Below are 71,500 nucleotides of genomic sequence, written 5' to 3'. Positions count from 1 at the left end.
AGCGAGATAGACTGAAAGACAGAGGCTAAGAGAGTGAGAGAAAGGGGGAGAGAGAGAGTGAGAGATCGAGATTGAGAGAGAGAGAGAGACTTCAGGGCGAGAATGAGCGACTGAGAGAGATGCAGAGGGAGAGATTGTGAGAGTGACTGTCAAAGAGAGACCGAGAGAGAGATACTGAGAGAGAGAGAGAGGAGAGAGAGACAGAGAGAGAAAGACTGAGTGAGACACAAATGGAGAGAGATTATATTATAATGTGCAGTGAGTGTATGTTTCGTCGGTGAGACAGACAGAGAGACAGAGATAGTGACTGAATGAGATTGACTGAGAGAGAGAGAGATCGAGAGAGAGAGATAGAGACAGAGACTGAGAGAAAATATATTTTAATGTGTAGCCAATGTGTGTTTTGGGGGGAAAACAGATAACAGAGTGGATGAGAGAGTGAGAGTGAGAGATTGGGAGGAATTGCGGGAGAGATAGAGAAAGAGACTAAGAGAGAAACTGAGAGAAAATGACTCAGAGATACAGAGTGAGAGAGAGAATGAGGGACAAGCCTCAGAGAGCCCGAGAGACAGCGACTGAGACAGTGAGAGAGAGAGAGGAGAGACTGAGAGAAAGAGACACAGTGAGAGAGAGTATGTTATAACGCGAAAAACTGTGATTTGTGGGGAGAGGCAGAGAAGAAACTGAAAGAGAGAGACTGCGACAAAAAGTGAAACACAAAGAAGGAGACAGAGAGAGAGAGACAGTGAAAGAGAATATATTATAAAACGTAGTGACTGTTTTGAGGGAGAGACAGAGAATGAGAGAGAGAGAGAGAGACTGCGATGTGTGTGTGTGTGCACATGTGTGTGTGTGTGTGCACATGTGCGGGTGGGTGTGACACTGGTCCAGCGCCTTGGGACTTGCCTCCCCACGTGAAAGGCTCCTGTATATACATGACAATGTGCATTGTGTTCTTACACTATATTCCTGTGTTTGTGTCTCTGTGTCCAGGCTGAGGAGCAATAATCTGGGAGATTGTGGAGTGAAGCGACTGTGTGAGGCTCTGAGGAACCCGGAGTGTAAATACAGAGTCTGCGGTAAGTAACGCACTGTGTCTCCAGAGTCTGAATGACGCCAATATCTCAATGTGTTTATTGTGACTGTCTGATCAGTGCGGCTGAATACTGTGACAGGAATCGGTGTGACAGTGTGAGGCCACAGCCATCGTTTACATCAAACTCTCACATGGATTAATGTGTCTGTGTGTCTGTGCGGGTGTGTGTGTGTCTCTGTCTGCGAGTCTGTGACTGTGTGTATGTCTGCGTGTGTGTCTGTGTGTGTATCTATGTTTGTGATTGAATGTGTGTGTCTGTTGTCAGAAACAAATAATTTACAACGACTTTTCAATGATCATATTCCAGTTTAACCAATTGGTTGAGTTCCAGTCACTATATTCAGGTCAAAACAGTAGGTAATAGACAAATAAATGAAACAATAAAATAATGCACAAGACACAAAATGGTACCGACCGGATTCCTGTCACAGCACTGGTCTGTCCCGCACTGCTCCGCTACCGTTCCCGAGATATCTAACACACCTTTGTTTAAAGACAACTGAATAACTCCAGACAAAGCTGTCATTTTTTAAGAAAACAACTCCTTATATGGTTATATCCATAATATGTTTCAATTCTCTCTTTGACCACATTGTATTATCTCCTGATCAGTCCCTCCATCCAGTGTGTAAGTGTGAACAGACTTTCTGTGTCCTTGTACCTCCTGACCTTATGTTGCCATTGGTTTGGTTTCTGCCTTCAGTTACTGAGCTTTGCAGCTTTTGCACTTCTATTTTATATTCTTCAACCACACTTTAACATTAACCCTTGAAAACACTTTGTGTGTATCTGTGTGTGTGTCAGTGCATGTGATTGTATCTGTGTGTGTTTTGTGTATGTCTGTTTGCGTGTGTGTGTGTGCGTGTATCTGTGTATGTGTGTCGATGAGTGTTTTTGTGAGTGTGTTTGTGTGTGTTTTTGAGTCAGCTTCTGTGTTTTTCTTGTGTACGTGTGTGTTTGTTTCTGTATTTCTGTGTGTGTATTTGTGCGCGTCCGTTTGTTTGTGTGTATGTTTCTGTAGATGTTGTCTTTTGTGTTTGTGTGTGTGTCTGCGCCTTGGGACTTCCCTCCCGACGTGAAAGGTGCTATACAAATATTGTTGTTGTTGTGTGTGTTTGTGTTTGTTCCTGTGAGTGTGTGCGATTGTGTCTGTGTTTGTGTTCCCAACACTTCCCTTCACAGCTGCAGATCATCCAAATTCTGCAGCCCGTGTACTCACACACACCAGACTTCCCGCCCCCTTCACTCCAATCCTCCCCCGTCCCCATCGGTCCCAATCTTGCCCGACCCCATCACGCCCACCCTCGCCCGACCCCATTACTCCCAAGCTCGCCCGACCACATCTCTCCAAGCCTCATCCGACTCCATCGCTCCCACCCTCGCCCGACCACATCACTCCCACCCTCGCCCGACCCATCAGTCCCACCCTCGCCCGACATCAGCACACCCACCCTCGCCCAACACCATCACACCCACCCTCGCCCGCACCATCACACCCACCCTCGCCCGGACCCCATCACACCCACCCTCGCCCGACCCACCGCTCATCCAAGTCTCTCCATCGTCCAGAAGATCGAGTTCAAAATCCTCATCCTCAACTTTAAGGCCATCCATGGCCTCGCCCTCTCCTCCCCTCACTGACCTGCTGACTCCCTACCAACCTGCCCGCTCCTCCGTCCAGCGGGCTCCGAGCTGTTCTATGTCTGCCGCCCGACCCGCCCTCCCATCGGCGACCGGGATTTCAGCCTCTCTGCCCCCACAATCTCGAACTCCTTCCCATGGTCACTTCCATTCACTTCCTCCCTGGCCTCCTTCAAGGCCGGTCTCAAGACCCTTCTCTTCTACCCGTGCCTTTGATCTCCCTCCCACTTCTCTGCCTTCCCCCACCCCTCCCCCACCAATCCCAGTACTCACCCTTCCCCACCTCTCCCCCATGCTCGGGCCCCGACCCCCGACTGTTCAGCGCTTTGGGAAGTCCTCCGGACGTGAAAGGCGCTCTGTAATTGTCATTTTGTTAACGGTTGTTGTGTATTTGTGTTTGTGTGCGTGTCAGTGTATATGTGTGTTTTTGGGTGTGTCTGTGTGTTTGAGAGTTTGTATGTGGTATTTATGTGTATGTTTTTGCCTTTGTTTGCGTGAGTGTGCTCGCGTGTGTGTTTGTGTGTAATTGCATGTTTTTCTTTGTATGTTTTAATTGTGTGTTTGATTGTGTGCTTGTGTGTGTATTTGCTTTTGTTTATGTGTTTGTTTGTGTGTGTGTGTCTGTGTATGTGTATTTATGTGTGTGTTTGTATTTGATTTTGTGCTTCTGCTTGTGTTTGTGTTCTTTTGAGTGTATCTTTACGTGTGTTGCCATGTGTGTGTGATTGTGTGTGTTATGTTTGTTTGAGTGTGCATGTGTTTGCGTGATTGTGAGTTTGTTTTTGTGTGTATTTGTGTGTCTGAATGTATATTTGTGCGAGTGTTTGTCTGTATGTTTCTGCATGTTTGTGTATGTGTGTGAATTTGCGCTTGTGTGCTTTTTTTCTGTGTATGTGTGTTTATGCCTGTGTGTTTGTGTGATTGTTTGTGTGCTTATTTCTGTGTGTTACTGTGTGTGTGTGCGATTGTGTATGTTTGTGGGTTGGTGTTTCTTTGTATGTATTTGTGTGGGTAAGTTTTTGTGTCTGTGATTGCGTATTTCTGTGTGTGCGTTTGTGTGAGTGCATTTGTATGGGTGTGTGTTTGTGCGTGTAATTTTGCGTGTGTATTTGTGTGTGTGTGTTTGTGTGCATGTGTGTATACGTGTCTCTGTATGTGTGCATGTTTTTCTGTCTGTGTGTTTCTGTCTCTGTGTGGGTGCATTTTTTCTGTGGGTCATGTGTTTGTGTGTGTTTGTGTGTATTTATATGTGTGTGGTTGTGTGTGGTTTTGTTCATTTTTGTGTGTGTGCTTGTATGAGTTTTTGCGCGTGTGTGGTTGCGTGAGTGTGTTTGTGTGTGTGTGTTAATATTTGTCTGTGGATCATGTGTTTGTTTGCGTGCGTATTTGTACTTATGTGTGTGTGTTTCTGTGTTTCTGTGTGTGTCTATCTGTGTATGTCTATTTGTGTTTCTTTGCATGTCTGTGAGTGTATTTGGCTGTGGGACATGTATTTGTGTGCGTATCTGCATTTATTTGTGTGTTTGTGTGTGATTTTGTTTATGTTTGTATGTGTGCGTGTGATTGTTTGCGCGCATGTGTGTATGCGGATGTGCGATGTTGGGTACATGTGTTTCAGTGCTTGTTGGTTGGTTTCTTGTTTGACTTTGTGTATATTTGCATATTTGTTTGTTTGTTTGTGTATCTATGTATGTGCATTTGTATGCGTGTTTGTGATTTTGTGTGTCTCTATGTATTTATTTCTGTTTTTATGTATGTTTATGTTTGTGTTTGTGTATTGTGTTTGTTGTGTGTACATGTGTGTGCGTGTTTGTGAGTTTGTTTTTGTGTATTCTTCTTTGTTTGTGTGTTTCTGTGTGTGTGTATTTGTGTGTGTTTGTGTGTAAGTTTGTGTATGTATGTTAGCTTGTGTTTACTTCTGTGTTGATGTGTGTTTACGTATGTGCTTTTGCATGTGTTTGTGTGTGCGTTTGCGTGCGTGTCTGTGTGAGTATATATTTGTGTGTGTTTTCTCTGAGTGTGGGGGATTGTGTGCATTCGTGTGTCTGTGCTCTTTTTTGTGTTTCTGTGTGTGTTTTCGGACGTATGTGTTTGCGTCGGTGCGTTTGTGTGTGTGTGCATTTATTTATGTGCATGTGTGTGTATGTGTGTTTCTATATGTATGTGTGTATTTCAGTGTGTGTGTGTGTCTATGTGTGCACATCTGTGTGTGTTTGGGTGTTGTGTCTGTTTGTATGTATCTGTATGTGGGTCATGTGTTTTTATGTGTGTGTGAGTAGGAATGTATCTGTGGCTGCATGTCTGGGTTGGTGTCTATCCTGTTGTGTGTGTGTGTGTCGCACCCCTACAACCTGTCCGGCATCAAACAAACTGGAGTAACAGTGGGTTACACACACTGTGTTTACTGTGATCCCTGTTATGTCTCTGTGTCTCTGATCTCCAGGTTGGACAGTAACAATCTGACAGCTGATTGTACCGAGGATCTGATTTTTATTGATGTTATTGTGTATTTGTGTGTGTGTGTGAGTGTGTGTGCGTGTCTGCGGGTAAGGGCGTGGTTGTGTCTGTGTGCTTGCAGGTTTGTGCGTTTCATTGTGTGTATGTGTATTTATGTTTGTGTGTTTTTCTGTGTGTGTTTGTGTGTGGGTATTTGCGTATGTTTCTTTGTGTGAATCTATGTATGTATATTTATGTCTGTGTTTGTATTTGATTTTGTGTTCCTTTGTTTGTTTGTGTGTTTTTGAGTGTGTGTCTGTTTGTCTTTGTGTATGTTTCCATGTGTGTGTGTGATTGTGTGTTGTATTTTTGTGTGTGCGTATTTGTGAGTTTGTTTTTCTGTGTCTTTTTTTGTGTGTTTCTGTGTGTATTTGTGCGTGTGGTTTCGTGTGTATGGTTATGTATGTTTGTTTATGTCTGTGTATGTGTATTTGTGTGTGTACTTGTGTGCTTTTTTTCTGTGTGTGTGTGTGTTTATGTGTATGTTTGCATGTGTTTGTGTGTGTCCGTTGTTGTGTTCTGTGAGTGTGTGTGTTGTTCTGTGTGTTGTCTGTGTATATGTGTCTTGTGTCTGTATCTGTGTGTGTGTGTGTATTTATCTGTCCAACATGTGTTTGTTTGTGTGTGTATGTGTGTGCCTGCATGAGTGTGTTTGCGTGTGTTTCTGTGTGTGTTTGTTTACTTGTCTGTGGATCATGCGTTTGTGTGTTGACTGAGTGTATTTGTCTGTGGGTCAAGTGTTTGTTTATGTGTGTATGTGCATGTATGTGTGTGTGTTTGTGTGCCATTTTGTTTGTGTTTGTATGTGTGCTTGTGTGAGTGATTGTGCTTATGTTTGCGTGTGTCTGTGTCTGAGTGTGTGTGTTGGCGTGTGTTCGATTTTGCGTGTTCGAGTTTGTGAGTGCGTGAGTTTTTGTGTGTGTTTCTGTGTGTGCGTGTGAGTCTGTGTGTGTGTATATTGTGTGTGTTTGTGTGTATCTATGTATGTCTATTTATATGTGTGTGTTTGTTTGCACATTATGTTTTTCTGTTGGTGTTTGTATGTTTTTGAGTGTATCTTTATGTGTGTTTGTATTTTTGTGAGTGTTTGTGTGTGCGTGTTTGTCAGTCTGTTTTCGTGTACGTTTGTTTGTTTGTTTGTGTGTTTCTGTGTGTATTTGTGTGTTTGTGTGAATGTTTATGTATGTTTGTGTGTATATGCGTGTTTGTGCATGCATGTTTTTTTCTGTGTGTTTGCGTGTGGTTGTGTTTGTGTGCATATGTGTGTGCATTTGTGTGAATGATTGATTGTTTGTGTGTGTGTCTGTGTGTGTGTGAGAGAGTTTCTGTGTGTGTGTTTGCGTACGTATGTGTTTCGTGCGTGAGTTTTTGGGTGTGATTGTGTATGTTTCTGAGTGAGCGCGTTTGTGTCACAGTGTTTGTGTGTTTGTTTGTCTGTGTGAGTGTGTGTACTTATGTGTGTATGTGTGTGTCTGTGTGTGCTTCTCTCTGTTTATGTGACTCTGTTTGTGTGTGTTTGTGTGTATATTTCTGTGGGTCATGTGTTTGTGTTTGTGTGTATTTGTGTGTGTGAGAGTAAGTGTGTATCTGCGGCGATGTTTTTGTCTGTGTTTATATGTGTTGGTGTATGTGTGTGTTTGTGTGTATGAACTCCTGCAACCTGTCCGGCATCAAACAAACTGTGAGTGACAGTGGGTTACACACACTGCGTTTCCTCTGATCCCTGTCATGTCTCTGTGTCTCTGATCTCCAGGTTAGACAGTAACAATCTGACAGCGGATTGTACCGAGGATCTGACCTCCGCTCTCAGCACAAACCACTCACTGATGAAGCTGAACCTGAACCATAATAATCTGACAGATTGTGGAGTGAAGCTACTGTGTGAGGCTCTCAGGAACATGGAGTGTAAAATACAGAGTCTGTGGTAAGTAACGCACTGTGTCTCCAGAGTCTGAATGACTCCAATATCTCAATGTGTTTATTGTGACTGTCTGATCAGTGCGGCTGAATATTGTGACAGGAATCGGTGTGACAGTGTGAGGCCACAAACCATCGTTTACATCAAACTCTCAACGTGTGTTAATGTGTGTGTGTGGGTGTGTCCTTTGCAACTATCTACAACGACTTTAGAATGACCCGGTTCTAGTTTACCAATTGGTTGAGTTCAGTCACTTTATTCAGGACAGAACAGCAGGTAATTCACAAATAAATGAAACAATAAAATAATACGCAAGACACAAAACGGTACCGAGCGGATTCCTGTCACAGCACTGGTCATGTCTCTCACTGCTCCGCTACCGTTCCCGAGAGATATCTCACACACCTTTGTTTAAAGATAACTGAATAACTCCAAACAAAACTGTCTTTTTTTTAAGAGAAACAACTCCTTGTATGGTTATATCCATAAATATGCTTTCAATTTCAATTCTCCCTTTAACCACAAGGACTTTCCGTGTCCTTGTAAGTCCTGACCTTATATTGCCATTGTTTGGATTCTGCCTTCAGTCAATGAGCTTTCCCGCCTTTGCATTTCTATTTTAGATTCTTGAACCACACTTTAACATTAATCCATGACAACACTGTGTGTATGTATGCCTCTGTGTGTGTGTCAGTGCATGTGTTTGTGTGTGTGTGCGTGTCAATGCACATGCTTTTGTGTGTGTGTGCGTGTGTGTATGTGTTCGTTTGCCTGTGTATGTGGGTCTGTGTGCTTTTGTGAGTGCTTTCGTAAGTGTGTGTAAATCAATGTGTTTGTGTGTGTGTTTGTCTTTGTTTCTGTTTTTGTGTTTTTGAGTAGATATATTGTGTGTCTGGATGTGTTGATGTGTGTGTCTCTGTCTGTGTTTGTGTGTTTCTGCGGGGATTTTTGTTTCTGTGTGTATTTGTATTCGTTCGACTGTGTTTGCTTGTGTTTATGTTTGTGTGTGTTTGTTGTGTGTTTCTATATGTGTATTTGTGTGACATTGTGTTTGTAAGTGTGTGTGTGTCAGAGCCTTGGGACGTCCGACATGAAAGGCGATATACAACTGTAATCTTGTTGTTGTTTTGCGTTTGTGTGTGTTCCTGTGAGTGTGTGCGATTCTGTGTGTGTATCCCACAGGATCGAGTTCAAGATCCTCGTCCTCACCTTTAAGGCCATCCCCGTTCTCGCCCCCTCCTCCCCTCTCTGACCTGCTGACTCCCTACCAACCTGCCCGCTCCCTCCGGCCAGTGGGCTCTGGGCTGCTCCATGTCTCCCGCCCGACCCGCCCTCCCATCGGTGTCCGGGCTTTCAGCCTCTCTGCCCCACACTGTGGAACTCCATCCCACGGTCCCTTCCCCTCACTTCCTCTCTTGTCTCCTTCAAGGTCGGTCTCAAGACCCTTCTCTTCCATCGTGCCTTTGGTCTCCCTCCCACCGCTCTGCCTTCCCTCACTCCTACCCCAATCCTCCCCCACCCCACCCCCACCCCTCTCCACCCCTCCCCCACCCTTCCCCACCCCTCCCCATGCTCAGGCCCCGACAGCGGACTGTTCAGCGCTTTGGGACGTCCTGCCGACGTGAAAGGCGCTCTGTAAATGCAATTTGATTGATGTTATTGTGTATTTGTGTGTGTGTGTTTGTGTGTGAGTGTGTTTGCGTGTCTGCGGGTGTGTGCGTGGTTGTGTCTGTGTGCTTGCACGTTTGTGTGTTTGGTTGTGTGTATATGTGTTTATGTTTGTGGGTTTTTCTGTGTGTGTTTGTGTGTGTGTGTTTGCGTATGTTTGTCTGTGTGAATCTATGTATGTGTTTTTATGTCTGTGTTTGTATTTGATTTTGTGTTTGTTTGTCTGTGAGTGTGTGTCTCTTTGTCTCTATATATATTTCTATGTGTATGTGTGTGATTGTTTGTTGTGTTTTTGTGTGCGCGTATTTGTGAGTTTGTTTTTGTGTCTTTGTGTGTTTCTGTGTGTATTTGTGCGTCTGTTTTCACGTGTATGGTTATGTATGTTTGTGTATGTGTGTGTTTGTAATTGTGTTCTTTTTTCTGCGTGTGTGTGTGTTTACGTGTATGTTTGCGTGTTTGTGTGTGTCCGTTTATTTATGTTTCTGTGAATGTGTGCGTTTGTTTCTGTGTGTTTGTCTGTGTATATGTGTCTGTGTGTCTTTATCTGTGTGTGTGTGTGTATTTGTCTGTGCGACATGTGTTTGTTTGTGTGTGTATGTGTGTGCTTGCATGAGTGTGTTTGCTTGTGTTTCTGTGTGTGTGTTTACTTGTCTGTGGGTCTTGTGTTTGTTTATGTGTGTATGTGCATGTATGTATGTGTGTTTGTGTGCCATTTTGTTTATGTTTCTATGTGAGTTTGTGTGAGTGATTGTGCTTATGTTTGGGTGTGTGTGAGTTTGAGTGTGTGTGTTGGCGTGTGTTCAATTTTGTGTGTATGAGTTTGTGAGTGTTTGTGTGAGTTTTTGTGTGTGTTTGTGTGTTTCTGTATGTGCGTGTGAGTCTGTGTGTGTGTATATTTATGTGTGTTTGTGTGTATCTATGTATGTCTATTTATATCTGTGTGTTTGTTTGTATGTGCTGTGCTTCTGTTTGTGATTATGTGTTTTTGAGTGTGTCTGTATGTGCCTTTGTATGTTTGTGGGTGTGTGTGTGTGCGTGTTTGTCAGTCTGTTTTCGTGTACGTTTGTTTGTGTGTTTCTGTGTGTGTGTATTTGTGTTTGTTTGTGTGAATGTTTATGTATGTTTGTGTGTGTATGCGTGTTTGTGCGTGCGTGTGTTTTTTTCTGTGTGTGTGTTTGCGTGCATTTATGTGGCCGTTTGTGTGAATGATTGATTGTTTGTGTGTGCGTTTGTGTGAATGATTGATTGTTTGTGTGTGTGTGTGTGTTTGCTTGTGTGAGTTTGTGTGTGTGTGTTTGCGTACGTATGTGTTTGCGTGGGTGAGTTTTTGGGTGTGATTGTGTATGTTTCTGTGTGAGCGCGTCTGTGTGAGCGTGTTTGTGTGTTTGTTTGTCTGCGTGAGTGTGTGTATTTATGTGTGTATGTGTGTGTCTGTGTGCGCGTCTCTCTGTTTGTGTGACTCTGTTTGTGTTTGTGTGTATATTTCTGTGCGTCATGTGTTTGTGTGTATTTGTGTATGTGAGAGTAAGTGTGTATCTGCGGCGATGTTTTTGTCTGTGTTTGTGTGTGTTAGTGTGTGTGTTAGTGTGTGTGTGTACCCTTACAACCTGTCCGGCATCAAACAAACTGTGAGTGACAGTGGGTTATACCCACTGTGTTTACTCTGATCCCTGTTATCTCGCTATGTCTCTGTATCTTCAGGTTGGAGTATAACAGACTGACAGATGGCTGCACTGATGATCTGGTCTCCGCTCTCACTACAAGCCGCTCACTGAGGAAGCTAAATCTGGAGATTAACTCCTTTACAGACGATTCTGTTCCCGCTCTCCGCCGCCTCATACAGACCTGCACCAGTCTGGAGGGGATCGGGTGAGTGTTTGTGTCAGTGTTTAATGTGATAAACACACAGAGAAAGGGCTGCGTATCAGAATGGAAACAGTTTGAAGGGATTTATTTATGTATTAAACTGCGACACGAACAGTTTACAGTTTGTACCATTATACCATGAGTTTATTTCCTGTTTAATGTGTTTCAGGCTGTGTGGGAATGGGTTCAGTTCAGACGGAGCGAAACAGCTGCGGTCACTGCAGGAAATCAGAGCTGAGCTGTCAGTGATATTGTGCACTGACTGAGGCAGTGACTGTCCACACAGTCTGTGTAATATGGAATATATTCTGTGCACTGTAGTGACTGATTATTAAAGATGTTGATCCTGATTCCTCTCCCATCTCTGCTCTGGGGACCGTTATTGACACACACCGCCTACGGGCGTGCGGGCGGCTGGAGAGCCCCGACCCTCAGTCACTGCTAAACTGCTGTAAGTGACCACAACTATTGCACTTTCTCTCACAGTCTCTCTCTCTCTCTCTGTGTCAGTCCCTCTCAGTTTATATATTTCCGTCTCCCTATTTCAGGCTCTCTCTTTCGTTATCTCTCTTAGTCTCCGTCTCTCTAACTCTCTGTGTGTGTGTTTGCCTCAGTCAGTGAGTGTCTATGAGATAGTGGGTGAGAGAGCAGTCAGTCTGTGTGTGTGTGTCTCTGTGTGAGAGAAGTCAGTGTGTGATTGTTAGAGAGAGCAGTCAGTGAGTGTGTGTGTGTGTGAGAGAGAGAGAGAGAGAGCAGTCAGTGTGTGTGTGTGAGAGAGAGAGAGAGCAGTCGGTGTGTGTGTGGGGGGGAGAGCAGTCAGTGTGTGTGTGTGTGTGAGAGCAGTCAGTGTGTGTGTGTGTGAGAGCAGTCTGTGTGTGTGTGTGTGGGAGAGCAGTCAGTATGTGTGTGTGTGTGGGAGAGCAGTCAGTGTGTGAGAGAGAGCAGTCAGTGTGTGTGTGTGTGTGATAGCAGTCGATGTGTGTGAGAGAGAGAGAGAGCAGTCAGTGTGTGTGTGTCAGAGCAGTCAGTGTGTGTGTGTGTGTGTGTGTGTGGGAGAGCAGTCAGTGTGTGTGTGGGAGAGCAGTCAGTGTGTGTGTGTGAGAGAGAGCAGTCAGTGTGTGTGTGTGGCACAGCAGTCAGTGTGAGAGAGAGAGCAGTCAGTGTGAGTGAGAGAGAGGGAGAGCAGTCAGTGTGTGTGTCTGTGTGTGTCAGAGCAGTCAGTGTGTGTGTGTGTGTGAGAGAGAGAGAGAGAGAGAGAGCAGTCAGTGTGTGTGGGAAAGCAGTCAGTATGTGTGTGTGTGTGTGTGTGGGAGAGCAGTCAGTGTCTGTGAGAGAGAGTAGTCAGTGTGTGTGTGTGTGTGTGGGAGAGCAGTCAGTCTGTGTGTGTGTGTGTGTATGTGAGAGGCAGTCACTGTGTTTGTGTGTGTGTGTGAGAGCAGTCAGTGTGTGTTGGTGTGAGATAGCAGTCGATGTGTGTGAGAGAGAGAGAGCAGTCAGTGTCTGTGTGTGTCAGAGCAGTCAGTGTGTGTGTGTGGGAGAGCAGTCAGTGTGTGTGTGTGTGTGAGAGAGAGAGCAGTCAGTGTGTGTGTGTGTGAGAGAGAGAGCAGTCAGTGTGTGTGTGTGTGTGAGAGAGAGAGAAGTCAGTGTGTGTGTGGGAGAGCAGTCAGTGTGTGTGTGTGTGAGAGAGAGAGAGCAGTCAGTGTGTGTGTGTGTGTGAGAGAGAGCAGTCAGTGTGTGTGTGTGTGTGAGAGAGAGAGCAGTCAGTATGTGTGTGTGTGTGTGTGGGAGAGCAGTCAGTGTCTGTGAGAGAGAGTAGTCAGTGTGTGTGTGTGTGTGTGTGGGAGAGCAGTCAGTGTGTGTGAGAGAGAGTAGTCAGTGTTTGTGTTTGTGTGTGGGAGAGCAGTCAGTCTGTGTGTGTGTGTATGTGAGAGGCAGTCACTGTGTTTGTGTGTGTGTGTGAGAGCAGTCAGTGTGTGTTGGTGTGAGATAGCAGTCGATGTGTGTGAGAGAGAGAGAGCAGTCAGTGTCTGTGTGTGTCAGAGCAGTCTGTGTGTGGGAGAGCAGTCAGTGTGTGTGAGAGAGAGTAGTCAGTGTGTGTGTGTGTGACAGCAGTCAGTGTGTGTGTGTGTGAGAGCAGTCAGTGTGTGTGTTTGTGACAGAGCAGTCAGTGTGTTTGTGTGTGTGAGGCAGTCACTGTGTGTGAGAGCAGTCAGTGTGTGTGGGTGTGAGAGAGAGCAGTCAGTGTGTGTGTGTGTGTGTCAGAGCAGTCAGTGTGTGTGTGTGTGGGAGAGCAGTCAGTGTGTGTGTGTGTGTGTGTGGGAGAGCAGTCAGTGTGTGTGAGAGAGAGTAGTCAGTGTGTGTGTGTGTGTGTGTGTGTGACAGCAGTCAGTGTGTGTGTGTGTGTGTGTGTGACAGAGCAGTCAGTGTGTTTGTGTGTGTGTGTGAGGCAGTCACTGTGTGAGAGAGCAGTCAGTGTGTGTGGGTGTGAGAGAGAGCAGTCTGTGTGTGTGTGTGTGAGAGAGAGAGCAGTCAGTGTGTGTGTGTGTGAGAGAGCAGTCAGTGTGTGTATGTGCGAGAGCAGTCAGTGTGTGTGTGAGAGAGCAGTCAGTGTGTGTGTGTGTGTGTGTGAGAGAGAGAGCAGTCAGAGTGTGTGAGAGCAGTCAGTGTGTGTGTGTGTGTGTGAGAGAGAGCTGTCAGTGTGTGTGTGTGAGGCAATCATTGTGTGTGTGTGAGAGCAGTCAGTGTGTGTGTATGAGTGAGCAGTCAGTGTGTGTGTGTGTGAGAGAGAGCAGTCAGTGTGTTTGTGTGTGTGCGGAACAGTCAGTATGTATGTGTGTGGGTGTGAGGGAGAGCAATCAGTGTGTGTGTGTGAGAGAGCAGTCAGTTTGTGTGTGAGAGCAGTCAGTGTGCGTGTGTGTGTGAGAGAGAGCAGTCAGTGTGTGTGTGTGAGAGCAGTCAGTGTGTGTGTGAGAGAGCAGTCAGTGTGTGTGTGTGTGTGTGTGAGAGAGAGAGAGCAGTCAGTGTGTGTGAGAGCAGTCAGTGTGTGTGTGTGGGAGAGAGAGCAATCAGTGTGTGTGTGTGAGAGAGCAGTCAGTTTGTGTGTGAGAGCAGTCAGTGTGCGTGTGTGTGTGAGAGAGAGCAATCAGTGTGTGTGTGTGAGAGAGCAGTCAGTTTGTGTGTGAGAGCAGTCAGTGTGCGTGTGTGTGTGTGAGAGAGAGCAGTCAGTGTGTGTGTGTGTGAGGCAATCATTGTGTGTGTGAGAGAGCAGTAAGTGTGTGTATGTGTGTGAGCAGTCAGTGTGTGTGCGTGTGTGAGCAGTCAGTGAGTGTGTGTGTGTGTGTGTGAGGCAGTCAGTATGTGTGTGAGAGCAGTTTGTGTGTGTGAGGCAGTCAGTGTGTGTGCGGGTGTGTGTGGGTGGGGGGAGAGCAGTCAGTGTGTGTGTTTGAGCAGTCAGTAAGTGTGTGAGAGCAATCAGTATGTGTGGAGTTGTGTGTGTCTATGTGAGAGCAGTCAGTATGTGTGTATGAGAGAGAGCAGTCAGTGTGTGTGTGTGAGAGAGAGCAGTCAGTGTGTGTGTGTGAGAGAGAGCAGTCAGTGTGTGTGTGTTAGAGAGAGCAGTCAGTGTGTGTGTGTTAGAGAGAGCAGTCAGTGTGTGTGTGTTAGAGAGAGCAGTCAGTGTGTGTGTGTGTTAGCAGTCAGTCAGTATGTGTGTGTGTGTGAGAGAGAGTAGTAAGTGTGTATATGTGTGTGTGTGAGCAACAACAACAACAAAATTCCATTTATAGAGCGCCTTTCACATCGGGAGGACGTCCTAAGGCGCTGCACAGTTAGGTCAGGACCCGAGCAGGGGGCAAATGGTCAGGGTTAGGGGAGGGAAGGGAGGGAGCGAGGAGGGGGTAGAGAGTCGAGAGGGAGCTGAAGGCAAGGTCAAAGAGAAAGGTTTTGAGACCGGCCTTGAAGGAGGAAAGGGAGGAAGCGGCGAAGGCACTGGGGGATGGAGTTCCAGAGCCTGGGGGCTGAGAGGCTGAAGGCCCGACCACCGATAGTAGGGCGGTTGGGGCGGGGGACGTGGAGCAGACCGGAGCCAGAGGAACGGAGGGTACGGGCAGGTAGGTAGGGGGATAGAAGGTTGGAGAGGTAGGAGGGAGCAAGGCCGTGAATGGCCTTGTAGGTGAGGATGAGGATCTTGAAATCAATCCTCTGGGGGATGGGAGCCAGTGGAGGCGAGCGAGGGTGGGAGTGATGTGGTCCCGAAGCCTGGTGCGGGACAGTACACGAGCTGCAGAGTTCTGGATGACCTGCAGCTTGTGGAGGGAGGTGGCGGGAAGTCCGGCGAGGAGAGAGTTCCCATAGTCCAGCCTTGAGGTGACAAAGGCGTGAACCAGGGTTTCAGCAGCGTGAGTGGTGAAGTAATGCCGTAGTCTGGCGATGTTCCGGAGGTGATGGAAGGCGGTGCCAGTTGTGGTGCGGATGAGAGGGAGAAAGGACAGCTCAGGGTCGAACAAAACGCCAAGGTTCCTGACTGGCTTTGAGAGGTGGAGAGTGCAGCCTTGGATGCTGATGGTGTCAGCGCCTGAGGTGCGGAGGCGCTGACGTGAGCCAATCAGGAGGGCCTCGGTTTTTCGCACGTTGAGCTGAAGAAAGTTGTCTCTCGTCCAGGACTCGATGTCGGACAGGCAGGCTGTCAGGACATCGGTGGTCGTGGAGTTGAGAGTAGAGGAGGAAAGGTAGAGTTGGGTGTCATCCGCATACATGTGGAAGTTAACTCCATATCTGCGGATGATGTCACCAAGGGGGAGCATATAGAGGGTGAAGAGGAGGGGACCAAGGACAGAGCCCTGAGGGACACCACATGAGACAGTGCGGGGGGTGGAGGAGAAGCCATTCGTCGAGGCAAAGTGAAGACGGTGAGAAAGGTACGACCTAAACCATTCAAGGACAGTGCCTTGAAGGTTGAGGTGGGAGGACAAGCGGTGGAGTAGGATAGCGTGGTCGACCGTATCGAATGCTTCCGATAGGTCGAGGAGGACGAGGAGACAGGGGGAGCCCTGGTCACAGATGGTCAGGATATCATTGGTGACCTTGACCAGGGCAGTTTCTGTGCGAAGGGCAGCACGGAAACCTGACTGAAGGGGTTCGAAAAGAGAATGGGTGGAATGGAAACAGCGCAGTTGGGAGGCGACAACTCTTTCCAAGACCTTGGAGAGACACACTAAGACATCACACCCTTTAGATACAATAAATAGAGACAAGCTGATTGTCCAGAAATCAGCCCAATAAAACTTACCTTAAGTTGTGAAATATTTTGTTTCTGTTTGGCTTCAGCTTGTAGAGCAGTTTCCTGCCTCTGTGTGAGAGAAGCTAAGTAGAATTTCACTTGTTCCTGGAATAAACACACAGGACAAAAGTGTTTGTACTTGAAATCATCAAGTGGAATAGATTTACTGCCTCGTGAGGGGTACTGTTACCTTATAGATTTCAACAGCTTCCTCAATGGGCAGGAATCTGTGATCCCTGTGTTCTCGCGCATCTCTGCAAACTAAACACAACAATTTCTGGTCAGATTCACAGAACAGCTTCAATTCCTCCCGGTGTTTCTCACAGCGAAGTTTAATTTCCGTCTGTGTCGGGGTCAGGCTGAATTTCCGAGCTTTCTCTGCTAGACTCGCCAGGGCCCGATTAACCCTGAGGTTCTTTTCTGGAAAAGTCTCCTGACAAACAGCACAGCGGTTTGTCTCCTGCTTTTCCCAGCTCAGGGGGATACAGGAGCGACAGAAGTTGTGGCCACAGTCCAGGCTAACAGGATCAGTGAAGAAATCCAGACAAATCGGGCAAATGATCTCCACGGTCCAGCTCTCAATCTGGAGCCCAGAAGCCATTTTCCCCGTCACCACTTCCTGATTCAAAATGGCTTCAGTTTCAGTGTGAGTGTGTGGGCGGCTCCCAGTCACTGGGCTGTCAAACCGTCTCCTTTGTCTCTTCTTGTGAAATCAGCTGATTGTGACTGTGATCCCAGGAGACCACAAGAAAGATTTGTACATTCATAATCACCCTCACAGGAGTAACTGTTCTCTCTGCATTTTACGATGGTCATGACTGTTGGAGCCAGTGATATTCCTGGGCTGAGAAACGGGAAGAATAACAACAAGCCGTGTATTTGATACAGAACCTGTAACGGAGCTCAAAACTCTGCATTTCTGTACAGTGACTGTTGGGATTTGGTGAATGTGCAGCCAATCTCCACACAACCAGCAAACAATCATGTAGTGACCGGCCAATGTTATCTGGGGGATTGTTTTGTCAGCCGGGAAATCAGGGAGAGAAATATCCGTCTCTTTCTCAAATTGTGCTGCGAGATCTTTAACGTCCAGCAGAACAGACAGAAATGGAGCTTGGTTTGTTGTGGAGTCTTGAAGCGTGTTGATTACTCACACCCGTCTTCAAATCACTTTACTTCCTACTAACTCCCTAAAATACCTCTCCGACCTCCTCAGTCCCCAATCTACCACCCGGGCAATGCCTCCGCTCAACCGGCTCCGGCCTCCTGCTCATCCCTTGTGCCTTTTCAGCCACTATTCCCTGAAACTCTGGAACTCTCTCCCTCAATCCATTCCCTCCCGATGTTTACCGAGAAGTCAGCCAGAATATCTATGTTAGTTAATTAGCGGTTTGGTGATTCGTGGGGAAATTTTCCGTGAAAATAATAATAATAATCGTGATGATGATGAGAAGGAGTTCATTAATAACTGGTGAATTTAATGGATGAGGAACAGATCCGGGGGAGTGAGACTGCTTGATCGTGTTGGCCAGTAGAGGGGTGAGTAGGGGTTGTTGAGTGACCAACAGCTGGGAGATGACAGTTGAGAGGGAAGGGCAGAAATAAGGGTAATGGAGAACAGGGCAGTGTTAATAGCAGTGACAGAGATGGGTGAGGGTGTGGGGGGGAGGGGGGAAGTTGGCGGAGGATGTGATTTCAAGCTTTGAGATGACGTCGACTCTGAGGTAGTGATGGTCAGAGGAAGGTTTTCAGACAGCAATCGAAAAAGTGGGAGAGGGACTGTCTGTCTGTCTATCCGTCCATCTCCCCATCTGTCTGTAGCTGGTTACAAGTGGCTGACAATGACTTCTCACAACATCAACAACAAGATTTCATTTATAGAGCGCCTTTCGTGTCGGGAAGACGTCCCAAGGTGCTGGAGAGTTGGGTAGAGGGCCCCAATAGGGGAGAAATGGTGAGGATTAGGGGAGGGAAGGAGCGAGGAGGGGGTAGAGAGTCGAGAGGGGAGCTGAAGGTACGGTCAAAGAGTCTTGTGGAGTCCTGTGGAGTCCTGTAGCTCAGTGTGTAGAGCACTTGCTTTGCAAGTGAGAGACCTGAGTTCAATTCCAGGCAGGTCAGGGCGAAACCTTGGGCAAGTTTTCTTACTCCACACGCCTAATAATAATCCTTCCAAAACCAAAAACAATAATAAAAAAAATTGGTCATTTTCAATCTACGACTGTTTGTGGGACATTGCTGTGCGCAATTGGCTGCCCCGTTCGCCCAAAAACATAGTCAATTCACTTTATAGTGTGTTTTGTGAAGCGCTTTGGGACGTCCTCCCAACGTGAAAAGCGCTATATCAAATGCAAGGATTATTATTAAAGAGAAAGGTCTTCTGCCCAGCCTTGAGGGAGGAAAGGGAGGAGGCAAGGCGAAGGCACTGGGGGATGGAGTTCCAGAGCCTCGGGGCTGAGAGGCTGAAGGCCCGGCCACCGATGGTAGGGCAGTTGGGGCGGGGGATGTGAAGCAGACCGGAGCCAGAGGAGCCACTGTTTGTTTTTCTCTGTTTCTGTCTGTCTGTGTGTCTATCTGTCTGCGTCTCTCTGTTAGTGACTGGATTTGAAGAAGGGAGGACAGCTGGAGTTCGAACCGGATGCCTAAGTTGCGCATTGGTTTGTCAGAGGGAGGGCCCAGGGTGGTTGAAGGCTTCAGATCCACAGAAGTGAAAACATAGATGGGAGCCACAGAGTATGGCTTCTGGATTGACTACATTAAGCTGCGAGGAGTTTACACTCATCCAAGTTCTGATATGTGCCATCTCAAGATCCTATTCTTCAACATTGCTTTTGATCCAACCTCCACCATCCCAACCCTCAGCTCGGGTCCGAAACACTGATTATCCAGTACCTTGTGGCATCCTCTGAACGTGAAAGGCAACTTACAAGTGTAATTTTCTTGTTGTTGCTGTAAAGGCTAACCTTTAGATATTCAGGTTTTTACTGGTTTCTTTCTTCCTCAAAAGCTGACCACAAGCGAGATCGTCATGAACTGTTTCCACAAGATATTTCTTCTTCACATTTATGCTGATGGGAAAACTAGAAGCCACAACAAACCCGCGATTCAGTGCCATACCAGCGCTTGGCTTTCAATGTGCATGTGGTGACAGGCCATCATGCATTGAATCGGGGGAAATGTGCTCTTAACCCATCACTGTGTGGGCACTTATTGGCTGTATTAAATTATACGTTCGCAGTGTAGATTATTTAGACAATCTGATTTTCCACAACTTGTACAGTTTTCCTGCAACTCGCACTTTTCCTCGAGTCCTACAGCTCAGTGGTTAGAGCGAGCGCCTCGTAAGTTTGACCACATGGATTCGATTCCCGGGCTGGTGAGGGCGATACCATAGGCAAATTTCCTTACTTGACAAGCGTGGCTCTGTTTACCTGGCAATAAATCGGAAGGCATTAGTTAGTCAATTGTTGGATCACTTTCCGGGGTTATTTTTCCCTCCCCTCTAAATATATTCTGATAATAATTTACTCAATCAATCCACGGATGTTTGTGGGACGTCGATTTGTATAGTTGGCTGCAGCGTTTCGCCCACAAATACTGTCAGTTTACTTACCGGTATATTCTGTGAAACAGTTTGAGATGTTCCGAAGATGTGATGAGGCACGATATCAAATACAAGGATTAATATTATTATATATTCCATCAGTCATATTAAATGTTATGCTCCCTCAGGTGTTGACATTGGCTCCTCACTGTCTGTGTGTGTGACTGGGGTTGGGGTGACTGGGGGGTGGGGTGTGACTGGGGATGGGGTGATGGGGGGTGGGGGTGACTGGGGGGTTGGGTGTGACTGGGGGGTGGGGTGACTGGGGGTGGGGGTGACTGGGGGGTGGGGTGACTGGGGGGTGGGGGTGACTGGGGTGGGGTGGGGGGGGGGGTGGGGGTGACTGGGGGGGTTGGGGTGACTGGGGGGTGGGGGTGACTGGCGGGCGGGGGGTGACATGGCCGCACTGTTGTCTGTCTCTCTCTCTGTGTCTCTCGTCGACTGATGAACAGCAGCGCCTGACTTTGGCGCCTCTTTTTTTTCTCTGACTCGGCGCCTGCGCAGTGGTGTCCCTGAGCGCGAGGCCAACGGTATTTTTTTGAACTCGGCGCCTGCGCAGTGCCGTCTCCGGGCGCGGGGCTGACGGTGTTTCGGGGCGCGGCGCCTGTCTGTCTGAGCGCGAGGCGGGACCGCGGGAGGTGGTGATGGCGGCGGAGACGACGGTCAGTGTCGGTGACAGAGAGAGAGAGAGAGAGACACAGACACAAAAACACACACTCTCACTCTCTATCACACACACTGAGCCTGAAACACACACACACACACAAACAGACATACACATACACGGACACACACAGACACACTAAGACATTCACACACACACAGACTGACATACGCACACACACAGAGACTGACACACACACACACACACACACACACACACACACAGAGTCAGTCTATCACACAAATACAGACACACACACAGACTGACACACACTCTCACTGTCAGTCTCTCACCCTCTCTCCCACATTCGCTCTCACTCGCTCTCACACACATTGAACCCACAGACACACACACACACAAACCCAGACACCGAGCCAGGCCAACACTGTGTGTGTTTGTGTGATAGCCCGACTCGGTGTCTGTGTGAGTGTGAGAAAGAGGAGAGAGAGAGGGTGAGAGAGACTGACAGAGAGTGAGAGTGTGTGTCTGTGTGTGTGTGTGTGTATGTGTGTGTGTCTGTGTATGTCAGTGTGTGTGTCTGTGTATGTCAGTGTGTGTGTGTGTGTCTGTGTATGTCTGTGTGTGTGTGTGTCTGTGTATGTCAGTGTGTGTGTCTGTGTCTGTGTATGTCAGTGCGTGTGTGTGTCTGTGTATGTCTGTGTGTGTGTGTCTGTGTATGTCAGTGTGTGTGTGTCTGTGTATGTCAGTGTGTGTGTCTCTGTGTATGTCAGTGTGTGTGTGTGTCTGTGTATGTCAGTGTGTGTGTGTGTGTGTCTGTGTGTGTGTTAGCCTGGCTCGGTGTCTGTGTCTGTGTGTGTCTCTATGCGTCAGCCTGGTTCAATGTGTGTGAGAGGAGAGAGTGTGAGCGAGAGAGTGACAGAGACTGACAGAGAGTGAGAGTGTGTGTCTGTGTGTCTGTGTGTGTGTCTGTGTGTGTCTGTCTGTGTGTCTGTGTGTGTTTGTGTGTATGTACTCGGTACCAAACACAAGGATTGTTACTGCTATCACTCAAATGACGAGTGACTGCACTCACTACGACACCACAGGACTCCACAGATTAAACCGCTCCGCACAGATCACATCCCCGCAAACCGCGAGAAAAATAATACCCCGAATTAGAAATGAATGAATAAATGTGGAAGAATGTTGTTGGAGCTTCAGTCCCTCTCTCCCCTCGGCCTGGAATGAAGGTCCCGTCTGATCCCACAGTGTACAACAGGCAAATGAGACGGGAATATCATCCGCCCCGAAACCGCTCAATGTTCCTCAATACATCATCACAGAAGTCACATCAGTTCGGACCATAAAACTTAATAATATTATACACAGAAACACACACTTCCACTCTCTCTCTCACTCTCTCTCTCTATCTCTCACACACTCTCTCTCACATTCTCTCTCACTCTCTCACACAGTCTCACTCACACACTTTTACTCTCTCACACACTTTCACCCTCTCACTCTCACACAGTCTCTCACTCTCACACTCACTCTCACACTCACTTTCTCACAGTCTCTCACTATCTCACAGTCTCTCTCACACTCACACTCTCTCACACAGTCTCACACTCTCACACAGTCTCTCTCTCTCACACTCTCACTTTCTCACACAGTCTCTCAATCTCTCACACACTCACACACTCACTCTCACACTCTCTCGCTCTCTCTCTCTCTCTCTCACAGTCTCTCTCTCACTTTCACAGTCTCTCTCTCACAAACTCACTCTCTCGCATTCTCTCACACACTCACAGTCTCTCTCTCACACATTCTCACACTCTTTCTCTCACACTCTCTCTCTCTCACACTCTCTCTCTCTCTCTCTCACACTCTCTCTCTCTCTCTGTCACCGACACTGACCGTCGTCTCCGCCGCCATCACCACCTCCCGCGGTCCCGCCTCGCGCTCAGACAGACAGGCGCCGCGCCCCGAAACACCGTCAGCCCCGCGCCCGGAGACGGCACTGCGCAGGCGCCGAGTTCAAAAAAAAACCGTCGGCCTCGCGCTCAGGGACACCACTGCGCAGGCGCCGAGTCAGAGGGAAAAAGAGGCGCCAAAGTCAGGCGACGAGAGACACAGAGAGAGAGAGAGAGACAACCGACCGACAGAGGCGACTGAACCCATCGACCGTTTAAACCTCACACTGAGGCCTCCCGACGCCAATGAATAACCCACACAAACAATTCTGGAATTTTTTACCCAAATGACAAAGGCGGATCCCGTCACTACAGTCATCCACGCACTTGATCCACAGAGAGCCCAGACATTGGGGCCTCACCCAAATATATTGCCCACAATACACACAGTGAGTTCACTTTACACTATATCCTGTGTTGCGCTTTAAGATGTGATGAGGCGCCATAACAAATGCGAATATTATTAGTGTTATCTCTCAAATTACTAGTGTTTGCACTAACTGCTTCCGCTACAGGACTCCACCGATTATATCGCCGCCTTCAAATAACACTCCCGGAAACCATAAGGGCACTAATGTTCAGCATTGGAAATAAATGAATAGATGTGGACGCTTTGGATTAGAAAAGATTCCATTCTGATCCAACAGACATCAAATAGCCATCCAGCAACACCTAAACATTACACTGTTAAAACATGACAGACGTTGTATCGTTCCAGATCATAGCATTTAATATGACTAATTTAATATAATAATAATAATAATTCTTGCATTTGGTACAGCGCCTTATCGCGTCTTCACAGAATATCCTTCAATGAATTGTCTGTGTTCTCTGACACTGAGAGCCAAGCGCTGGAATGGCATTGAATCGCGGGTTTACTGTGGCTTTTAGGTTTCACATCAACGTCAATATGAAGGACAAATACCTCGAGGAGACAGTTCATGACCATCTCGTTTGTTTTGTCCGCTTCTGAGGAAGAAGGCAACCGGTGAAAACCTAAACATCTCAAGGTTAGAACAAGAATAACATCACATTTGTACAGCAGCTTTCACATCGGGAGGATGTCCCAAGGCACTGGGCAGTCAGACCTGAGCTGTGGGTTGGGATTGGGGAGGGGGGAAAGCCATGGTCGTAGTGGAGGGTCTTGAGATGGGTCTTCAAGAAGCCAATGGAGAGGGCGAGGCAGAGGGACTGTGGGATGGAGTACCAGCGAGTGGGGCAGAATGGCTGAAGGCCGCCCGCTGGGTACTTGCGGAAACTTTGCTCTATTAACTATTACCGCCTTATTCTCTGTTGTACCTTTTCAATGTGGTGCAGATAACATGCACGTTATTAAGCAACACATAACTTGACCTTGATATAGCACTTTGCTGTTACCAAATCCCTCCTCCAAATACCCACCCGCAATCCCTCTAACCTTTCATGCAACCACCCAATTTACAGCCCCCATTTCCTTGCCCCTTGGGGTTAAGCAGAGCTTTGCTGGACTGATCGAGCTCAGCTTCCTAATACATTCCATATTTTGCTGAAAAGAAGTTCACACCTCTGAGATAAAGAGCAACTAGATCCTTCAGCACACATGTAGGATCACTGGACCACAGAAATTAAAGGTTGTAGCTTCAGACATCTGCCGAACTTAAGTCTGAGAAACAAGGAGATCGAGAAAGGCTGCTATGCATGTATATGGATGACACCCAACTCTACCTTTCCTCCTCTACCCTCAACTCCACGACCACCTGTGTCATGACAGCTGTCTGACCGACATCGAGTCCTGGACGAGAGATAACTTCCTTCACCTCAACGTGCATAAAACTGAGGCCCTCCTGATTGGCTCACGTCAGCGCCTCCGCACCTCAGGCGTTGACACCATCAGCATCCAAGGCCACGCTCTCCACCTCTCAAAGCCGCCAGGAACCTCGGGGTTCTGTTGGACCCTGAGCTGTCCTTTCTCCCTCATATCCGCGCCACAACGGGCACCGCCTTCCACACCTCCGAAACATCGCCAGACTACGGCACTACCTCACCCCTCACGCGGCTGAAACTCTGGTCCACGCCTTTATCACCTCAAGGCTGGACTATGGGAACTCTCTCCTCGCGGCCTTCCCGCCACCTCCCTCCACACTGCAGGTCATTCAGGACTCTGCAGCTCGTGTACTGTCCCGCACCAGACACCGCGACCACATCACTCCCACCCTCGCTCGCCTCCACCGCCTCCCCATCCCCCAAAGGATCGATTTCAAGATCCTCAACCTCACCTACAAGGCCATTCACGGCCTTACTCCCTCCTACCTCTCCGACGTACTATCCCCCTACTTACCTGCCCGTACCCTCCGTTCCTCTGGCTCCGGTCTGCTCCACGTCCCCCGCCCCAACCGCCCTACCATCGGTGGTCGGGCCTTCAGCCTCTCAGCCCCGAGGCTCTGGAACTCCATCCCCAGTGCCTTCGCCGCTTCCTCCCTTTCCTCCTTCAAGGCCGGTCTCAAGACCTTTCTCTTTGACCGAGCCTTCAGCTCCCCTCTCGACTCTCTATCCCCTCCTGGCACCCTCCCTTCCCTCCGCTCACCCTGACCATCTCCCCCCCAATGCTCGGGTCCTGACGCAACTGTCCAGCGCTTTGGGACGTCCTCCCGACGTGTAAGGCGCTCTATAAATGGAATCTTGTTGTTGTTGTTGTTGTCATACTGCTGGCGGTTTGTGAGGTGGGACTCGAACCTGGCGATTGCGGTCCCATTGCATGATGGAGGAAAGTTTTGGGGTTTGAGTGATCCAGGGAGGGTTTTTTTCAGGAATGGGGTGATGACAGCAGTTTTGAGGGGGGAGGGACTGATTAGGAGGAACGGACTGCTTGATGACGTCAGCCAGCAGTGGGCAGAGGAGTGGGAGCGGGTTGACCAGCAGGTTGGTGGGGAGGGGGTCGAGGCAGCGGATCGTGTGTTTCATCACGTTGGCTGACAGTGAGGAGGGAGAGATGGGGAGGAAAGAATGTAGAAAAGGAGAGATGGCAGGAGCAGGTTATCAGGAGGGTGGGAGGGGCAGATAGGACGTGGTGGTGGGTCACAAGCGGCAGGTGGTTGAGGCTGCCTGGTGGATGTTGAGTATTTTAGCAGAAAAGAAGTCCACGACCTCTTCGCACTTGGCGTTCGAAAGTGGAGAAAGAGTGCAGAGAGAGAGCGGAGAGAGAGAGTGAGAAAAGAGCAGAGAGAATGTGAGAGAGAGGCGAGAGAGAGAGAGAGAGAGTGGAGAGAGAGAGAGAGAAAGAGAGCGGAGAGAGAGAGAGAGAGAGCGAGAGAGCGGAAAGAGAGACAGCAAAGAGAGAGAGAGCGGAGAAAGAGAGCACAGAGAGAGAGAGTGAAGTGAGAGAGTGAGAAAAGAGCAGAGAGAATATGAGAGCGGAGAGAGAGAGAGCAGAGAGAGAGAGAGAGAATGCGCGGATATCAATTGCAAAGAAGAGAGAGCGGAGAGAGAGAGGTTGTGGAGAGAGAGAGTGCGGAGAGAGACAGAGAGAGAGCGTAGAGAGAGAGAGAGAGAGCTGAGAGAGAGAGAGAGCGGAGAGAGAGAGAGAGAGAGAGAGAGAGAGAGAGAGAGTAGAGAGAGAGAGAGAGAGAGAGAGAGAGAGAGAGAGAGAGAGAGAGAGAGAGAGAGAGCTGAGAGAGAGAGAGAGAGCACGGATGTTCGGTAACATTTACACCCGGAATGTGAACTTCCTGGGGCTTGAAACCCACTATAACATGTTTCCATCTTTTGTGAAGATGTGATAAGACGCTGTACCAAATACAAGGATTATTATCATTATAGTTATTAATTGAGATGCGTGTTTGTGATAGTATCATTTGACAAATTGTAACATAATCCGCCGGTGAAACCGGTCATGGATCCTGTAGCTCACTGACCGGGAATGGATAATCAGCGGAGAAAGAGAGGGAGAGAGAGAGAGTCGGAGTTCAGGTCTTGGTGAAACCGGCACTGGATACAACAGGAACGACAGCAACAATTTACATTTATATAGCGATCGTCGTACAGGGCAGCGTGGAGTGGTTTGAGCCCTCGCTACGGAAGGGAGAGACCGCGTTTCGATTCCCGGGAGGTCAGATCAGGTTTGTGCGAAACCTTCGGCAAGTTTCCTTTACTCCACACACAAGCCTGATAATAATCCCTCAAGAAATAAAAACAATAATAATTTGATTGATCGACCCACAACTGTTTGTGGGAACGTCGCTGGGCACAATTGGCTGCCGCGTTTCGCCCACGAAGCACACAGTCACTACACTTTGCAGTGATTCCTGTGAAGCGCTTTGAGACGTTTCGAAGATGTGATAAGGCGTTGATTCAAACGCGAGGTCTCTGCTTATTATTATTTATTGAACTAATATAACAATACCTGGAACGTATACAATAGCGTGGCTGGGACCGGCCGCCAGGGGAAGATTCGTCTCAAAGAGCGTCACAGAATGTGCCGTCAAGTGAAGTGACTGTGTATTTTGTGATAATAATAGATAATCAAACGCCAGGATTATTATTATTATTACTAAAATGGTTGACACTTGCCCCGACCAACTATAGGACAGCGAGGGGGCTTGAGTGATCCCCGGGCCAGTCAGTCAGTGTCAGGAGAGGGAGGGGGCGGGTAGATGGGGATCAATAGAAGACTTGGCTGCAAACCGCACAGTCACTGCACTGGACAACACAGTCACTGTGTCATACGTTGACAACTATTAGATCAAGGTGTCTCGGTCTGAGCTGCACTGCTCCACAGGAGACACTCCAAACCCCCAACAATACTCCAACCCACGCACAACCGCCCACCCAACATTCCCGTCATTCCCCCCATCCGCCATTATTGCCCAAGGTTTCGCTCTGCCTGGAACTAAATCCATGTCTCCCGTTTGCCAGGCGAGTGCTCTAACCACTGAGCTACAGGACTCGAAAGTTTTAAGGTCGGTCAGCGAAGGGGAAGTTGAACTTTTTTAAAAACTCTCCGTATATATTCGTTAAGTCCGGTCGGAGAGCACATGTACAGACACATGTCTGTCTTTGTGTGTGTGTGTGTCTGTGTGTGTGTGTGTGTGTGTGTGTGTGCTGAGTAAGGAAACATGCCCAAGGTTTCGCCCTGACCTGCTGGATTTGAACAAAGGTCCTCTGGCTTGCAAAGCGAGTGCTCTAAAGCCTGAGCTGCAGGACTTCACATGAATCCCGATCGCGGTTTGACAAAGCCATGAAATTGAGACATCAGCTGACGGGCGAGAAGTCCAGTCAGGAGAGTGAAGGCCGGGGTGAGGAGTCGGACACATTCCGCGGTTTCCGTTTAGCGGCCAGCGCTCTGCTGGCTGTCATGGTGCCAATTTTTGCATGTAAATATCTGGCATTTTTTGCTCCGTTTCTGACCCTTCGATTTGCACACATATATATTTACGGGATTGTCGAAATATTCTTCAAAGAGCGAAGAGAAGGTGAAAACGACACTGTTGACCGCTGCAATGTTTCATGGATAACATTAATCCTTCCAACAAAAAATATAAAAATAATAAATTGGTCACTTAAATCCAAGACTATTTGTGGGACGCTGCTGTGCGCAACTGGCTGCCATGTTTCGCCCACAAATATACAGACAATTCACTTTTTTCAGTCTATGCTGTGAAGCGCTTTGAGACGTCTCGATGATGTGAAAAGCGCTATATCAAATGCAAGGTTCTTTTGGTATTGCTGTTAATATTATTATTAGCAGTCAAGCTGGTCTCAATATTCTGCATTGCTCCACTTTGGAATATTAACCAGGAGGAAATACAGTTCCTCAGAGCCATGGGGATGAACCGCCAATTAGCCTCGAGATGGTGAAAGGTCCATGCTCTCCGGGTGAATGGCCAAACTCGATTGATATGTTGTTTTTGCATTGATCTGAAATGCTCCAGTGTTTGCTGTGTGTGTTATGTGTATGTGTGTGTCTGTCTTTCTGCCTCCAACCTCAACTCCGTGACTACGGCTGTCCTGACAGACTGCCTGTCGGACATCAAGTCCTGGATGAGGGCAAAATTCCTGCAGTTGAATGTGAGCAAGCCTGAGGCCCTCCTGATTTACAATGGTGTTGACCCTGTAGTACTTCGGCATTAGCAAATCTGTCAGTTCTTATTATTACGGCTACTGGCAAAGGCTCCCCATCCAGAGAGGGATTCCTTTCCCAAACGGGAGCAGTGGGTAGTGGTGGGGATTCTATTGGTGGATTATAGAAAGGGCGTTCCTTATCCTCCAGATCATCCCAATTAATATCATCCCCATCATTCCTGTTCTGCGTCATCCGACTCTCTGCAAATTTTCTGGCGTAAGTTGGTCTTGCCTTTTCATGTTCTAACAAGCATTATGATTTACTTGATTTGTGGGCAGATTCTGCAAAGCCAATCTGAAAACTGCTCTAGTATCATACAAATTATCTTTTAGTTTTGCCGATTTGTCTTTTAATTCTGCATTTCCTCGATTGGTAATGGCTGAATCAATATACTACACAGTTGTGACTGGATCACACTGCAACTCTGGTTACCAATAGTCACTCTCGCCAGTGACTATTGATTATCTGGCTAACGAGAGTTTTTTCGCTCTAGTGCTGCTCTCTGTTCTTTCGTTCTAATGCCTCTGGCCATTTTTATGACGTTCTCTTAATTCCTGTAATTTATCTTGCCTTTCTCTGAGTATAACCCGAGCTCTCACACATTGTGCCACAGTAGCTGAGCCTGTAATTGAGATACTCTGCCCAATAAATTTATTTTCTGCTGTTTTACCTCTGTCTGTTTTTGCTGCATACATTCTCGTTCTTGCTGCGTGCATTTTACTCTCAATTCGCTTCTTTCCGCAAGCATTGCGTCACATAAACCAATAACTGTCTGGCCAGCTTTACTTTAACGCGATACTCATCAACTTCTGTATCTTTGGGATTTCGATCCTCCTTATATACTGGGCCATCTTTGGTCATCAATGGAAGCTATCCTCCCTTTCCCGGAATCCTGAACAATTTTTTATCGAACGTCCTTGTAGCTTCTCATGATCACTTTATTCTGCAGGAGATGCTCAAATCTCTCCCCGTATCTTGGAATAAATTTCCTTTGTCCCCATCGGCCAATTCACAAGACTAGCTTTTCGAAATTTAGGGTGATCACTTGCACAATTAACCCTAGATCAATTACACAGCCTCCTTCTTGGTGGCTCCCCAAGTGATAAGATATTCGGTTGGGGATGACCAATACGGTGGCGTAAAAATCCAAGGTTTGTTAAGCAAAGAAGCAGCTTAACTTATTCTTAAAACTGAGAGAATATTTACAGCAGAATCAATACCGATTCCACTGGTAAGTGCACTGACCCTTTATCCAACTCTAACTATGCCAAAATTACAGATTTCTTTCATGTATTTCTTGCTCAATCTCCCTTTATACCAGAAATAGCTCCCACCACCAACCCCCACACTTCGCAGACTGCTTTGCAGAGGGAAAGATATGGACAGCTTCTGGGCAGCCTTTCACAGCCAGCTTGTTTCCCATTCTGTGACTGTAGCCAATTCTTTCCGTGATTGTCTGTTATTACATCTGTGTTTAAGCACCTGATTGCTCACTGTCTCAGAAGAGTAAAATGTACTCAGAAGCTGACCTGAACCGGTCCAGCAAAGCTACTTGTAACCATTGCGAAGCCAGTCATTAAATGAAACAAATCTTATTAAAAGATTATGGGTAGGTTACGTTCTAAATGTACATTGATATTAATTAGTCTAATTATATTAATTATTAGAATACATTGATTTTAATGAATCTAATCATATTAATTAAAAGTTTTAAAAAATCACGAACATAAATCTGTATATATTTTGTGGGCGAAGCACGGCAGCCAATTGCACACAGCGACATCCCATAAACCGTCGTGGATTGACCACATTGTTATTATTATTTTTTGAAGGGATTATTACTGTCGCGAAGCAATCCGCCAAGCGATGGACAGTTGGGTTCCTACTTGCTGTTAGGTAAACAGAGACATGTGTGTTATTGTGGAGTTGGGAAACGTACCTAACGTTTCTACCTGATCTGTCTGCCAAGGAATCGAATAGAGAGTCAGCCTGACGTGGACTGGGAGCAAAAATAACAACACATTACGTTTACACAGCGCATTTCATATCGGGAAGAAGGCCCAAGGCGCTGGACAATCAGAGACTTTGACCCGAGCTGGGGATTGTAATCAGGAGTGTGGAGGGCAGCAACTATGTGAGTAAGAGATGATCAACGGCACGTAATAATTCCTTCAAAACATACTAAAGTAAGGCAGCCACACTCAGAAATGGAAGCAAATCCAATTTGTTTTATATTTGTTTCAATCCATGACTGTTTGTTGGATGTTACTTTGCAAAATTGGCTACCATAACACACAGTCACTACACTTTACAGTGTATCCTCTGATGCGCTTTGATACATCTCGAAGACATGATGATGCGTTATATCAAATGCAAGAATTCTTCTTATTATTATAATTATTATCGTGTCTTATATTGACAAATTTCCTACTGGAGCCGATAACCATTATAACCATTGTAAGTGTACAGTTTAAGGTTGTAACCGCATTACCACAGGAGGCCAAAGGAAGGCCAAATGAAGCTCCACGAAACAGTGAGATTCGACGTTCAGACCTTTCAATAATAGTGGCTGGAGCTCTTGCCTTACAAGCGGCGGGACCAGGGTTCGATTTCAGGGCGGGTCAGGGTGAAACATTGTGCCGCAAACACAATCTACCGTTTACCTCGCAGCAAGTAGGAATCTGCTTGTTATTCGATTAGTGGATCGCTTTCTGGGAACAATAATCCCTTCCAAATAATAATCATAATGTTTTCACTCAAACCAAAATTGACTGTGGGATGTCGCTGCAATTGGCTGTCACATTTCGCCCACAAAATACTGAGTCACCGAGCGTTACAGTGTGTACTGTGAAAAGCATTGATACGCTTTGAGACGTCTCAAGGCTCAATATCAAAATTATAGACGTCGGGAGCTCAATGCTCAATCCTGATGTTTGTTGGGTGAACTGTGACTTGATGTAGACACTGCTCTATGAAAAGTGGATGCTACATTCGCTTATAAACGCAGCAGTCACTTCACAGTAAATCCCCGAAAAGATTTGAGATGCCGGCCAAATATTAGAGGTGTAATACAAACTAAAGTATTTCTTGTATAATTACACCGATTATAAAATATTACACGGGGAATACATATGTTTTTAATTACAGTGGTCTAGCAAAGGAAATGAGTTTTACAAATAGACAAACAAAGACACAGCATATAGACACAGACCTTCACGTGGACACACAGAGTCACTCACACACACAGACACATGCACTCACACAAGCACATGGAAGCATAGCAACATTGAAACAGGAATATGTCATCAAGCCCTTCGAGCCTAATCCGCTAATAATTGGATCATGGCTGATCTGTACCTCAAGTAATCCTTTCAATTCCAATGTTACGTTTTCTACTATATCACACAATACCTTGACCTACCAAACAGCTTTCAACCTCACCATTGAAGGTGTGGAAGGATCCAGCATCCGCGACCATTTGCGGAAGAGAATTCCAGATTTCGTCCACCCTTTCAGTGAAACAATGCTTCCTGATTTCATTCTTAAAAGGCCTGGTTCTATTTTTATGACAATGCCCTGATTTTGCATTCCCCAGCCAGAGGAAATAGCTTCTCTTTATCTACCGTATCGTTTCGGGTTATCATCTTACGTATTTAAGATGATAACCCGAAACGATAAGGTAGATAAAGCCCCTTAACCTTCTAAACTCAAAGCAATACCCCTTAACCCCTTAACCTTCTAAACTCAAAGCATTACAATCCAAGTTTAAGCAGCCTTTACTCTCAATTTAAACCTTTTAGGACTGGTAACATTCTGGTGAACCTGAGTTGCAACTCCTCCAGGGCCATTATATCTTTTCTGTAGTGTGGTGCCCAAAACTGAACGCAGTATCCAGATGGAATCTGAGTAACACTCTATATAGCTGGAGCTTCATTTCTTCCCCTTTGTGTTCCAGGCTCCTTGAGATGAAGGCAGTGTTTATGTGACATCAACTATTAACATAGCAGGGATGGGAGAGGAAACAGGATCGACATTTTTAATAGTCAATCACTACAACGCCCAGAAAATATTCCACTACGAATATATTCCACTACACTGCACAGAATATATTTGTCACAATAACACTGTCAGCCCAGCTCTGATTCCCCGCAATGACTCCAGCTGCTTCTGTCCGTCTGAACTGAATTTACTCTTACACAACCTGAAACACATTAAAAAAAAATAAACCGATGAAATAATTATGCAAACTGTTCATGTCGCAGTCTAATAAATAAATAAATTCCTTCAAACTGATTCCATTCTGATACCCAGCCCTTTCTCTGTGTGTTTATCACATTAAACACTGACACAAACACTCACCAGATCTCCTCCAAACTGGTGCAGGTCTGTATGAGGCGGCGGAGAGCGGGGACAGAGCCGTCTGTGAAGGAGTTAGATCCAATGTCCAGGATCCTCAATGAGCGGCTTGTGGTGAGGGCGGAGACCAGATCATCAGTGCAGCCACCTGTCAGACAGTTATTCCACAGCCTGGAGATCAGAGACAAAGAGACATAACAGAGATCAAAGTAAATATCATTAATATAACCAACTGTATCCCAATTCAGGCCGTCAGCTATGAAAGGAAGAGGCGTCAGAGGCCAGAAGCGAATAGCGCCCTCAGATAGTCCATGCCACAAGTGAGGGAGCCTCAGGGTTTTTTTCCCGAAATCGAGAGAAAATATAAAATATAATAATATTTCTTGCATTTGATATAGCCCATTATCGTGTCGTCTAGACGTCTCAAAGTGCTTCACCTAATATACTGTTAAGTGAATTGACTGCATATTTTTTTTGAAAGGATACTTGAACTCCGGGAAAACGGTTTACCAATCGACTACAATCGGTTCACACTGACTGCAGGGTAAACGTAGGCTTGTGGAGTAAGAAAACTTGCCTGATGTTTCGCCCTGACCTGCCCGGGAATCATACCCAGGAACTCTCATTTGCGGGACGAATGCTCTAACTGGAATTGGATTCATTCAGATTCTGAGACACAGTGTGCTACTTACCCCAGACTTCGTATTTTACACTTCGGGTTCCTCAGAGCCTCACAAAGTCGCTTCACTCCACAATCTCCCAGTTTATTATCGTTCAGTATCAGCTCCGTCAGTGAGTGGTTTGTGCTGAGAGCGGAGGTCAGATCCTCGGTACAATCAGCTGTTAGATTGTTACCCCGCAGCCTGGAGATCAGAGACACAGAGACATAACAGGGATCAGATTAACCATAACGTTGACTACAGTTAGAGCCTTGGATGGGTTTGGTCGTCTGGGATAGAAGGGAGGGCCGGGTCCTGGTATTTTTGCAACCTTCACATTAAAATGTCGCTGTGTGTTTAACAGACAGACACAGTCAGGGTTGCCTTATTGGGTGAAGGTTCGTGTGATTCGAGTCTCAGGGAACCCAGAGTGTATGATAGGGGGCGGGGTGGGGGGGGGGAGTGGGCAGCTGGGGATGGGGATGGGGTGGGGGGGCGTTGGGTGTCGGGTGGGTTGTGGGTGTTGTGGCAGTGGGTGACTGCTACAATTTAATCAGCTAAAGTTGTATAAGGTCCACCGTAACAGCTCTGTCTGGGAAACAGCGCACTGTTTTGAAACCCCCACCCTGTAAATATTATCCCACAAAGATATTAAGAGATGAGCGTAAAGAATCTCTGATTCCAATGTTTTACCCTCAAATCCTGCCACTGAACCTGTCCTTGTAGATTTCAGGCACACATATTAATACTGTCCACACCTGCTCGGGATATCATAATCTCTGTTGAGAATAATTCACCGACAGCAAGTTCACAATATTTTACTTACCTCAGAGTCTGCATTTTACACTTCGGTTTCCTCAGAGCATCACACATGCGCTTCATTCCAGCATCTCCCAGATTATTGTTGCCCAGCCTGGGAACAGATTCAGAGAAAATGTGAATATAGTGTAACAGTATAATACAGATTGACATCTATATACTGGAGCCTTTCACGTGGGGAAGCTAGTCCCAAGGCGTTGGGACCATCGTCAGACACACCCGCATATGCACATACACTTGCAAATATCGACCTAAGTCGTGGTTGATCTGTGGAACAGATTACATTGATATTACTTTCACGTAGGGTAATGTCTCAAAGCTTTAAAGGGAAGGGTTTGGAAGTTTCGAGTGGCCCCCAGTCTCTATGGCCACAACAGTAAGAAATTGATTTGTAGCGCCTTGCTCTCATGAGGACACCATAATGCCCTGGACACTCAGGGGTTTGCACCTGAGCAAGGAGTTGGTGTGGGCTTCAGCTATTCTGAAGGCCCAATCGCCAACGGTGGTACGGGGGAACATGGAATAGGCGAGTGCCCGCCTAGCGAATGGAGGGATAGGTTGGTGACATTGGTTGATATTCCCTGTGTCATTCGTTGTTGGCTACTCAGTGCGGTGTGATCACTGAGGAATGTGGTGAACAGAGAGGAACTGCAACTGAGATGAGAGCAATGGAGGATATTGACGCTTAGTGTGATCTGCCAAGGATCATGTTGTGTCTTTAGGTACCACTGGAGGCCTCTGAGGTTTTCCAAATTTGAATAAACTAAGTGGTTCATAAGACCGTCTCCATGTACATCAGCGTCTGTGACATGATCTCTCCGGTCAAGTCATCGTAGTTACAACAATAATAAGCCTTATATTTGCTTCACCTGATCTCATCAAAACATCTAACATGCTGGCCTGCTGTATCTACTGTATTAGGGAGCTCCCCAGTGCCTAGTTTTGTCAGCTGCACAGTTTAGGCTGGATCTATTCCAGTAGAACTGTAACTTTCGGTCAATATGTGCAGGGCTAATGTCTTGGCTTCTGTCAGCCCAACCTGCAATCTACAACTTCACGTCTGTGGTTATGTTTCTACTCTTTCACCCTACAAACACTGTGAGCTCCAGACCTGTTTCTGGAAGATCTCAGGAGCTGGAAATGGAGACGCTTCTCCAGGGACAGGGGAACCCACACCTGTCAGACTGATGTCAGGCTGAGGGAGATGTGTTTGGGGTGAATTACATTGTAACAGATTTATAACCAATTGACTGGAGAGAGAGTTGCCCCTGGATAAAAGTGGTGCCGGAGCCCCCGGGAGGTCTCTTATCGCTGGAGTGCAACACGTGGAGATGTTGCTGACGAGAGAGGTGGACAAAAGAAGCCTCCGGCCTAACCACATGTTTAAGGGAGTGACTCCTGAGGGCCTGAGCTCGGGGGATGCTTAGAGGGATAGAGGTGAGAAGTGGTTCAGTGCGCTAGAAACTCCCGTTGATCATCTAATGTTTAATTTCAGTAAAGTCCTGGAGAATGACTTTCAAATAAGAAAAATAAGAATATGGAATTCAAACATAATAAACTTACTGTAACTCCTGACACTTGTGCAGAACAGGCATCAGACGCTGAAGACCCTCCTTCTGAATGTAGCAGCTGCTCAGATTCAGCAGTTTTATTGTGTCGCACAGTCCAATGGCCTGAGACACCACAACACAGTCTATAGGTGTCAGTCGCAATGCTTTCTCTGAAGAGAAGTCACCCAATGTGAGCGTTTGTACAGAGCCCAGTGTGAGCTGTGCCAGGGCTTGATTCTGAGATTCAAACAGGTAGTGGAGTGTGTTCAGCAGCTTCCCTTTCCCAGTGACGGTGTCTGTGTCGCTGATCTGAGCTTTAATCTTCTCCATCAGCCAATCGATCACCGCGCAGGTTGTCTGATGGACAAATGTACCCAGAAACTCCTCCAGGGGCTGAGCTGCCCGTGGGGAGGAGAGACCAGCAACAAAGCGCAGGAATATCTGAAACCGGCCGTCATTTTCCATGTCACTGCTCTTCAAACACCGCATTGTGTATTTGGGATGTGGAGACAGGAACTGAGCGATTGCGGCTACAAACTCCTGGATGGTGAGGTGCGGGAATGTGTAGACCACGCTGTGCTCTGAAGACTCTCTCTCCACAAGTTCCATGAGAAACCCAGAGAGGAACTGCGAAGGCTGGAGGTTATATTTAATCAGATCTTCATCATTAAAGACAATGTTTCTCTGGGAGACTCCAGTGAAGGCCATCTCACCAATCTTCAGCATCACATCACGGGGGTTTTCCATCTTGACACTGTGATGTGATAGTATGTTATAAATATAATAGGAGAAGAGTTGTGTGACTGTCTTGGGAACTCGCTGTTTGTTGCTGTGTTTGCGTGTAAAGAAGGGACCCAGTGACAGAGCGAGGATCCAGCAGTAGGACGGGTTATAGCACATGGTTAACAGGAGCTCGTTCTCCTCCACGTGGCTGTAAACAGCAGCTGCCACCTCCTGATCTTCAAAGAACTTGTGAAAATATTCCTTTCTCTCTTCACCCACAAATCCCAGGATTTCAGCCCAGACACTGACCTGAGCCTTTGCCAGTAAATGTAATGCAGTGGGGCGGCTGGTCACCAGCACTGAGCAGCCTGGCAGCAGCTTTCTCTGTATTAAACTGCACACAATATCAGACACCTCACACCAGAAACCAGGGTCTGTACACCTGTTCTGAGGCTCTGTGTCTCTATGATTCTCAACGAAATCAATCCTTCCTCTGAATTCATCCAAGCCATCAAATATAAATAGCAATGTCTCTGGGTGTTCCCACAGCTCATCTAGAACACGCCTGAGGTAAGGATACTCATCCAGAATCAGGAGGGTCAGAGTAATTCTGCAGTTTAGTCTGTTTAGGTCTCGGAATTTAAAAATAAAAACAAAGTGAAAGTGAGGATAGATTTTGCCTGTGGCCCAGTCATGGACAATCTTTTGCACCATGGTTGTTTTTCCAATCCCCGCCACTCCACTCACTACTGTGGAAGTCCCTGTGAAATTACCAGATCCGCTTCTCTTGTAGAATTTTCTCAACAAGGAAAATAAACCTCCTCCAGAGAAGCTGCTGTGGAACAGTTTATCAATTCGGATTTTTTCCAGCTCTCCCCGGAGCTGCTTCTGTCTCCACTCCTCGTGGTCTCTGCCTCTCGCCAGCAGCTCATGTTCTACCAGATCCCGGTCACGTACATCAGAAATGATTGTTAGCTCTGTGTAGCGATCAACCAACTGAAACTTCTTCACCTTCTCCTTTATCAGGATGGTCTTCACTTCCAGGTTCTCAGTTTGTTTCTTTAACGTCTCCTTGTGCAATTGCTGAATGGCTTCATGTGGAACAATAATCAATTGGAGAGTAAATTGAGAAATTATTTAGCATTATTAAAAAATGACATTTAGTTTCAGTTAAGGGGCTTTGAAAGAATGATTGCATTCTAAAGCGGTGCATACGAATTACTTTAAAGTGTAGTGATTGTGTTTCTTGAGCAGATGCAGCAGCCACATTGCGAAAAGCGACAGCAGCCACAAGTAGTGAGTGACTATGTTTATTTGAGGGATTGTTGGCCAGGAATCCGGGAGAGAGAAATTCCATTCTGTTTTCAAATAGTGCCGCTGGATCTTTAATATCCACCCGAATAAGCAGACAGGACCTCAGTTTAATGTCCAAATGACGGCATCGACTTCAATGCAGCACAACCCAGAATGGCACTGGAGTGTCAATATATCCTGTTGATGTTCAGGAACATAGGGACAGGAGTAGGCCATTCAGCCATCGAGCCTGTTCCGCCATTTAATTAGATCATGGCTGATCTATATCTTTACTGGAATTTCAAATCAAATTTCCTGCTATTTCCCCGTTTCCTTTAATACCCCGACCTACCAAAAATCTGCCAGTCTCTTTCTTGACGGAGTGGATGGATCCAGCATCCATGACCTTTTGGGGGAGAGAGTTCCAGATTTCTAACACCCTTTGAGGGAAAAAAATGCTTCCTACATTCACTCTTAAATGGTCTGGTTCTACTTGTAAGAATATCCTCCCTTGATTTGCGTTCCCCGAAACCAGGAAATAGCTTTCTGCATCTTCCCTATCAAATCCCTTTATCGCCCTAAAAACCTCCACCAAATCACCCCTCAATCTTCCAAACTCGAGGGAGTACAATCCAAGTTTAAGCAGCCTTTCTCGTAACTTTACCCTTTTTGGCCTAATAAGATTCTGGTGAATCAGCGCTGCAGCCCTTCCGAAGCTAATATATCTTTCTTGTGGTGTGGTGCCCAAAACTGAACGCAACAACAAGAACAAAACTACTTTTACAGAGTGCCTTTTACGTCGTTACTACTTGAGGTGTCCTGCTTTTCCCAGTCTACGTGAAAAACAAAATCTCCCACTATAACCACGTTGTTTTTGCTATATGCCACTCTGATTTCCGTATTTATATATTGTGAACTGAAACCCATAACTCTGATTGCGAGACAAGAGGAACACAAACTGAGCTGAAGAAACAGGGAGTAAACAATCTGAATTATATTAATAATAGTAATAATAGCAATAATACTTGATTTGATATAACGCTTTTCACGACTGCTAGACGTCCTAAAGTGCTTCACAGAATATACTGTAAAGATTGAAAATGACCAAATTATTGTCTTTTTTTTGTTTTCTTGGAGGGATTATTATTAGGCGTGTGGAGTAAGGAAACTTGCCCAAGGTTTCGCCCTGTCTGGATTTGAACAGACGTCAGAACATTGAAAACATGGTAGATATTCAGGGCATTATATGATGAATGTGTGACTTCTTGTAGGAAAGATCATTCCAAAGTAATACTTGCTGAAATAATTTAAGAATTAAATAAGGATCATTCCCCTCACTCCTCATCTCCCTTCTCCCATCTTCCTTCGGCTGCCTACTATCCCTCCCTCATACTTCTCACCTCCATACTCCCTTCTCCCCTCCATGTTCACTTTTCCCCTGCATACACCGCTCCATACTCCTTTCTCCCCTCCATACTCCCCTCTTCCCTCCATACTCCCCTGTCACCTACATACTCCCCTCTCGCCTCCATACTCTCCTATCGACTCCATACTCTCCTCTCGACTCCATACTCCCCTCTCCCCTCTATAATCCCCTCTCCCCTCCATACTCCCCTCTATACACCCCTCTCGCCTCGATACTCTCCTATTCCCTCCATAACCTCCTCTCCCCTCCATGCTCCTCACTTCCTTCCATACTACCCTCTCATCGCCATAATCCTCTCTCCCCTCAATACACGCTCTCCCCTCCATACACCGCTCTCCCCTCCGTACACCGCTCTCCACGCCATACTCCACTCTCCCGTCCATACTCCCCTCTCCCGTCCATACTCCACTCACCCGTTCATACTCCCCTCACCTGTCCATACTTCGCTCTCCCGTCCACACTTCACTCTCCCGTCCACACTTCGCTCTCCCGTCCACACTTCGCTCTCCCGTCCACACTTCGCTCTCCCGTCCACACTTCGCTCTCCCCTCCATAATCCCCTCTCCCCTCCATGCTAACCACGCCATCCTTACGCCCCTCTCCCCTCCATACGCCCCACTCCCCTCCATAGGCCCCTCTCCCCTCCATACGCACCTCTCCCCTCCATACGCACCTCTCCCCTCCATACGCCCCTCTCCCCTCCATACGCACCTCTCCCCTCCATACTCCCCTCTCCCCTCCATACGCCCCTCCATACGCCCCTCTCCCCTCCATACGCCCCTCTCCCCTCCATACGCGCCTCTCCCCTTCATACGCGCCTCTCCACCCCATACGCGACTCACCCCTCCATACGCGCCTCTCCCCTCCATATGCGCCTCTCCAATCGATGCGCCCCGCTCCAATCGATACGCCCCTCTCCCCTTCGTACGCCTCTCTCCCCTTCGTACGCCCCTCTCCCCTTCGTACGCCCCTCTCCCCTTCGTACGCCTCTCTCCCCTTCGTACGCCCCTCTCCCCTTCGTACGCCCCTCTCCCCTTCGTACGCCCCTCTCCCCTCCATACGTCGCTCACCCCTCCATAATACACTCTTTATCCATAATCCCCTCTCTCCTCCATAATCCCTATCGCCTCTATGATACTGTCTCGCTTCTATATTCCCCTTCTCCAGTCCACTGCATACCGCCTCTCCCGTTCATATTCACCTCTCTTTCCTCCTCCATGCTCCCCTCCATGCTGCCCTCCATGCTCCCCCCCCTGCTCCCCTCGCAATTCCATGCTCCCCTCAATGGTCCCCTCCGTGCTCTTTTCATCCCTCTATGCTCCCTTCTACTCTCCGTGTTCCCCTCCATGTTCCCCTCTCGGCTCCACACCCTCTTTTATGCTCCCCTCTCCCCTGCAAGCTTACCTGAATACTCCATGCTCCCCTCTCCCGTGCATGTTTACCTGTCTCCTCCATGCTCCCCTCTCCCCTCCATGCTCTCCTACCCAACTCTATACTCCCTTCCCCACTCCATAGTCCCCTCTCCCCACTCCATAATACTCTCTGCCCACCATACACCCCTCTCCCCAACATACTCCTCTCTCCAGAGCAATCTTCGCTCCCTCCTCCCACATCCCCCCTCCCCTCGTTCGTATTTTCTGGATATCATCAGTAAATGGTAAACTGCCAAACTGTGTATTTCAGAAGTGATTGACTGGTTTGTATCTTGTCACTGTCACATACCTTTCAGATCACTGGAGACATCTGATACACTTCGGACAATGGTCACTTCATCCACTAGACTGGCACCTGTTTGAATAGAGTTAATATTATTAAATTGAAGGGATAGTGTATCAGTAATATGTGAATGGAGGCACAGAGTAACACCACACGTTACCTTGTTGCTGTATTTCCGTCATGATTTTGTTCAGTTTGGGCAAAGTGGGCCTCATTTTCACAAAAGATTCCCACATCACTCTCCGGGCCTCAGAACCTTTCCCCATCACCAGGTTCAGAAGAAATTTGGAGCTTTGTCTCCTCTTCCCACTGTGTGTGAGTTCAGTGACTTTCTGCACAGAGTGAGCATTAATGTATTAATGTGTGAAACATGAACAGTGACAGTGATCAGCAATGCCCAGCTCCATTGACGGATTTGATGGACTTGCTTCCTCTTTCATCCACAAACTGCTTTCCTCTGTGACCACGCCTTTCATCATCTGACCTCCCCGACACTTCCCAAATCCAGCTCGGGTTCTAACTTCACTGTCCAGTGCCTTGTGACTTCCTCGCCACGCGAACGGCGTTAAATAAACGCAAGTTTCTGTTCTCAGTTTTTTGGTCGTATAGACACCTCTTACACTGCGCTGTACTGATCCACGACACACATATGGTGCATGTCCTGTATTTTAACATAAAATGCTTTGGCTTATGCTTTTGCATATGCTGTTTGATTGCTATTGTTGATTTTCTGAAAAAAGCAGCACATGAGCCGTGCAGGCAAGCACTGACTTGGTGAGACTTTAACAAATGAAAGGAAAATGATGCATTCTGTCTCAAACCTACTTTGTGCTCCTGCGGACTGAAACATTCCTTCTGTCTGAGCCTTGAGCTGATGTCCTCCACGCCTTCCTCAATGGCCTGTTCCAATCTGTCCCGGTAGAACTTAGTCAGTCTGTGCAGCTGGTAATCATCATACAGGGTCAGGGTCTCAGTGAATAAGGTATTTGTACCTGCTAGCAACCAATAAAAACATTAGTCAGATATTGTTTTACTCTTTTTCCTCGGAACATGTTTCGGAAAATATTACTATGTTGATCGTAAAAAAAAGCCCTGAATAAACAGACCTCAGTTGGTCATAAACACCATTTAGTAGCTGATATCAGAGACGTGTCAGACTGGCTCAGTTGGTATGACTCTCGCCCCTGAGACAGAGGGTTGTGGTTCAATTTCCACATAAGGATTTTGACCTCATAAACCAGCCTGACAATCCACTGCAAGTATCCTCACTGGATCTTTATTTTAAATCCGCTGGTTACCAATCTACCCTCCAGAGGAAAGAGTTTATTCCGCTCTACTCTATCAAAACCCTTCCTAATTTTGAACATCACTCATTGATCTATTAAGTTGAACACATGCATACCATAGTCAGAAGTTTGCAGGTTAAAGCCCCTATTCTCTCTAGGCAGCAACAACAACAACAACAAGATTCCATTTATAGAGCGCCTTTCACGTCAGGAGGACGTCCCAAGGCGCTGCACAGTTGGGTCATGACCCGAGCAGGGGGGAAATGGTCAGGGTGAGGGGAGGGAAGGGAGGGAGAGAGGAGGGGGGAAATGGTCAGGGTGAGGGGAGGGAAGGGAGGGAGCGAGGAGGAGGAAGAGAGTCGAGAGGGGAGCTGAAGGCTCGGTCAAAGAGAAAGGTTTTGAGACCGGCCTTGAAGGAGGAAAGGGAGGAAGCAAGGCGAAGGCACTGGGGGATGGAGTTCCAGAGCCTCGGGGCTGAGAGGCTGAAGGCCCGACCACCGATAGTAGGGCGGTTGGGGCGGGGGACGTGGAGCAGACCGGAGCCAGAGGAACGGAGGGTACGGGCAGGTAGGTAGGGGGATAGTAGGTTGGAGAGGTAGGAGGGAGCAAGGCCGTGAATGGCCTTGTAGGTGAGGATGAGGATCTTGAAATCAATCCTCTGGGGGATGGGGAGCCAGTGGAGGCGAGCGAGGGTAGGAGTGATGTGGTCCCGAAGCCTGGTGCGGGACAGTACACGAGCTGCAGAGTTCTGAATGACCTGCAGCTTGTGGAGGGCGGTGGTGGAGTGGGGGTTGAGCAAGTCGGAAATGTAGGGAGGTGCAAGACATACAGGGTTTGAAAACGAGGAAAAGGATTTGAAAGTCGATCCTTTCGGAAATTGGGATCTAGTGCAGCCTGGCAAGGACTGAAGTGATTTGGATCCTTCCCTTTCTGTGGTTTGGCATCCGAATAGCGGAGATAATTAAATAATGTTGATGGTGGAACTAAGGAGACCAGGAGGGAGGGCATTCGAAATGTCCAGCTGAGAAGTGGCAGAGGCGTGGATGAGGGTTTGGGCTGCTGCGGATGTGAGGTACGAACAGAGGCGGGTAATAATAATAATAATAATAATAATCCTTGCATTTGATATAGCGCTTTTCACGTCGGGAGGACGTCCCAAAGCGCTTCACAGAACACACTGTAAAGTGAATTGACTGTATATTTGTGGGCGAACGCGGCAGCCAATTGCGCACAGCAATGTCCCACAAATAGTCGTAAATTGAAAATGACCAATTTTTTTTATTATTGTTTTTTTTTGAGGGATTATTATTAGGCGTGTGGAGTAAGGAAACTTGCCCAAGATTTCGCCCTGCCTGAAATTGAACTCATGTCTCTCAGTTGGAAAGCGAGTGCTCTAACCACTGAGCTACAGGACTCCACTAATGTGACAGAGGTGAAAAAACAAACTGTCCTGGTCAGGGAACGAATGTGGGGGAGAAAAGAAGGCTACGGAGAGAACCTGACACCTAGTTTGCGCACGGGTAGGGTGTGTTTGTGGGAGAGCCCGAGGAGGTTGAGGTGTTCGGAGCCACATGAAAGAAGATGTTGACGGGAGCCAAAGTGTATGGCTTGGAAGGATGGATGGATCTTGCTGACGTTCAGCTGCAGGAAGTTTGCACTCATCCACGCCTTAATGCCCGTCACACAAACTGACAAAGCATTAGAGGACTGGGAGTTGCAGCTGGAGGAGAAGGAGGAAGCGGTGAAGTAGATTTGTCTATCATACATGTGGGCTGTGTTCACTTTACACATAATGGCTGTGGCTGGCAACTTTAGAAGGAACTGATTTGGAAGCATACTATGCCCCAGGAATGATTTTCCACAACAAGACCTAACCATGTTCCGGGCAGGCTGGTATGTCACTGCAAGCCCTGCCCATGTGTCAGGTTGGATGTATTTTCACTGCAAAACCTGCCACGGGTCAGTCTGTATGATCTGTCATTATCAGCGATTGGTTCATGAACCGTCCAACATGTCCCTGATCTTCCATTTCACAAATTAGGAATTTCCTCAACCCCAATAAAAATTGACTGAACTTTCGTTTCCAACGTGTGTGAGATAAATGTACCTGCTTTTGTTTAAAAGTACTTAATAAACACATTACATTTTTTCATTATCATCTCTTTGAAATTTTCCTTAAATTCAGTTAAAGGAAAGCCATTACCTGTTGGTGTTTTGCAGGGGGCTTGATCCACACCACGGGTCATTCCATCGCCCTCTGCACTGGCACTTGGTTCAGTCTCCGTGGAGGCCATCTCACTCCAATCTCCCAAAGTGGTGGAACCGATTCACAATGTAGTTGGGCAACACCAGATGTGGTCGCTGTTTCAGTCCTGCCAGATGTACACATGCTTAGTAGTGGTGATGGTGACCATTTAATCGAATTATCTGTTTTCCCGTGGTTCTGTGTTTCAGAAATATATTTCCCCTTTCCCAACAATATTCAAAAATCCCCCCCAATTGCTGCTAAGTGCAGCCTAGTTTGTAAGATTTGCGACAGGTGCTGAGCGTTTTTAACAGTTGCAAGACTAACAGGGAATCCAGACGTGATCTCTCAGGCAAAAACACACGGTTAACATTTCTAATGGACTGTCCTTCTTCCTCATTATTAACATTTATCCTACAACGAAATAAATTGCAAGAGTATCGTCATGATAAATTCAGCAATTAAGTATATTCAGGTGTCTTACTCAATTGTAGTTAGGTGGAAATGTACTGACGTTTCTTGCATTTGTTTTCTTTCAAGTTAGGAAGATGTCTCAAAACACTTCCCCGCTTATGGCGAATTATAGTGAATCTGTATTTTGTAGGTGAATATAGCAGCCAATTTTACAGAATCATAGGAAACAGAAGGAGGCCATACAGACAATTTCGTCTTTGAAAAGAGCTACCCAAATTAAAGCCACTCCCCCGCTTTCTCCCCATAGCCATGCAAATTTCCCTTCCCCAAATAATTATCTACTTCTCTCTGCTTCTTCTCTAGAATCGGCTTCTACCACCCTTTCAGACAATGTATTCCAGATGCGAAAAAAATTCTCCTCCCCTCCCCGCTGCTTCTTTCAACAACTATTTTAAATCGTTGTCCTCCGGTTACCGACCCACCCACCAGTGGAAATTGTTTCTCCTTGTTCACCCTATCGAATCATTTCATCATTTTGAAAACTTCTATTAAGTCTCCCCTAAACCTTCTGTGCTCCAAGGAGAATAATCCTAGCTTCTGTAGCCTCTCCTGATAACTGAAATCCCTCATTCCTGGTCTCCTGCTGTAAATCTCCTTTGCACCCTCTCCAATCCATTGACATCCTTCCTAAAATGTGGTGCTCATTACTCTTCACAATCTCTAGCTGAGGCCCAGCCATTGTTTTATAAATGTTCATCATCACTTCTTGACTTTTGTATACTATGCCCCTATTTATAAAGCCTAGTATCCTGTATGCTTTCTTAACAGCATTATATACCTGTCCTGCCACCTTGAAAGATTTACTTATATGAACCCCAGTCTCTTTTTTCCTTCACCCCCTTTAAAATTCTTCCATCTATTTTATATTGCCCCTCCTCATTCTTCTTCCTAAAATGTTTACTTCACATTTCTCCACAGTAAGATGTATACGTCACGTGTCTGCCCATTTGACCAGTCTCTCTGTACCCCTTACATTATGCTACGATCCTCCTCACTGTTTGCTACCTTTCCTAGCTAAGTCTCAACTGGAAATTTGGAAATTGTACTTCTACACCAAAGTCCAGGTTATTTATGTAGATCAGAAACAGCAGTGGATCCAATAGCGACCCATGGGGGATACCGGTGAACACATCTCTCTCAGCTTTCTGTCTCCCAACCAGTTCTGTATCAATGCTACTTCTCTGCATTTGATACCGTGGGGTTCCAGTTTGCTTACCATTTTCTTATGTGGCACTTTACCGAACACCTTTTGAGAATCCATATAAACAACATCAACTGCACTACCTTCATCGATACTCTCCAATCCTTCATCAAACGGCTCTATCGGGTTCTTCAGGCCCGATTTGTCTTCAGTAAACCAATGTTGACTGTCTTTTATTAACCTATATTTTATTGAGTGAAATTTTATGTTATCCCGGATTATATTCTCCAGACGTTTCCATCCCAATGACGTCAGTGTGACTGGCCTTGCTTTAACAATCTTTCCCGGGTTTATCCTGGCATTCACGCTTGCCCAGCCCAGCTCCATGCCACCAATAGTGACAAAAACACACACTTCTCCAGATCAGCCCCATGGCGTCCTCACCAAGACTGACCCTCACACATCCCCAAATCAGCCCCATGCCACCATCACATACTTCCCCGACTGAGCACCACGTCATCAACACTGATACACATCTACAACCCAGCATCTTGCCACCAATACTGACACACACACAATTTACCAGCTCAGCCCTATGCCACCAACACTGACACACGCAGACTTCTCTAGCTCAGCCCCATGTAACCAAGTCTGACACATCCAATTCCCCAACTCAGCCCCATGCCACAGACACTGACACACTCTTCACCAGCAAAGCCCCATAGTGTCCTCAATAACACTGACCCACACATACTTCACCAGATCAGCACCAGGGTGCCCTCACCAAAATTGACACCAACACATTCCACAAGCTCAGCTCCATGTTGCCCTCACCAACACTGATGCACACACGCAACCAGCTCAGCTCCATGTCACCAACAATGACACACATATACTTCCAAACCTAACCCCCAAGTCACAACACTGACACACACAGACACTTCATCAACTCAGCCCCACGCCACCAACGCCGACATACACATACTTCAACTCAGCCCCATGACACTAGCACTGACAAGCACACACTGTCAGGCATCAAATGCTGATTGATCTCCGTCTATCTTCAGTTGAATGCAGCCTGTTTGAGTCCTGACAGTATTTACTCACCCTAGGTATTGACGGCATCAATCTATATCAAAGCTAAATTCACGTTTTTGTGCCAATGAGAAGATCATTGTCTTATTCCACCTTAATTGTCCTTTAATCCGTGTAACTTGTCTCTCACTCACGCTTGGCTTTCGCTCACCTCTATAATATTGCTTACCTGCAGCTGCACGTCTCACACCTCCTTCCCCTGGTGTGTCCAAAAACATATATACATCTTTATTATATTGGGGCCAGACTATATGAATCCCTTACTCAATGGCAATCAAACACGCTCTCTACTCAAACTGCAGACCATACAAAACTGCAGCTTGTTTGCGATCCTACACCGGTCTCCATATCTCTATCATTAATTCCTCCCGAAATGAATGGCGCTATACAAATGTGATGTTCTATTGTTTTACCATCATCCTCTCGCTCCACTCGATGCTGTAGTATGTGATTTGGTTGTCGGGTATCAGGCACATGTACTAACCCATCACCGTGATTCTCTCTGATATCCTCAGTCTTAATATTTCTAGTTCTCAGTCTTCCATCTCCCGTACACTTGTCTCCGCGACCCGGGATGGCCCCCATCACCCGTATCCTTGTCTCAATGACCCGGGACGGCCCCATCTCCCGTACCCTCGTCTCCACGACTCGGGACGGCCCCGTTCACAAAGTTAACGGAACTCTTATACCGAAGCTCGTCCATTCATGGTGCGGACATCAGATCATTTGGTCGAAATCATGCTGGATTCACTTGAACACCTCATGGGGTGTACGTGCCTCAACGCACATAACATTGTACTTAAGACCCCTGTTATTTGATCTAACCGTCTAACATAGAGGACTGATCAGTTTAGGGCTGTATCGGCTGCTCATTATTTTGTGGTGTGCGATCATTAGTACTTTCCTTTAAAGTGACTGGTTATGTCTTATCAGTATCCCGGGATGGTACCAAAGTCCTCCAGTTTAAGCAACTTGCTCATTAGTTGCTATTCTTGAGGGTTGCCTTCTGTCGCTTGGCCCTGTCAGAATCTAGCGAATTATTGTTCAGTCGAGATCCTGTGTCGACCGATACCTTGGACCGTTATCTCTGTGGGCGTGTTGTCATTTATTGATAAGAGGTGACCCCCTGCCCTTTTTCCAAAGCTGTCCTGTTATTCTTTCAAAAACAGAGAAAACCAGATGTGTCCTATGCCATGACTGTCAGTCCAGTTGCCCCCCACACTTAACTAAAAGTTAACCCATTCACAACATCTACTATGATTCTAGCAGTATACAAAAAGAGTGTATTCTAACACCCCACCGCCCAGGAATATATATTCTAACTCCTCTCCCCTCAGCCTTCAGAATCACCCGCTGCCTGGCCCTCCTACAGCAGCTCTCAGGCTGTTTGTCATCTGAAACCTTTCTGAAACCTGACACTCACTATTGGGAGCGGCGACTCTCACAAAATCACCGCCAACCATCTGACAAGTCAAAGTGTATAATTCGCTGATCGAGATTTTAAAACTTCCATAGAATTGAAATGGTTTCAGCCACACAGATTAAAGTATTCAGCAAAGTGCGGTGATATGGTCATCTATCCCAACATGAACCTGTTAAAAGTTTACCTGCTGACCTGTACTTACCACATGAGCAAACACCTGGTCTCCAGGGTATACAGGACTCACAAACTGATATAATTATTAACCACCGCTAAACAGAGTTCTTCAGAAAAACTATGCATTAGTTTTCTATCTGTTACATTTTCCTTACTTTGTTAATCTTATTTCTACCGTTTTGCCCTTCTCTTCCCTCTTGTGGGTTCGCTGTTGCTGTACAGGAAAGCTGCAGCTCTCAGGCTGTTTATGCTCCGAAAAAATTCTGAAATTTGACTCTTACCACAGGGAGCGGCGATTCCCAGAAATGTATATCCAACCAGTCTGACAACTCGCAGTGTATTTTGTTTGCTGACATAGATGTGCAAATTTACAATAATCTACCGGGAGTGAAATAAATACAAAATCCATTCTCTTTTCTGCCCCCACCTTTGGAAACCATCACAGTCCCTTCGCCTCATTCCATCCCTTGCCTCCTTCAGAGTATGTCTCAAGACCCTGCTCTTCGACCTTCTGCTTCCCGAAACCGCACACAACGGCTGGAGTTGGCTGTTCACCGACAAATACACTGCCATTGCACATCGGAGTAAAATCCTGCAAAGCTTTCAGATTTTTGGACAACATGATAAGGAATTGTGTATATATATATATACGGAGCTTTATGTTCACTGTGTAAATGATACTCACTACCATTGAACAAGGCACTGCAGTTATTGACGCCTCATTTTTCTTCGCTTCCCAGTGTCAGGAATCCCTTGTTATATTCCTCAATCCTGATCTCCAATGGTTAGGGAGGTGCATTTGGGAGATAGGTTGTAGGGTTGTAAAGTGACGATGTTTCCAGATTCTAATTGTGAACCATGTCAGCATACCCCACCAAACTGTCCCACGGACAGACAAACAGTTTTACCAAGTTACCACACTGCAAAAAGACTTTAATGTAAAGATTCTGTTCTCTTTCCTCTAGTTGTAGATCTTCTGATATCTTTATAGCAGATTTCTGGATTATTTGAGACTTCATTAGTTTAGGACATTTCAGTAAAATCACTCATTACTTTGAATGTAAACATTGGCTGTTAATGTATACCCTGCTCTCACTCCTGGACCTAATACCAGGTCGTTCTTGCAGATGGACCTGATGTTGAGATGCCTGAGTGGAGGGCAGATCAGGAGAGAGAGAGGCGCAGGAGTTACTTCCAGATTTAGGGAGGCCCTTGGGTGAGAAGGGATTTGGAGAAGAGGCTGAGAATCTTGGGATATAATGAGAAATAGAGTCTCCAACAAAAGGGAGGTGATGAACATGTCATGTTTGGAGGATTGGGGATGTGGGGAGGAAATCCCATCTTCTCGTTTTTTGGAACAGTGACGGTGGATCTGAAGCTCTGAGGGGTTCCCCTTGACCAAAAACCGGAAGCTGTTAATGCTGCTCTGCATTACTTGTCAGTTTTGCAGTGGAGAGAAAGTTAATAATAAATAATAAGATAGTTGTCCTTATATTTGATTCAGCGACTTATCGTGTCTGCGGGTCGTCTCAAAACCCTCCACTGTAAAGTGAATTTCCCTGTATATAGCAACAAATGCATTTGTATAATAACAGTCAGCAAGGGAAGCATTCCAGACGCTTGAAGCTGGGTTGCAATTTAAATCTGAAGTTAGATCATGTTTTGCCTCCCCAACTCTCTGGGTGATCCACACAATGACACGGAGTTGTTCAGACAAGCAGACACTCGGTATCCAGGGATTTGATGCTGGTCCAGGGAGCAGGACTGAGCTTGTCCTCCAGCCCCAGGGAGCACTGTACAATCTCCAGGGAAGTGCAGGAGCTGCAGTTTGAAGACAGGGTCAAGTCCTTAGTCTCTGCATGAAATTCCTACCTTACCATATTTGGGCTGAGAAATGACTTTCGGATAAGTTTGGGTCACGTGGGTGTCTGACACTGGTTTACATAGTTAACGGGAGCTGAGTGGGTGTAGTGACTGGTCTGCCCTAATAAGTGTTGCTGATGAGCCAGGCTGGGCTGTGCTGCCATCATCACTGCCGTGGAAAACTGCGGACACCCTCGGCCCAGAAACCGGACTAGAGACCACCAGAGAGGGTTGGCTCGATTATCCATTCCATTGCCGTACAGGTCCGCTCCACCCTCGGCGGCCGTGCCTTCAGCCACGATGTCCCGAGGCTCTGGAACTCCCTTCCTCACTCCCTCCCCTTCTCTTCCTATTTTCAGGTCTCTGCTGAAGACCTTTCTTTTCGTCCCCCCCCTCCCCCTGGCTCGGTCCCTGGATCTGTTACTGTGAAGCGCTCTGAGACGCCGTCCGGCGCGGAGGGCGCTATATACATCCAAGTTGTTGTTGTTGCTACTTTAGTGAGTTTAGCTTCAACGAGTTTCCACTTAACCTCCCCCAACAACGCACCCCCCCTTCCTGAAACCTGACTCTAAAGGGAGCGGCGCTTCTCGCTAAATCACCTCCAACCATCTGACAAGTCCCTACCTGTATAATTTGCTGATGTGGATTTTAAAACTGCAATAGTATTGAGATGGTTTCAGCAACAGCGATTATAAATATTCAATAAAGTATGGTGATATGGTCATGTATTCCAACATGAATCTGCTCACACTTTACCTGTTGAGCTGTACTTGACACATGAGCAAACACCTGGTCGCCAGGCGATACAGGAATCAAAATCTGATATAAGTGTTCACCACCGCGACATACAACGCATCAGAAAAACTGTGGGTTAATTTTCTGTCTTCTGCTGTTAGTTCTGTTTCTTTGTTTTATGTTCTATTCCCTCCTGTGAGTTCCCTTCTGCTGTACAGACAAGCGGCAGCTCTCGGGCTGTTTATGATCTCAAACATTCCTGAAATTTGACTCTCACCACAGAGAGCGGCGATTCTCAGAAATACATCCCCAACCAGTCAGACAAGTCATTCTGTTTCGTGTTTACTGACAGAGCTGTTGAGCTTTAGAGCAATCTACCGATAATCAAAGAAATAAGAAATCTATGTTTTGTTTTTTTCTGCTCCCACCTCTGGAACTGCGCCTCACATTGCCTTCGCCTCATTCCCTCTTTGTCTCCTTTGACCTTCAGTCACCATCTTAATAGCGGGGCAATGGGACACACTAAGCTCAGAGGGATGGGCGGGGGCTGGGGGGGACGAGTAGCGATAAACGTGGTGAGTTAGAGTAAGACCCCCCAGTTAGGTAAGTGAGTGGTACTAGCTGGGGTAAATGTCTGGGAATGGGATCGGTTGGGGTTAGATTGATGTAGTGGGACTAGTTGGGGTAAGAGCGGGCGGAGTGGTGCTAATTTGGGTGAGAGTCGACAGTGTGATTAGTTAGGGGTTGGGATTGGGAGAATTTGACACACGGCAATGATGCTTTCAGACAAGGAACCCTCAGGTGGTGGAGGAGAGGCGATCAGCCTTATTGTTCTGGGGCTGTGGAGAAGGAATCAGTCCAATCTCTCTCTCTCGTCAGGGACTTGCATGTGGGTCACACAGTCACGGCACTTTACAGTGCATCCGTTGAAGCGCTTGGAGACGTCTTGAACATGCGATGAGTCGCTATAACAAACGCGAGGATCAGTAAACTTGCAGGTTCAAGCTCTGCTTCTCCATGTCAGGATCTCACCGGAAGAGTTTTATATATCGTAATATGGCTGTGATAAAACTTTCACAGAGGGAAATCCAGCACAAAGCATCAGTCTCCAAACCAAACTGGGAATTTTCTGCATCCCACCTACACAGGGAATTTCCAGAGAGAGATTGTTCTAATGGAATGTGCACTCTCACTCCCGCTGGAGTGATGCATCACACAACAAGATACAACAAGATCTCATTTATAGAGCGCCTTTCACGTCGGGAGGATGTCCCAAGGCGCTGGACAGTTGGGTCGGGACCCGAGCATTGGGGGAAATGGTCAGGGTGAGGGGAGGGAAGGGAGGGAGCGAGGAGGAGGTAGAGAGTCGAGAGGGGAGCTGAAGGCTCGGCCACCGATGGTAGGGCGGTTGGGGCGGGGGATGTGGAGCAGACCGGAGCCAGAGGAACGGAGGGTACGGGCAGCTAAGTAGGGGAAGAGTAGGTCGGAGAGGTAGGAGGGAGCGAGGCCGTGAATGGCCTTGTCGGTGAGGATGAGGATCTTGAATTCCATCCTAATCACTCTGTTCCGGAGAGTAAAGGCAAGGAATGGCAAGAGCCAAAGTTTGGGCACCCGAGAGCATGCGTTGGAGTAACTGCTGGAATCTAATCAGCGAAAACCCCATGGCTCGCAATTGATATTGCTGCCCGGCGAGCTTTCCTATTTCTTTTCCAGCTGGGAACACCGTACAAGTTAGGACTTTTTTACAGGGTTAATAGGAGCCGACTAGGAGGATATCTGCCCCAGTGTCTGGTCTGCCCTTCGGGTGCTGTCGATGAGCCGGACTGGGCTGTGCTGCTATCAGCAGTGCCCTGGAATACCACGGACCCGCCACCGGCTCAGGAAACAGAGCAGAGTCGGTTACGGGAGGACGCCTCGATTCCGATAACCTGCAGCCAAACCTTTCCACCTCGGAGCCGGTTCAGCCCTTCGGATAACCCGCCCACTCACTCCCCTCACCCCCACGGAGGGCGTTTGAATGAGGCGCCCCCACTCCCCTGTCCACTCTGCCTGGAGAAGACGCATAACATCAGACACCAAATTGAGAAACATTTTTACAGATTATCAGATGGAGAAGAGGAAGAACTGAAGATTTTTGCAGATATTTGCTCACCAGTGATCACAGGGACGCGCTGAGCTGCTCCCCAGTGACTGGAAACCACCAGCTCCTTCAACCAGTTCTCTCCTGGTCCCCAATCAGCAGCACTCGGTGATCTCTCCCACCCACCAGCACCAACCTGCTGGTAATGTGCCCAATGGCTGGTTATGGGAAGGTTTGTGAGAGACGCTCACACCTGTGTGACAGACAGGTTCAGCCCCTGAGCCGCATTCCGTCTGAGACACTCCTGACATTTGATTCTGACTATAGGGAGCGGCGCTTCTTGGAAAAACATAAATGGAACCGGTTGGACAAGTCGCTGCCCGTTTGCCTCAAATATTTAACCGTTTGTCAAACCTCTCCGCAGTGAAGCAATAAGTGCAAATATCAGCGTTTTGTGCAAAACGCAACCCGGTGTCCGCCGATGTAGTGCGATATTGTGTCACGTTAACAGATGATATGTTCCTGTACCGGTCTGTACTCTGAGCTGATGTCTGTCTGTGGGTCTGTGTGTGTGTGTCTGCACTCTGTGTGTGTGTGTGTGTGTGGATGGTGACTGGGGGGATGACATGGCCGTTGTGGAACCGCGGGAGGTGGTGATGGCGGCGGAGACGACGGTCAGTGTTGGTGACAGAGAGTGAGAGAGTGTGACAGAGAGAGTATCAGAGTGAGAGAGAGAGAAAATGAGAGAGTGTGAGAGAGAGAGAGTTTGTGTGTGAAAGAGAGATTGTGAGAGAGAGTTGAGAGTGTCACCAACACTAACCTCTCTCACACTCTCTCAAGTTTACACACACTGATACATACAGAGACACACACAGACAGACACCACACACAGACACACACACAGACACAGACAGACACACACAGACAGACACACACACACACACAGACCCACAGACAGACCCACAAACAGACACACACACAGACAGATCCACACACACACGCAGACGCACACAGACAGACAGACACACACACACACTCACTGACTGCTCTCACACAAACACACACGCAGACTGCTCTCTCACTCACACACACACACTCACTCACTGACTGCTCTCTCACACACACAGGCTGCACTCTTACACACATACACACTCAAACTGCCCTCAAACACAAACACACAAATCGGAGTCCTGTAGCTCAGTGGTTAGAGCACTCGCTTTGCAAGCGAGAGACCTGAGTTCAATTCCAGGCACAGGGCGAAACCTTGGGCAAGTTTCCTTACTCCACACAGAGCCTAATAATAATCCCTCCAAAACCAAAAACAATAATAAATTGGTCATTTTCAATCCATGACTGTTTGTGGGACATTGCTGTGCGCAATTAGCTGCCGCGTTCGCCCACAAATATACAGTCAATTCACTTTACAGTATATTCTGTGAAGCGCTTTGGGACGTCCTCCCGACGTGAAAAGAGCTATATCAAATGCAAGGATGATTATTATTATTATTATTAAACTGCCCTCGCACACAGACTGCCTTCACACACACACAGACTGACTGCTCACACACACACACACACACTGACTGCTCTCTCACACATACACACACATACTGACTGCTCTCTCACAGACACAAACATACTGAGTGACTCTCTCACACATAAAACACACTCACTGACTGCTCTCTCAAAAACACACATACACACTGACTGCTCTCTCTCACACAGACACACACACTCAAACTGCCATCACACAAACACACACTGACAGCTCACAAATACATACTGACTGCCCTCACACACACACACACACTGACTGCTCTCTCTCCCACACACACACACACTGACTGCTCTCTCACAATCACACAGACTGACTGCTCTCTCTCTCTCTCGCTCTCTCACACACACACACACTGACTGCTATCTCACACACACACACTGACTGCTCACACACACACACACACACACCGACTGCTCTCTCTCACACAAACACTAACTGCTTTCTCTCTCTCTCTCACTCACACACACACACTGACTGCACACACACACACACACCGACTGCTCTCTCACACACACACAGACTGCTCTTTCACAAACACACACACTGACTGTTCTCCCTCACACACACTGACTACTCTCTCACACACCACACACACTGACTGCTCTCCTTCACACACACACTGACTGCTCTCTCTCACACACACACTGACTACTCCCTCACTCACACACAAACACACACTCACTGACTGCCCTCACACGCACACTGACTGCTCTCACACACACACACACTGACTGCTCTCTCAAAAACACACACACTCACTGCTCTATCTCACATACACACAGACTGCTCTCTCACACACACTGACTGCTCTCTCTCACACAAACACTGACTGCTCTCTCTCTCTCTCTCACACACACACACACGCACACTGACTGCTCCCTCTCACACACACACACAGACTGCTCTCTCTCTCTCATACACACTAACTGCCCTCACACACACTGACTACTCATACACACACACTGACTGCTCTCTCTCTCACACACACACACACACTGACTGCTCACACACACAATGACTGCTCACACAAACACACACACTGACTGCTCTCTCTCACATACATACACTGACTGCTCTCTCTCACACACACACACACTGACTGCTCTCTCACACACAAACACGACAACAACAACAAGATTCCATTTATAGAGCGCCTTTCACGTCCGGAGGACGTCCCGAAGCGCTGTGCAGTTGGTTCAGGACCCGAGCAATGGGCAAATGGTCAGGGTGAGGGGAGGGAAATGAGGAAGCGAGGAAGGGGGAGACGTTCAGGGTGAGGGGAGGGAAGGGAGGGGGCGATGAGTGGATAGAGAGTCGAGAGGGGAGCTGAAGGCTCGGTCAAAGAGAAAGGTCTTGAGACCGGCCTTGAAGGAGGAGAGGGAGGAGACGGTGAAGGCACTGGGGATAGAGTTCCAGAGCCTCGGGGCTGAGAGGCTGAAGGCCCGACCACCGATGGTCGGGCGGTTGGGGCGGGGGATGTGGAGCAGACCGGAGCCAGAGGAACGGAGGGTACGGGCAGGTAAGTCGGGGGATAGTAGGTCGGAGAGGTAGGAGGGAGCGAGGCCGCGAATGGCCTTGTCGGTGAGGATAAGGATCTTGAATTGGATCCTCTGGGGGATGGGGAGCCGGTGGAGGGGAGCGAGGGTGGGAGTGATGTGGTCGCGGTGTCTGGTGCGGGACAGTACACGGGCTGCAGAGTACTGAATGACCTGCAGTGTGGAGGGAGGTGGCGGGAAGGCCGCGAGGAGAGAGTTCCCATATTCCAGCCTTGAGGTGATAAAGGCGTGGACCAGGGTTTCAGCCGCGTGAGGGGTGAGGTTGTGCCGTATTCTGGCTCTGTTTCGGAGGTGTGGAAGGCAGTGCCTGTTGTGGCGCGGATATGACGGAGAAAGGACAGCTCAGGTCGAACAGAACCCCGAGGTTCCTGACGGCTTTGAGAGGTGGAGAGTGCGGCCTTGGATGCTGATGGTGTCAACGCCTGAGGTGCGGAGGCGCTGACGTGAGCCAATCAGGAGGGCCTCAGTTTTATGCACGTTGAGGTGAAGGAAGTTATCTCTCATCCAGGACTCGATGTCGGTCAGACAGCTGTCAGGACATCAGTGGTCGTGGAGTTGAGGGTTGAGGAGGAAAGGTAGATTTGGGTGTCATCCGCATACATACAAAGCAGCCTTTCTCGATCTGCTTGTTTCTCAGACTTACGTTCGGCAGATGTCTGAAGCTACAGCCTTTCATTTCTGTGGTCCAGTGATCCTACATCTGTGCTGAAGGATCTAATTGCTCTTTATCTCAGAGGTGTGAACTTCTTTTCAGCAAAATATGGAATGTATTAGGAAGCTGACCTCGATCAGTCCAGCAAAGCTCTGCTTAACCCCAAGGGGCAAGGAAAGGGGGGCTGTGAATTGGGTGGTTGTATGAAAGGTTAGAGGGATTGCGGGTGGGTATTTTGAGGAAGGGTTTGGTAACAGCAAAGTGCTATATCAAGGTCAAGGTATGTGTTTTTTAATAACCTGCATGTTATCTGCATCACATTGAAAAGGTACAACAGAGAATAAGGCGGTACGAGTTAATAGAGCAAAGTTTCCGCAAGTACCCAGCGGGCGGCCTTCAGCCATTCTGCCCCACTCGCTGGTACTCCATCCCACAGTCCCTCTGCCTCACCCTCTCCATTGGCTTCTTGAAGACCCATCTCAAAACCCTCCACTTCGACCATGGTTTTGATCGCCCTCCTTTCCCCCCTCCCCAATCCCAACCCACAGCTCAGGTCTGACTGCCCAGTGCCTTGGGACATCCTCCTGATGTGAAAGCTGCTGTACAAATGTGATGTTATTCTTGTTCTAACCTTGAGATGTTTAGGTTTTCACCGGTTGCCTTCTTCCTCAGAAGCTGACAAAACAAACGAGATGGTCATGAACTGTCTCCTCGAGGTATTTGTCCTTCACATTGACGTTGATGTGAAACCTAAAAGCCACAGTAAACCCGCGATTCAATGCCATTCCAGCGCTTGGCTCTCAGTGTCAGAGAACACAGACAATTCATTGAAGGATATTCTGTGAAGACGCGATAAGGCGCTGTACCAAATGCAAGAATTATTATTATTATTGTATTAAACAAGTCATCTAAAATGCTATGATCTGGACCGATACAACTTCTGTCATGTTTTAACAGTGTAATGTTGAGGTGTTGCTGGATGGCTATTTGATGTCTGTTGGATCAGAATGGAATCTTTTCTAATCCAAAGCGTCCACATCTATTCATTTATTTCCAATGCTGAACATTAGTGCCCTTATGGTTTCCGGGGGTGTTATTTGAAGGCGGCGATATAATCGGTGGAGTCCTGTAGCGGAAGCAGTTAGTGCAAACACTAGTAATTTCAGAGATAACACTGATAATATTTGCATTTGTTGTGGCGCCGCATCACATCTTAAAGCGCAACACAGGATATAGTGTAAAGTGAACTCACTGTGTGTATTGTGGGCAATATATTTGGGTGAGGCCCCAATGTCTGGGCTCTCTGTGGATCAAGTGCGTGGATGACTGTAGTGACGGGATCCGCCTTTGTCATTGGGTAAAAATTCCAGAATTGTTTGTGTGGGTTATTCATTGGCGTCGGGAGGCCTCAGTGTGAGGTTTAAACGGTCGATGGGTTCAGTCGCCTCTGTCGGTCGGTTGTCTCTCTCTCTCTCTGGTGTCTCTCGTCGCCTGACTTTGGCGCCTCTTTTTCCCTCTGACTCGGCGCCTGCGCAGTGGTGTCCCTGAGCGCGAGGCCGACGGTTTTTTTTTGAACTCGGCGCCTGCGCAGTGCCGTCTCCGGGCGCGGGGCCGACGGTGTTTCGGGGCGCGGCGCCTGTCTGTCTGAGCGCGAGGCGGGACCGCGGGAGGTGGTGATGGCGGCGGAGACGACGGTCAGTGTTGGTGATAGAGAGTGAGAGAGTGTGAGAGAGATTGACCGTGAGACGGTGTGAGAGAGAATGTGGGAGACATTGAGAGTGTATAAGAGAGAGAGTGTGAGTGAGAGTGTGATAGAGAGAGTGTGTGTGTGAGAGAGAGACTGTGTGAGTGTGAGAGAGAGTTACCGCCCAGTCACCCCCACCCCCCCAGTCACCCCACTCCCCCAGTCACCCCCACCCCCTGTCACCCCCACCCCTGTCACCCCCACTCCCCCAGTCACCCCACTCCCCCAGTCCACCCCCACTCCCCCAGTCACCCCCACTCCCCCAGTCACCCCCACTCCCCAGTCCACCCCCACTCCCCCAGTCACCCCCACCCCTGTCACCCCCACTCCCCAGTCACCCCCACTCCCCCAGTCCACCCCCACTCCCCCAGTCAACCCCACTCCCCAGTCAACCCCACTCCCCCAGTCACCCCCACCCCCAGTCACCCCCACTCCCCCAGTCACCCCCACTCCCCCAGTCACCCCCACCCCCCAGTCACCCCCACCCCCCCAGTCACCCCCCACCCCCCCAGTCAACCCCCACCCCCCCAGTCAACCCCACCCCCCAGTCAACCCCCCCCCCAGTCACCCCCCAGCCCCCAGTCGCACACACAGACACCTGGTCATCAGATACAGGGACACAGAAAGAGAAAGACAGACAGACATTGGCGAATTTAAACCGTTTGCACTTCACACTGAGGCCTCCCGGCGCCGAGGAGTAAACCACACAAACAAGTCAGGAATTTTTTATCCCAAAGATAAAGATTAGTTTTCTCATTAATTCTGAACAGAAGGAAAGATGAGACAGGAAGAGGTTCCCGTGTGTGAGTGACGCCGCGGCTTCTCTGTCAGGACGTCGGTGAAGTGAAGCCTCCGGACAGAGACTCGAAGCTTTTCTGACCCGATGACCGGACGCGGTGAAGACCTTCGTGTTGGACCGTGACCTGCGGACACCTCCCCCTCGGCTCGGCCTTGAGCTCCGCCACCGTTCAGCGCTCTGGGACTCTCCCCCTCACCAGCGGCGCCATATAAAGGCAAGTTGTTGTTGTTACAGACACAAAATTAATGCAAAATGGTTTAGTTTGACACAGTAGCCGTTGCCCCCACCGCAGGGCGAGGAGACGGGCAAATTGTACAGTGTAATGTTTTATCCGAGGCTCCAGGAAAACAGTACATTGACACAGTAGGAAAGGCTGATCCCGTCACTGCAGTCATCCAAACAGGTCACTGGGGCCACAAATAGCCCAGACATATGGGCGTCACCCAAATATATTGCCCACAAAACATACAGTCAGCTCACTTCACAATATATCCTGTGAAGCGCTTTCAGGCATCTCGGGTACGCGATGAGACGGCGTATCAAATGTAAGGATTATTATCGAATTTATTATTAAATGACGAGTTATTAACTGATATGCTACAGGACTCCACCTATTAAATCACTCCACAAAAATAACAAAAATAACGCAAACCATTAGGAAACTTATATTCAAAATTGTAAATAAATGAATAGAAGAGTTTTGTTGGAATCTTTAGTCACTCTACACCTTTGGCCAAGTAAAAGATTCTGCCCTTTCCAGGTATCAAAGAGACAAATGAATATTAGCAAACCCGAAACCTCTAAATGTACCACAATAAATCATCACAGAAGCATATCCGTCTGGACCCAAACATTGAATATGACTTATGTGAATATAATAATAATAATTCTTGTATTAATGGAGTTCAGGTCCTCCAGCATGTGAGGCGAGAGCTCTAACCGCTGAGCTGCAGGACACCGCGTGAAGTCTGAATTGCAGTTAAACTGTACAAATTGTGGAAAATTAGATTTAATAAACATGTGCAATTTAGTACAGCCAGAAAATGTCAGGAATGGGTTAAGACTACAGTTTCCGCGATTCAATGCGTCTTGATCCATCACCACATGCGCACAGAGAGCCAAGCGCTGGAGTGACATTGAATCGCGGGTTTATTGTGGTTCTGGATTTCACATCACCCTCAATGTGAAGGACAAATATCTTGTGGAAACTGTTCATGACAATCCCGTTGGTTTGACAGCTTTTGAGGAAGAAAGAAACCAGCGACAACCTGAACATCTCAAGGTTAGCCTTTACAACAACAACAATAACAGAACTACACGTGTAGTTTTGGAGTCCTGTAGCTCAGTGATTAGAGCACTCGCTTTGCAAGCGAGAGATCTGAGTTCAATTCCAGGCAGAGGGCGAAACCTGTGGTAACCCCAGGTCTCCATTTTTGACCCTCTTCTTTTCCTCATCTATATGCTCCCTCTGGGCTATATCATCCGCAGATATGGAGTAAACGTCCACATATATGCTGATGGTACACAAATCTACTTTGTCTTCTCCAGTATCGACTCCAGGTCCACGAATGTTCCATCATCTTGACTGGCAGACATCGTGGCCTGGATGAAAGCAAACTTCCTGCAGCTGAATGTGGACAAGATGGAAGCCATACTCTTTGACTCTCAACGTATTCACTCCTGCGGATCTGAGCTCCTCAACCTCCATGGGCTCTCCCTCAGACTCACTGAACCTGTGCACAATCTTGGCGTCTGGTTTGACCCCCAGCTCTGTAAGATTATATTTATGATGTTTATATCAATGCAAATTGCTGTCGTTATTCGAACAGATCACCTTAGTACGGTTTAAGGTATAAATGGTCTCCAAAATCCATAGGGGGAACTTTGATTTATCTGAACTACTGTGAACATACAGATGTGGAGTATAAGCAACAGCCTGACAGTTGGGCCGAATAGCCTGTATTTTCTATGAATCTATGAATCTAAGAGCCACAGCTTGTCTAATCCTTGTTCATATTTATTTCCTCTAACACTGGTGATCATCCTGGTCGCTCTCCTCTACACTGCGTTAAGGATCTGTGCTGATCTTTAGTCATTCTTTGCCTCAATCCTTCCATCTTGCGGTTTTGGCTGGTTAGACTCACAGTGTTTGTTGACCGGTTTTCATGTGCGACAGACACTCGGCTGACAAAAAATTTCAACTACGAAACCACACCGCTGCTTAAGTGCTCCGAGATGTTACCCACGTGAAGGGCACTGTATTGTTGTTGTTGCTATTGATTTTATTGTCTCCTCTGAGACGTCTCTTTTCCTGGGTGAATCTCCGTAGATTATCTAAAGATAGTTTACAACTTATCCCTCCAACTCGAGAGATCAGTCTGCTCCGAATATATTGACACTATAGAGAAGATGGCATATTTCTGAATGGTTCTCACCTTCTTCTACACTGGATGAAATAAGGCTAAATTATGTTGCAGTCTACATTCTAACGGACTGAATGCCGCCATTTTCTTTCTCTTTCCCCACAAGTGGAAATGATTTTTGATAAAATTTGCTCAGTTGTTGAACTATCTTCCTGGTCCCAATTCCGAAGCCCAATCCACAGTTACATTAACTGAAAATATGCATAAAAGGCAACATTGCATATTGGCAATGATAACGTTTAAATGACTGTTACACAAATGAGGTTCAAAGATCAGGATCAGGAGATTAGATAGAGAGCACACTGGATGCTCTAAATTGGGCGGCTTGTTAAAATGATCAAAGGTGAATTTGAAGTGGAGGTGGCAAAGTCACACTGGTGTTGGTCTGGTGATGGATGGGAAAACAGATTCCCAACTACTCTTGCCCTGTAGTAGCTTGATAGTTTCTGGAGACGAGCTTTATTGGTGACACTCTATAAAATGGACAATGACCAGAACTCGTCACTCATCTTCTTGTTGTATTAATATAGACAACAACAAATGCTTTATATAGTGCAACTCTTGCGGCGTATAATCACATTGCACTTGACAGAATGTGTAACAGAAGTGAAACATAATAAATTGAGAAAGAATGAGAGTATGACAGAGAGAGCGAGAGTGCGCCTGAGAAACGAGAGACAGTCCAATTTACATAAATAGGGGAGAGTGTGTAAGAGAGAGAATGGGAATGAGAGAAAGAAACAGATTCAGGGAGAGAGAGATGGTGAAAGCAGTGAGTGACTGAATGAGTGAGATTGTGAGACGGTGTGTGTGTGAGAGAGTGGTGGAGAGGGGCAGTGAGGGAGAATGTTTGTGAGAGAATGAGAGAAGAGAGTGTGTGTGGGTAAGAGTGTGAGTAAGAAATGAGAGAGACAGTGGGGGGAGAGGGGTGGATGGACATGGAGTAGAGAGAGATAGAGTGGTGTGGGGTGAGAGAATGAAACAGCGAAATTTAGGGAATGAAGTAACAAAGAAGTGATATAGAGGCAATGAGTGAGTGTTTGACAGAGGGGAGACAGATTGATTGATACCCAGACTGATAGAAGAGAGACAGCGTGTGAGAGGGTGAGTGAGAAAAGAGGGCGAGAGTGATTGACCGAAATGGTGGACGGAGTGAAAGAGAAAGACGGGTTGGGGAGTGTGTGGGGGGTGGGGTTGTGGCGACAGCAAGAAACAGAGACAAGGAGGGAGAAAGCAGAGACAGAGTAAAAGAGAATGATTGAGTTGTGGGAGGAGAAAATGTTTGCAAGAGGAGAGTGAAGATGGGGAGTGAGTGATAGAGAGAGGGAGATAGAGGGAGTGTGAGAAGGAAAGAGATTGTGAGAGGTGTTGTCGTGTGGGGAGAAAGGGTGTGTGAGAGAGAGTAACTGAGATAGGGAGGGAATGTGTGAGAGAAACAACAGGAGAGGGGCAGAGAGTGATTGAGAGAGTGATACAGAGAGACTGTGAGAAAAGAGATAAAATGAGCGACAAAATCCACAACATTTAACACAATATTTTTAAAAAATGGCATCTCCAATAAGTTTATTTCTTCCTTTCCCGTTTAGTTTTTCAAAAATCCCTGAAGCCAAACTTTGGTACCAAACCCACAAACAAAGAACCATAGAGATGTACAGCACCGACGAAGAGTATTCAGCTTATGGTGGATGTGGTGCACATTTATAACAATTCTTTCCGTCCCATTTCCCTGCTCTGTTCCCTAATCTATTTGTAGATAGTTCACTCCATTTAGATCGATATGTAGACATGTTTTGAAAACCAATATGGATTCTGCCTCAAACACCATTCCGCCAGAGCTTTCCGCAACCCAACAATCAAATGCGCAGGACAACATATTCTCCAAACCTCCTCATTTACTAGTTTGCTATTTGTTTGTCTTAAATTGATGTTTAAGAACTAAACCTCGACCAGTGGAACTTTTATAGCAGGTAAAGATTGAGTTTCTGTGGAAATCTCCAAGGGAACAGGGCGAGGCTATGATTTACTGCCAGACATTAGCTGCTGGACTCTGACCAGGTGGGTTTCTTACCTGTACAGCCCTGAACACTGAAGTACATCACTGAGAGGCTCGGGAACAAGAAGCAGGAACTACTTCTCAGGCAATGTTGAGACAAGACGGTGAGTCTCTCATTAGCTCTGATTGTGGCTGAAAAAAACAGTAAAGTTAAGCACTTGGAATGAGAGGATAGAAGAAATAGAGTGCGCAGTGAGAATTGAGAGGGAGAGGTTGGAGGAAGAATGGTTGACAGAATAGGAGAGAATGATAGAGAGAGAGAGAGAGAGTAGTAGATGAGTGAAAGAAACAGAGACAGGAGAGAGGGGGGGGAGAATGCAGTGTGAGTGAGTGATTGATAGTGTGAGAAGGAGAGTGTGTGTGTGTTAGAGGGGAGACAGAGTGCGGTAGAGAGATGATGGGGTGAGAGAAAGAACAGAGACCGGGAGGGAAAGAGGGAATAAGCAAAGCGGTGAGAGATTGGCAGTGAGTGACTGTACGACAGAGGCGAAGAGATAGCTATTGAGTGAGAGAGTGTGTGTGAGAATGTGAGTGAAATGTGAGGGGCAAAGTGATTGACAGAAAGGAGGTGAGAGGGAGAGAGGTGGTGAGAAAGAAACAGAGATATGGAGACAGAGAGTGAAAGAAAGTGAATAAGATTGTGGGAGGAGAGAGTGTTTGTGAAAGAGAGGGAGAAAAGGAGGAGTGAGTTATCGAGAGAGCGTAGACGGAGAGACTGTGAGAGGGAAAGGGAGTGTGAGTGGAGGGAGGGCTGGTGTGGGAGAAGGGGGGATAGAGAGAGAGGAACTGAGAGAACGAAAGAGTGTCGGTAAGACAGAGCGAGAGGGGGAGCCAATGACTGAGAGAGGACAGAGGAGAGTTGTTGTGAGAAGTAAAAGAGAAAATGAGAGAGAAACTTCATAACATTTAACAAATAAAAAACGAGCGTTTCCAATATATTTTTTTCCTTCCTTTACTGATCAGTTTTTTTTAAATCCCTGAATCCAATCTTTTGTGCCACACTCACGAACAAAGAAACATGTATGCAGCACAGAAGAAGGATGGCTGTGGCTATTTTTATGAAAATCCTTTCAGTCCCATTTACATTGCTCTTTTCCCAAACCCCTTTTTAGATAGTTGACTCCATTTAGATCGATATCTGATGGTCTAAAAACCAATCTGGAATCTGCCTCAAACCTCATTCCACCAGTGCTTTCCATAACCCAACAACCAACTGTGTAGGAAAACAAATTCTCCAAACGTCCCCATTTGCCAGTTTGCTAACTCTCTGAAATTGATGCTTTAGGGATTGAACTCTGACCAGAAGGACTTTTATATCAGGTAAACTTGAGTTTCTGTGGAAATCTCCAAGGGAACAGGGCTTGGCTATGATTTACTGCCAGACATTAGCTGTTGGACTCTGACCAGGGTGTTGATTACAGCCAGAACACTGAAGCCACTTCACTGAGAGGCTCGGGAACCAAAGGCAGGAACCGCAGCTCAGTCAGCGGGGAGACAAGACGGTGAGTCTCTTATTAGATCTGATTGTGGCTGAAATAATGTCATACTATTATCCCAGGTTGTAAGCGCACAGAGAGAAAAACCCATATAAATGCAAGTTGTTGTTGTCGTGCAACATTTATTGTAATTAAGGAAACCAGCAGTAACTGAATGAGCAAGAGTTAAAATATCATTTGTTTCATAAACGGAAGATCTCGCTTTACGACTGTGCTTACGGTCACCTCTTCCCTCCCTCACACTAGTGTCCTCCACCACTCCAAAATTCTCCGACACACTGTCCGGCGAAGGCCGCTATATCAATGCAAGTTGTTGCTGTTATTTGAATTAATCATCGTAGAACCGTTTAAGAAATCAATGGTCTCCGAAATCCATTGGGGAACTTGATTGATCTGAACTATTGTTAACATACTAATGTGGAATTTAAGCAACAGCCAGGCGGTCGGGCCGAATCTGAGCTGTAATTTCTATGCATCTATGAATCCAAGAGCCTCAGCTTGTTTCATCCTTGTTCATAGTTCATTCCTCTAATGGTGACCATCCTGGTTGTTCTCTTCTGCACTACGTTAAGGAACTGTGCTGACGCTTTTGTCAGCCATTGCCTCAATCCTTCCACCTTGCGGTTTTGGTTGGTTGGACTCCAGCAGTTACCCCAACACACATTCTGGTCTCCAGCCTGACTCTCTTGCCAACCTGCTCCTAATGCTCTCCGAATTAAGTGAGCAGAGTGGTCCGTCCAGACGGAGGGTGCTCATTCCATTCCAAGATCTAACTCTGGAGTTTCCATATGTAGTTTGGGATGTATGAAAATCTCAGCTTTGTTTTGGATCATGTTCGGTTTGTTGATCGGTTTTCGGTGGGACAGACACTCGGCTGACAAAAAAATTCAGCTCAGATACCACTGCTGCTGATATGCTCCAAGCTGCAACCCACGAGAAGGGCACTATACAGTTGTTGTTGCTATTTTTTTATTTCCTCCTCTGAGACGTCTCTTTTGTTGGGCGCAGTTTGTCCAACGATAGTTTAAGACACATCCCTCCAATTCGAGAGACCAGTCTGCTCCGAATATGGAGACCTATAGAGGCTGAATGGTTCTCAATTTTTACACTGGAGGAAGTAAGACTAAATTATGTTTCAGTCTACAATCAAACGGACTGAATGCGCCATTTTCTTTCTCTTTCTCCGCAAGTGGAAACGATTTTTGACAAAATGGTGCTCAAGTTGTTGACTTTCAAGGACTATCCTCCTGGTCCCAAGTCCGGAGCCCAACCCACAGTTACATTAACTGAAATTATCCATAAAAGGCAACACTGCACATTGGCAGTGATAACGTTTCGCTGACTGTTACACAAATGGGTTCAAAGATCAGGATCAGGAGATTAGGTAGAGAGCGCAGAGATGCTCTGAATTGGGCGGGTTTTAAAATGAATCAAATTGTAAATTTGAAGTGGGAGGTGGCAAAGTCACGCTGGTGTTAGTCTGATGATGGATGTGAAAACAGATTCCCAACTATTGCTCTGAATCAGCGAGAGTGGTAGAGAGAGGATGGGGTGAGAGAAAGAAACAGAGCCAGGGAGGGAAAGAGAGGGAAAAAGCAAAGCGATGAGAGAGTGGCAGTGAGTGACTCTATGGCAGAGACGAAGAGAGACCTATTGAGTGAGAGAGTGTGTGTGAGGTGGAAGTGATTGACATAAAGGGTGAGAGTGAGAGAGATGGTGAGAGAAAGAAACAGAGTCATGGAGACAGAAGGAAAAAGCGGACAGAGAGTGAAAGAAAGGAACTAAGATTGTGGGAGGAAAGAGTGTTTGTGAAAGAGAGCAGGTAGAAAAGGAGGAGTGAGTTATCGAGAGAGCGTAGACAGAGAGACTGTGAGACGGGAAGGAGTGTGCGTGGAGGAGAGCGTGCGTGGGAGAAGAGAGGGATATAGAGAGAGAGTGAGAGAGAGAGAGAGGAATTGAGAGAGTGAAAGAGTGTCTATGAGACGGAGCGAGAGGGTCGAGCCAATGATTGAGAGAGGACAGAGAGAGTGTGTGAGAGGAAACTGAGAAAATGAGAGAAATTTCACAACATTTATCACAAAAAAAAGGGCGTATCCAATATATTTTTTCCTTCCTTTACTGAATAGTTTTTTTTAAGAAAATCCCTGAATCCAACCTTTTGAGCAACACCCACGAACAAAGAAACATCGAGATGTACAGCACAGAAGAAGGATGCTGTGGTACCTTTTTTTGCCAATTCTTTCAGTCCGATTTACCCAAATCGCGTTTTAGATAGTTCTCCCAATTTAGATCGGTATCTAGTGATGATTTGAAAACCAATCTGGAATCTGACTCAAACATCATTCCCGCCAGGGCTTTCCATAACCCAACAGCGAACTGTGCAGGAAAACATATTCTCCAAACGCCCCCATTTGCCAGTTTGCTAACTCTCTGAAATTGATGCTTTATGGATTGAACTCTGAGCAGAAGAGCTTTTATATCAGGTAAACATTGGGTGTTACTGTGGAAATCTCCAAGGGAACAGGGCGAGGCTACGATTTACTGCCAGACATTAGCTGCTGGACTCTGACCAGGGTGTGTTATTACCTGTACAGCCCAGAACACTGAAGCCACATCGAGAGGCTCGGGAACCAGAGGCAGGAACCGCAGCTCAGTCAGTGGGGAGACAAGTCGGTGAGTCTCTCATTAGCTCTAATTGTGGATGAAGTAAAGCCGTAAAGTTACTCCCCTTTTTCAGCGGTTGGAGATGCCACTCCTTGCGAACAGCACAAGATAAATCGACTTGTTGTGGTTTTGTAGTTAGTGAAAGCTTACTGCTATTAAAGTAAGCTGGAGCCAGTGATCAAGGAATAAACCAAATGTAATTTGTTCGATTAATTTAACTAACCATCGTGACATCATTTGAGGGAGAAATGTTCTCCAGTATCTACTCGTGAACTTGATTAATCCAAAATATTACTGATCAACGATGGGCCCTCCTGTGGAATATTAGCAGCAGCCTGACTGCACGGGCTGAATGGCCTGTTCTGCCTTCCACACTGGCTTAAGGAGCTGAGCAGAAACCTTTGTGAGCCACTATCTCATCCTTCCATCTTGCGGTTTGGCTAGTGAGACTCCAGCAGTTACTCCAATACACACCCTGGGCTCCCACAAGCCTTGCCTCTTGCCAACCTGCACCTAATACTTTCCGGCAGTAGTTAAGTGCGATGGACCCTCCAGAGAGAGGATGCTCATTCAATTCGTAAAATATATCTCTGTATTTGCCATGTGTAGGTGGGATGCATGGAAATCTCATGGTTGTTTGAATACTGTTTTGTTTGATGATGGGTATTCGAGGGTGCTACACCCTCAGCTGACAAAATAATATTCAGTTCAGCAACCACACTGCTGTTTAAGTGACAGAAATGCCTACCACGTGAAGGACGCTATATTGTTGCTCTGGCTATTGTTCCTTGTCTTCTCTGAGACGTCCTTTTTCGTAGCTGAAGCTCCACAGAATACCTAACGCTGGTTTAAAGTTCATCCCTGTAACACAGAATTTCAGTTTATTGTGGACTGGAGATGGTGAGGAAAAGCTGGACCTTTCTGAAATGTTGGTCACTAGCTTTCACTGTGTGGAAAATCAGATTTGATGCTCAACCATAACCTTCTCGACTGAATCCCTCCATTTTCGTTCTCTTTCCCCATAAGCAAATATGATTTTGTTAAGATGGCTCTCATGTCGTTGACTTTTAAGGAGGTCAGTGTAACTTGACTGATCTTTTTGATTCCAAGTCTAGAGTCCAACACCCAGTTATATTACCTGAAAATATCCATAAAAGGCAACATTGCCTGTTTGCATTGATAACGTTTCACTGATTATTACTTAAATGAGGGTTCAAAGAGTACATACACGAGATTGAAGCACTTAAAACAGTGGAATTAGGCAGGTTGCTGAAATACATCAAAGGCAAGGTTGAATTTGCAGGTGGGACTCTCACACTGATTTTCGTCTGATGATGGATAGAAAGCTGAGTGGTTGGGGAAGAGAAATAACTACAACAACAACTCGCAGTTATATGGCACCGCTCACGCAGGGCAGCGTCCCAGAGCGCTTAAACTATAATTGGCTGTGCAAGATACATATTGTAAGATGAACTGTATAGGGTAGAGTGAATTGTTTTATTGCTCAAAAAAGAGATTAGTAAAGGTACTCAGCACCATCTGCACGTTACAGGGCAATGTACAGCATGTGATAGCCTGGCTCAGTGCTGGCACTCTCTCATCTGTGTTAGAAAGCTGTGGGTTTAAACACAAGTCTGGAACTGAAGTAACATCGTCTAAGATGAGAATCCAATGCAGTACTTGGGGTGTTTTGTGTTGTCAGAGGTGCAATGCCAATCGACTCAGGAGTAGAGTTCGAGACTTGGGAAAGAGGAGATGAAAGCTTGTCCATTGATGATCGGGAGCATCAGGCATAGGACATAGAGTATACATGAGCCAGAATGGACAGAGCAGCTGGGGCAATGGGTTTGAAAAACATCACAGAGATAGAATGGACGATCCATGCAGAGATGTAAACAAGGGGACACGGATCTGAATTGAATCTGTAAGAAAAGCTTTCTAAACAGTGCTCTAAATTCAAGCCACACATTTTGAGCTGGGTAAACTCCATCAATGTCCCCTATCCATAACCATACCCAATGAGGTACCCACGCTTTGACTCTTGCCAATTTGTGTTTAATACTTTCAGGGATAAGGTTAAAAGTAGATGTGCCTCTGGGCCATTCCATTCTAAGCAAAGCGTGTTTGATATGTTGTTGGGCGGAAGCATTCTCAGTCTGCTTTGGATATCCTCAATCACCGTGATGATTTTGTACATGTGCCAGACACCCGGCAACCAAACCAAATGCTACAGGAACGAGTGGAGCGAGATGATAATGGTAGTGCAATACAAAATCACATTTGTACAGCGCCATTCATGTCGGGAGGACATAATGATACAGATATAGTGCCTGGTGTAGGATCGCAAGCAAGCTGCCATTTTTTATGGTCTGCAGTTTGAGTAGAGACGTTTTTGAATGCCATTGAGTAAGTGTTCATAAAGCCTGGCCCCAATATAATAAAGATGTATATATGTACTTGGACACCCCAGGGGAGGGGGTGTAAGATGTGTAGCTGCAGGAAGCAATATTATAGAGTTGACCGAAAGCCAAGAATGAGTGAGAGCCAATATACATGGATTAAAGGACAGTTAAGGTGCAATAAGACAATGTTCTTCTCATTGGCTCAGAAAGGTGAATTTAGCTTTGATGCAGATTGATGCCGTCAATACCCAGGGTCAGTAGGCACTGTCAGGACTCAAACAGGTGAGCCTCCCTCTTGACAATATTCAACTGAAGATAGATGGATATCAATCAGCATTTGATGTCTTACAGTTAGAGCAGTAATGGTACCCGAGTCTATGGTGAGAGTAGAGTTGTGTTTCCTCCATATCATATGTCAGTGCTATCCACGTCTCTGGATTATGTCAACAGAGGGGAGCATGTAGATGGTGAAAAGTAGAAGTTTCAAGAAGAAGCTCTGATGTGTTTGTGTGGAGGAAGGAGAAGAAGCTGTTAGATTACACAAAATGCAGAGTGGGGCGGAGGGGGGTGATGCATGCACAAGTACAAGTAATAATAATAATAATAATAATAATAATAATCCTTGCATTTGATATAGCGCTTTTCACGTCGGGAGGACATCCCAAAGCGCTTCACAGAACACACTGTAAAGTGAATTGACTAGAAATTTGTGGGTGAACGCGGCAGCCAATTGCGCACAGCAGTGTCCCACGAACAGTCGTAGATTGAAATGACCAATTTTTTTTTGTTTTTTTTTGGAGGGATTATTATTAGGCTCTGTGTGGAGTAAGGAAACTTGCCCAAGGTTTCGCCCTCTG

At 46.9% G+C, this 71,500-nt stretch overlaps 2 protein-coding genes across 4 annotated transcripts in view; both read right to left on the bottom strand.

Annotated features, from left to right (window-relative positions):
- Nucleotides 1–16,576, bottom strand: part of LOC103173675 (nuclear factor 7, brain-like) — a 135,609-nt gene extending 119,033 nt beyond the window's left edge. The window contains exons 1-2 of the mRNA XM_042345710.1: nucleotides 16,154–16,576; nucleotides 15,973–16,068 (exon numbers count right to left, since the gene is read on the bottom strand). Coding sequence (XP_042201644.1) covers nucleotides 15,973–16,068; nucleotides 16,154–16,564 — 507 coding nt within the window. The 5' untranslated portion in view covers nucleotides 16,565–16,576. The remainder of the gene's footprint in view (nucleotides 1–15,972; nucleotides 16,069–16,153) is intronic.
- A 15,314-nt stretch (nucleotides 16,577–31,890) lies between these two features.
- On the bottom strand, nucleotides 31,891–53,544 carry LOC103171857 (NACHT, LRR and PYD domains-containing protein 3-like). Of its 3 annotated transcripts, none has more exons than XM_042345706.1 (10): nucleotides 53,369–53,544; nucleotides 44,270–44,438; nucleotides 41,606–41,775; nucleotides 40,941–41,112; nucleotides 40,787–40,852; nucleotides 35,636–37,436; nucleotides 34,080–34,166; nucleotides 33,287–33,457; nucleotides 32,598–32,765; nucleotides 31,891–32,439 (listed from the first exon to the last, which is right to left on the bottom strand). In XM_042345706.1, the coding sequence occupies exons 2-10, from the start codon at nucleotides 44,358–44,360 to the stop codon at nucleotides 32,352–32,354; spliced, it is 2,814 nt and encodes a 937-aa protein (XP_042201640.1). In that variant the 5' UTR covers nucleotides 44,361–44,438; nucleotides 53,369–53,544; the 3' UTR covers nucleotides 31,891–32,351. The 3 variants fall into 3 exon arrangements, with proteins under 3 accessions (XP_042201640.1, XP_042201642.1, XP_042201641.1); XM_042345708.1 differs by having other exon boundaries at nucleotides 41,606–41,772; XM_042345707.1 differs by lacking the exon at nucleotides 53,369–53,544 and having other exon boundaries at nucleotides 44,270–44,443.
- Nucleotides 53,545–71,500: the final 17,956 nt, after the last annotated feature.

Source organism: Callorhinchus milii, unplaced genomic scaffold, assembly GCF_018977255.1.
Source record: "Callorhinchus milii isolate IMCB2004 unplaced genomic scaffold, IMCB_Cmil_1.0 Scaffold78, whole genome shotgun sequence".
Lineage (NCBI taxonomy): Eukaryota > Metazoa > Chordata > Chondrichthyes > Chimaeriformes > Callorhinchidae > Callorhinchus > Callorhinchus milii.
Note: the sequence above shows the minus strand (reverse complement) of the source record. Positions and strands in the feature narration are given on the sequence as shown.

Bases quoted from the DNA above. Each gene is read 5' to 3' on its own strand.
- LOC103171857 (XM_042345706.1), bottom strand. From the start codon at position 44,360: ATGGCCTCCACGGAGACTGAACCAAGTGCCAGTGCAGAGGGCGATGGA. The intron at 41,113-41,605 runs GTAGGTTTGAGA...CACTCTGTGCAG, and splicing joins TCAGTCCGCAGGAGCACAAA to AAAGTCACTGAACTCACACA. The intron at 37,437-40,786 runs GTATGTGACAGT...TTCCACATGAAG, and splicing joins TGTCTCCAGTGATCTGAAAG to CCATTCAGCAATTGCACAAG.